The sequence below is a fragment of the Harpegnathos saltator genome, unplaced genomic scaffold, assembly GCF_003227715.2.
Source record: "Harpegnathos saltator strain DR-91 unplaced genomic scaffold, Hsal_v8.6 scaffold211, whole genome shotgun sequence".
Lineage (NCBI taxonomy): Eukaryota > Metazoa > Arthropoda > Insecta > Hymenoptera > Formicidae > Harpegnathos > Harpegnathos saltator.
Window position 1 is genome coordinate 233824 of NW_020229997.1, and position 72089 is coordinate 305912.

The window sequence follows — 72089 nt, forward strand, 5'->3', positions numbered from 1 at the left end:
ATATATCATAGATTACTATACGTTTCTTTCTTTTATACAATTGATAAGCTGATACATTGCTCACATACGCGCCCACCAGAAAGTTATAGTATATTAAGTAAAAGCATATGCGCTTTTTTCCTTTTAATACTAGAAGTACTAAATTATTTTCAGCCTTTCTGAGTTTTTAAACAAATATTGTGTTGATGTCAAACGCAAAATTGTGAAAGTTTCTGGACTATTTATTAAATATTCATTTTAATCTGATACAAACTTCACAACAATGCTGTCTTGAACATAACAAATTCAATATTTGTTTACAATACTACAAAAAAGTAAAAAATAATTTAATATACTACTAGTGTAAAGGTCACTTTACACAATGTATTGTTCACGATAAATTTGGGTTATATATCTATTCATGTAATATATTGTATAATGTAGCTAACAATACATGATTATTAAATGTGTACACATTTATTATATATATTTATTATTTATGTGTATTATTATTCAATGTGTATATTTTTATTAATTTAATTACTCCAAGTATGTTATTGTTTTCTAAATCCAATATTTTCCGAATTCTATCGTAAAGTATACATCATGTAAAGTGACCTTAATCAATAGTTCCTTTTACCCTCTTTTTTTTATATTTCTATCTATTCTGTCTTCTTATCCTTTCTCTATTTCTGTCTTCCTATCCTTTCTCTATTCTCTCCTATCCTTCATCTCAACTTTCGGAAATCCAAAACATTTTTTTTCTAATATTGTATTCCTTCTTATATTGTAACATATTTTTTATATTATAACATGTTTTATTTCTACATGTTATATTATAAGAAAATTATATGCATATAACAATTAATGCAATATTAAAGAAACTAACGTTTTACATTTCCTTCTGACGGAAAAGACCACCACCTTTTCGCGCTTTCCGTTGAGCAACATTATATACATAGACTATTAGTATAAGTGTAGAACTATTAGTGCAAAACTACATTCTTTATTAATTGTTACTACATGTAGTTGTTACACGCAAAATAATACATATATTAATATAAGAAATATTTTTTACATAGCAAATATCATTTCGTTTCATTTTTTATTTATTTTTTATTCTGTTTGAATAAACAATACGTAAGTGTTTCAATAACTACCAAAATTGTTTTTACGAAAATGACATATGTTGGCCAAAAGTGGATTTCTTTATTTCTTATTTCTATTCTTTCTATCCTTCATATCTTTATTTCCCTTATTTCGTTTCTGTAACGAATAAATATTTACATTGCACTTATATTGCATTTATATTGCAATTATATTATATTTATCTTAAATTGCATTTTACGTTTGATTTATGTAATAAGAGACAGTATGAAAAACAGGATATAGAAATGTGGCCATATAATCAAGCAATATAATCATTAGACTATGCTAGGAAGCATTACCGTTCTTGTATCGCGATTGTTAAATAAATTAATATTCCCGAGCACTGTGTATCTCAATAGAAAAGTAACAGATGCTGGCCGAAATCTGAAAGTATTTGTTATTCTAAAACGCTTTTGGTGTATTTCTGAGTACGTTTATAGATATTCTGCAGAGTGCCGGGCATTATTACTATTGTGTGTGACGGATTGCATAATTATATAATATTAATAATGCCCGGCATTTTTTTACAATATCTTTGAATGTAGTAGTCAGAAATATGTACTCGAAATATGTACGAATGTAGTACTCAGAAATATAGCAAAATATCTTTCAAATACACGAAAATTCGGTGATTTTAGGCAAAATTCATTTATCTACTACTCATACAATATTCCTCTAATGTCTACAACTTTAACAATGCATACTCTGAACGACATAAGAATTATATTATAATGTTTCTAAATACGTGAGGCGGGCCTGCGAGCGACGAAATAACAAAGGAAGTCTATAGCACGAGATTCCCGCGGCCGGCGAAGTTAGCTATATGTATCGCTCGACGAAGACAGAGACAACAGACGTCGTCTGCTCTTGTCTAAAGCTCGACGCTGGCCGAAGCACCGAACGCTCACGGACATGGAGTCGCTCGTTGTGTGCGCTACCCCTCACGCGCTATGCTATGCTACCGGATTGCTTTTTTGGCGTCACTGTATATGTATGGATATAAGCTATATTATCATTTAAATATAAAATCACAATGATTTCAAAATGAGTAACAAAAGACTGTAAAAACTCACTTTGTAATCATGATTAGATCATTTTCTTGTCATTTTGACGTGTTTTTGACGTCACTTTGATGTTATTGTGACTTTTCACTTTAATATTCAGTTCTAAAAGTCACCATAACATCATTTCAATATCAAAAAAACATCACCAAACCATCACGAAAACTATATCGAATGACATCATCTTGATTTGTCTTAAAATGACTTTTTTTTTATATCATAATTATATTATTATGATTTTTTGTTCTACTTGGGTATAACCCAAGAGGCTGCGACGCTTCTTCGATCATTCATCTCAGCGCGCGCTCATTCATCACATTTCTGTAATTAATAATTCGATAATTATTGCGATTCTCGTAAAACGGTATGGGACTTTTATCCCATTTATTGTTAACACAACTATAACGATATAGTCAAGCGATATAAATATTTCAGAAACTAAAGTGATTATTTTACAGTGTTTATATTTATAATATAGCACATATATACTTTTGCCACTTTTATATCATTTTTGTGTCATTTATTGTCAGTGACGTTTAAGTGACAAATAAAGTCATATTGACATCATTATGACTTTTATGTTCTACCTGGGTAGCGCGACCCAGTCGACCCAACAACTGTGGGCGGCGTGCAGCGAGACGTAAGTGAGGCGAAATAAAACAACGAATAGCGGTACGTTGCCTTTCCCCTTGCCGCGCACCAGCAATAGTTTCTGGATCGACTAAGCCGCGCTGTAGCCTGAACAGCTGCAACTAGGGATGCAATGATAAATCGATAATATCGAAATATCAAGAGACAAATATCGAATATTTATCGATATTTTTTTGTCTCCGATAAAATCGATATATCGATATGAATTATGCTGATATTTCGTATTTTTCAGTTACAGAGTTCTGGGAGCCTATTATGGTTCTACGATCGAGATGAAAATTACAAAAATAAGTGAATTCACTGGAATATACATTACGTAATTGGTCGATGTTTTAGTAAATTCGCTCATTTTCATCATTTTCACCTGAATCGTTGAACCGTAATAGATCTCTTGTTCCATGTATGCGGCAATCTCTGCCAAACGACTGCGGTTTATTATATATTTTCTAATAAGAAAATGACAATAAATTATATGAAGATAAAAATTTAAAATGATACCCCTATATGTATACGTTTTTTGATATAAATATCGATATTTTTCAAAATTATCGATATTATCGTTATCGATGGTACTGAATGACGATAATATCGATATTTTGAGAAATCGTTGCATTCCTAGCTGCAACGCTTCTCCAACCATCTATGTTGGCGCACTCCAACTCTTCAATTTCTGTAATTAATAACTCGATAATTATTGCGAATCTCACAAAACGATATAGGACTTTTATGTTTGTCTTAACCTAATCTAACTTCACACTTCGGGTTGGCAGCTATACGGCAGTTAATTGCCGGACACCCTGTATATTTCAGTAAATGAACAGTCAGTAACAAGTTGACGACGAGCTAGAAAATTTAATCTAACTTATACTAATTAGCTAATGGCTTTTAAATAAAGTCAGTTAATTACATTTGTACTCGAATATGTCATTGGAAACGTATGAGGATAGTCCCAGAAGTACCTGACCTGACGTATAGATAGCGGTTGTTGTTTGAAAAGAATGACTATGGTAGAAAGTACCAACTTTATAAAGCTTAAGTTTGAAGTTTGACGACGCTACATTGTTTAGTATTTGTTTGGCAGCCATCAATAGTGAACGCTCTCAGTGAATTTGTAAACATGGAAAAAATTTGTCATCGTTATGTGATACAATACTTTCATTTGAAAGGCCTCAGTCCAACCGATATCAAAGCGGAGCTAGATTCTACTCTGGGAGAGTCTGCTCCTTCGTTTACAATAGTAAAATATTGGGTGGCAGAGGCTGGTTAAACGAGGCTGTACGAGCTGCCAAGACGAACATCGCAGTGGTCGACCAAATGAGGTGACCACGCCAGAAATGGTGAAGAAAATCCACAAAATGGTATTGAATGATCGTCGACTGAAAGTACGCGAGTTAGCAGACATGGTAGGCATTTCAAAAAGTGCTGTACATCGCATATGGACTGAAAATTTGGATATGAGAAAGCTGTGTGCAAGATGGGTGTCGCGATTGGAACAAAAACAGCGTCGTGAGGATGTTTCAATCGAATGTTTGAAGAAGTTTCGCAGCAATAAAGCTGAGTTTTGCGTCGGTTCATAACCATGGATGAAACATGGGTCCATCACTTCACACCTAAGACTAAGGAACAGTTAAAGCAATGGACCAAGGTGGCTTTTAAGGTGGCTTGATGGCTATTTTGAGGAGCTCGACGATTCCTACTATAAATAGGGTATCGAAGCTATTGAACATCGTTGGGAAAAGTATATTGAGCTAAAAGGAGACTATGTAGAGAAATAAAGATATTTTATCCCAAATTTTTTGTGTTTTCTTTGTTAGGTTAGGTACTTCTGGAACTACCCTCGTATCTAAAAAGCCAAATCATCGCACGTGTGGAAATTCTATATTATTTGATATTTTTTCTATTGCAACACTTTATTTGTATGAGAAGAAAGTTTAACGTTAAACTGCTTCCTCTTCCCCTTATTTTGGTCACAATTTCCTGCCGAATATTTGGAGCACAAATTTCGAAACAAGAATAACTGATTAACATATAAATAGCACTAAATTTTTACGATAAATCTTAGTCGTTTTGACGTTAGTGAAGAAGGACTTGACAGGAGTATTATTGGACGATAAATGAAAACAGCTTATCGCATTTTGTAATGAAGCATTTTGTAATGAGCATAACTCGAACATATAATAACTTACAGAAAACAACCAAAACGAGCTGTCGGAGCGGAAAACGATGAGCCAATCCCGGAGAAAGAGATGGCGCATCATATTCCCATGGCGGTTATATTTCCACAATTGCCGCATCTCAGCGAGATTTACCTTAACTTCGGTATGATCTATGTAAACGATGGTTTCGAATGGCGAGATTTCGAGTGAGTGGGAAGTTTAGCAAGCAACAAGGATAAAAAGAACCGAACGCTTGATAAGATGAGATTTAATCGCGCAAGCAGGTTTTCCGTGGAGGATTGCGTGAATCTGGGAGAAGGAATTAAAGCTAGTCCGAAGCTGAGAAAATTCAACTTAACCCGTAGTAACTTGGACCAACCGCGAGCCGCCGCAATTCTCCAAAGAATGGCATTAAACCATAATGTTAGTTCGAAAACTATTTCTTCTCTCTCTCTCTCTCTCTCTCTCTCTCTCTCTCTCTCTCTCTCACTCTCTTTTCTCTTTCTGTAATGTAAATTCGAGAATTCGCATTATCCTTCATGATTGAATACGATTAAAATTGTAAAACAATTAAAAACGTAGCTGTCGATAAGAGTTGATTACAAAGTAAGTCCCTATTTACAATAAATATAATAAGTTTTCAGTTTCTTGCTCTAATCTTTAAACTGAAATTTAATTTTTGGCGAAAAGTATTTTCCGTGTCACTATTAGGTGTCACAATCCTTAAGCTTTACGGGAAAATAACTTTTGCCAGAAATTACGTTACAGTTTAGGACTTAGAACAAAATGCCTATTACACTCATTGTGGGCCAAGCCTAAATACTGTCAGATTTATGGAATTTAAACGAAAAATTTCGCTGTTTAATAATTTCTTGTCGATAAATTATATATCAAATCAGCGTATATAACTGCAAAGAAATACAATTTTACAAAAATATCTAACATATTCATTATACAGGATGTCTGATTTCATGCATCCCTTATCGTGATGCAAAATCATTTTACCAACAACCACATACAACTTTGAATTATTAATTAAAGAAAATTGGTGAATGTGATCACACATGATGCAATAGATGAGCGTGATGAAGATATTGTGTAGATTAGATCAGACTGCACAAGAACGTTATTCCACGTTAATTGCGAGCTTATTCCACGTAATGGCGAGCAAGGAGTAGAAAGTTGAAGCATTGTCTCACGCACGATCATTCATTAATCTTCTTTAATTAATAACTCAAAATTTTACTCAAAATTTTAGTCGTTTGCAAAACAGTGGAAGACTTGTCTATTCAGTATAACATAATCTCAAGCATATGATGAATATCATACTTATCAGACATCTTGTATAAGTCCATACTTGATTCCATGAAACATTGAAATAATCATAAATTATAAAATTAATAACTATTCTCTGAATACCCAGATATTTTTTATATCAGATAATTAAAAATAGCCGATTATAATCCCTTTTCAATTACTTCCGGGACTCCGTCCCTCCCAAGATTTTTTTATCAGATAAATTTGCCCAGAGTTCACAGCCTTGAACAATAGATAAATCCGGGATAGATGGGCATAGGGGATAGATGGTCAATTGCTATAATTTATTAATATATGCTAGGCACCAGCTCAGATCGGTCAGTTGTAAATTGGATGTACCACGAGTAAGTGTGTTTCACCCTGATGCCCAAAAACGCTGCTATTGTGAGTAAATAAATGTTTTATGTTTTTAATAACCTCCAAAATGTTTCACACATCGGAAAAATACCTTGTGAATACGTTTTATTTTGAATTATATCAAACTTGAGCTTAAACGACTAAGAAAACATCATATTTTCATATTTAATCTCGAAATTCGTCATCAAGACTATTTTATGCGGTATACGCATTTTTACGCGATCTCTCCAAGCGGGAATAGATGGTCCTCTTTCTTTAGGGTTAGATGGGCAGTCTACTTAGCGAGAAATAGCAAGCAATGGACACATCGGATCGACATTTTCTAAATATTGGGTCTGGGAAAAGTTCGTGGCGTTTTTCCCGATAGATGGCATCAATTGCAAATAACTCAGGAAACATAGATCACAGCGACACCACTAAACGCTCGTTGGAAAGGTGACACTTCGAGCGTTACTTGGAGTGTATAAACATCGAAATTGGTGCAGTGGTTGGAAAGTTGTTTGCGTTTGAAAATGGAGAAAAGTAATGAAAAATTGCGCTATATTTTGCAATATTATTACGACAAAGGGAAGAATGCTGCGCAGGCTTGTGAAAAAATTTGTGCTGTGTACGGTGAAGATACTTTATTAAAATCTGCTGCGCGGAAATGGTTCGCTCGCTTTCGTTCTGGTAATTTTGATGTGAAGGATAAGTCACGCTCTGGTCGTCCAATCATTGAAAAAGCTGATGAAATTCTTGAAAAAGTTCAGCAAGATAAGCATATCAGCAGTGTCGATATTGGTATGGAGCTAGGCATTGACCACAAAACTGTTTTGAACTATTTACACAAAGCTGGTTACAAAAAGAAGCTCGATATATGGGTTCCTCATGAATTGAGCGCGAAAAACATGATAGACCGAATTAACATCTGCGATGCGCTGCTGAAACGCAATGAAATCGAGCCATTTCTAAAACATGTCATAACCGGTGATGAAAAATGGATCACATACGACAATCAGAAGCGTAAAAGGTCGTGGATAAGGTGGTTGGGAAGTTTTGATGCATCCACCGTATAGTCCAGACATAGCACCCTCTGACTATCACTTGTTCCGATCTTTGCAGAACTCTCTCAATGGAATTAAGCTGGTTTCAAAAGAAGCCTGTGAAAACCACTTGATTCAGTTTATCAACCAGAAACCACAGAAGTTCTTCACCGATGGCATCTTGCTCTTCCCGAAAAATGGCGAAACATTATCGATAATAATGGAGCATATTTGGTTTAAATAAATTAATTTTCACACTATAAGAAAACCAGTTGAATTTTACTAAAAAAAAGCCACGAACTTTTTCCCAGACCTAATATACAGGGTGTCCCATTTTAATCCGGCCGGCTGAATAAAATTCGAGGATGATATTTTCCAGAAAAAAATGTCAGACAAATGTTGCTCAGTTCTAAGGGGGACATTCGATGCCATCAACAATTTTGACTTCGGGTGAAGGGTTCAAGGTCATTCAAGGTCAACTTTTTTTTCTTAAACGGGAACCCCTATTTTTCACATCGGCAATCGATTCTACGTAAAAAAAAATGAAACTTTTGTCTGAAGCATTTTTTTTATAACGCAAACTAATTTCACTTATTCAGCCTCCAAAATTGAAATTTTCAAACTTTCTGAATTTTTTACTCGAGAATGGTGGGGTTTGGGGGGAAATTGCAGAAGACAAAAAGTTCTTGGAATGCTGCAAGGAATTCACTGGAATTTTCGCATAGTTGATCGTGCACTTTTCTCCGCCAATGTTCTACCTGTCAGGAGGTACCTCGAAAAAAGTACACGATCAACTATGCGAAAATTCGAGTGAATTCCTTGCAGCATTCCAAGAACTTTTTGTCTTCTGCAATTTTCCCCCTAACCCCACCATTCTCGAGTAAAAAAATTCAGAAAGTTTGAAAATTTCAATTTTGGAGGCTGAATAAGTGAAATTAGTTTGCGTTATAAAAAAAAATGCTTCAGACAAAAGTTTCATTTTTTTTACGTGGAATCGATTGACGATGTGAAAAATAGGGGTTCCCGTTTAAGAAAAAAAAGTTGACCTTGAATGACCTTGAACCCTTCACTTGAGGTAAAAATTGTTGATGCCATCGAATGTCCCCCTTAGAACTGAGCAACATTTGTCTGACATTTTTTTCTGGAAAATATCATCCTCGAATTTTATTCAGCCAGCCGGATTAAAATGGGACACCCTGTATATACAGAGTGTTTCAGAACTTTGGCACACGGGCTCCGTAGGGATATAGAGCTAAGTAAGAGGAACAAAAAAGTCCTCTACCATAATATGAAAATCGTAATAGTTTTTTAATTATAACAGCGCTAAGTTAGGCGTTTTCCACACCTAGCGCGGCCTATTGACGCTCCGCGGCAAGCTGAGTGCATAGGGGCTGAGCGATAATGCGTTTCACGTTGACTGTGGCGATGGCACACAGTGGGCAGAACAACTCATTTTTTGGACAAAAATCTACCGACAGTGCAATTTTCAACCGATTTCAAAATTTTTTTTTTTAATTTACTCATGAAACATTGCTCTATAACATAGTACTGTGGCGTTGATGAAAAAAGCTGAAATTCAAAATGGCGGATAAAAAATGAGTGACGAAATATTGAATTCCTGTCGAATGATACTTTTCTCTTATAATATTAAATATATTTACACTGAAATTGTTTTTTGGGTCGTTAAGCATGAATTTAAGATCAAACATAACCCTTATCGGACGCTAGCTTTTTATACGTGATTCTCACTAGGTTGTAGCTGGTTTCGGTAAATATGCGAAAAATTTTCAGTATTATAAGAATAACATTTTTGTTAGGAATTATTTATTTTTTGAAGGAATATAACAAATATATGAGTTTCAAATAATTATTTATAAGTTTTTAATGTATGATATTTTTTGAAACAATCTCCAACAATCTCCAACATGAAGAAATGGTTTTCTGTTGCACCTTTCACAGAAGTATACTGTTGTTTTTTTCCTCCAGCCAACTTACGATTAGAACATACTAAGCAGTCATTATGTTTTCCTTTAGCATCAAGTTGCAAGATATGTAGTTTTCCATCTAATCTCTCTTCATTGTCTGTTGTTGATGGCATTCCATATCGCGCAGTTTCACCTTCACATAAATTCCCAATTAGTGACATAACTAATTTCTGAATAAAATTTATATGAGACATTGGTTTATTGTTGTTATGTTTACAATCAGCTTTATACAGAATATAAGAATTCAAGGAGGATACTTCAATTCCCCAGAAAAAAACTTTCCGCCACCATTTTAATGATTTGCGTAAAAAACAATACATAGATCCAAATTGATCTGCACGGTCCACTCCGCCCATAAATTTGTTATATCACTTCAGGTTTCTTAAGCTGTATAATTCAATATCACTTCAGGTTTCTTAAGCTGTACCTGATAGCCACCACGTATCATTCTTGATACAGTTTTCATTGACCCAGTATCATATGAACTAAGTATGGTAATAATTCGTTTGTCTCGCTATGATAAAACTAACAGCTTACTTTTTCTTGAACGGAATCTGATAACAGTCTTAATTTTCTTCTTCACTTGAATATTTTATAGGCATAACTTTTCTTTTCTTAGAATGTAATAAGATGTGACTGCTACTCTTATCATTAGAATCAAAATCACTTTGAGAATTGTTTTCAAAACATTCACTGCCACTATCACTATCGAAATTTATAAAATTTTCTTTATTCATTTTTGGGCTCAATATATTAAAAATTGAGTACAAAAGGCAGTGATATATCATTGGAGATGTCAATTGCTCCGTTGCTGATGCTTAACTGACAAGGCAATCGTACCCGCATTTTACAAAGAGCGAGTTTCGACAGGTTCCGTCTTGTCACCTCCCACGTGACGTACGACCGCAGCGACAAAGTACTGTTGTCACGTGAGAGGTGACTTACGACTGATAAGGGTTAAAATTAAAAAATCAAAATAACATTTATTATAAAAGTCAAAAACGTCGAAACTTTACAAGATTTATTGGATTTATAAAAGAAAGAATATTATGCACTTGGCACATAATTATTTAAAAATTTTTCATATTTTAATATTAAATTTGTACAAAATAGTAGAATTTTGTTATATTGCTTTATAACTGCTTATATAATAAAACAATATTTAAGCCCTTATACCACGTCAAGATATTTGCCATTATAAAGGTACTAGTTTCTTTTGTTTCTTTTTATTTTTTGTTTTTTTTCAATTTTTTAAATGTTTTTATTTATTTTAAATGTTTATGTTATATATGTTTGAATTTTTCCTACTTACATTTTAGGTTAATATTTTTATATTTTAAACGCCATTTGTGTGTGTGCCGAATTATTGCATATAGCATTAAAATCAGTCGTATGACCCAATTAAGAGGTTTCTCAATTTAGTCTATAGGCCGCGATGGGCGTGGAAAATACCAAATTTTACACGGTTATTACTAAAAAACTACTACGATTTTTACATTATGGTACAGGACTTTTTTTGTTCCTTTCACTTAGCTCTATGTCCCTACGGAGTCCGTGTCCCAAAGTTCTGACACATCCTGCATATACAGGGTGTACCATTTTTATGTCTCATCCCAAATAACTCTTCAGTATTGAAGTTTGAAGGAAAATGTTCTGAATAAAAGTTGTAGGGATTTAAGTGAGCTACCTTATGATGACCTTGACTTTGACCTTGACCTCTATTTTCAAGGTCAATTGGAGGTCAACTTGCATTTTTTTAATGGGAAGCCTTATTTTTTATTACACTGTTTTTTTCTATTAGTAAATTGGAACAACTTTCGTCTAAAATATTTTTTTATTGGTCTAATATTTTTTGAGATACTTAAGGAAAACTTGATAACATTTTCAATTTCAACTTACGATATCTCGCTAACTATTTGTCTGAAGAAAAAGTGGTACTAGATTTTCTTGCTGTATTTAGTCTCAAGAATATATTGTTACAATAGTGCCCTGATTTTTGTTAATTTGATGATTTTAAAATTTCCAAAAATCAGTAAGTTAACAAAGTCAAGGCGCTATTGTAACAATATATTCTTGAGACTAAATAAAGCAAGAAAGTCTAGTACCACTTTTTCTTCCGATAAATGGATAGCGAGGTTTCGTAAGTTAAATATTGAAAAAGTTATCAAGTTCCTCAAATATCTAAATAAATATTAGACAAATAAAAAAATGTTTTAGACAAAAGTTATTCAAATTAACTAGTAAAAAAAAATAGTATAATAAAAAATAAGGGTTCCCATTTAAAAAACGCAAGTTGACCTCCAAATGACCTTGAAAATAGAGGTCAAGGTCAAAGTCATGGTCATCATAAGGTAGCTCACTTAAATCCCTACAACTTTTATTCAGATCATTTTCCTTCAAACTTCAATACTGAAGAGTTATTTGGGGTGGGACATTAAAATGAGACACCCTGTGGCATATCTATTCGACTGTCATTTTTTCCTGATATCTAACATTAAATATCAAACTTATCAACACCGATCGGTCAATCGGAGTTGGATGGACCATGAATAGGAGTGTTTCTTCCTGATACACAGAAACACTATTATTATGAGTAAATAAATGTTTTATGTTTCTATTAACCTCCAAAATGTTTTACACGGAATAATACCTTGTAAATACGATTTATTTTGAATTATAACATTAGATCTGAGCTTATACTACTAAAAAACATTGTATTTAACCTAAAAATTCATTACCGAGATGACGTATGCTCAACTATCCTTTGATATGACCATCTATGACTGACATATGACCATCTAATCTGGACACCTGACCATCTGTCCCTCACAGAATATTTTTAATATTTCGTTATTATTGGCGTTCTATGAATTTTTTTCACAAAAACTCTTCTGCACCTTAAACATTATCCTCTACTGAATGTATTAATATGTTATTGACCATTGATTGCATTAATACAGATGAGTTATTTGCAATTAAAAAAAACTATGTCCATCTATCCCGGACTTACTCTACTACATTCGTGGCGTAGTATTTGTTAAATAATTGATTTGAAACTGTATGTTACTGTTAAGCTTTATTCGTTCCGACGTTTCTTTTTTTATCGCGTAGCAAGTTTTATTTATTTGGGTCACTGCGTTATATATTCAATTATTTCGAGCGTAGATTGAGGAATTGGATCTGTCGCATTGCAAGTTGATGGACACTGGCGCACACGCGGTAGGCGAATTTTTGTCAATACATCAGAAACTGAAGACTCTACATTTGGCAAACAATAACATAGGGTCAACAGGATTAGCTGGCATTATTCATGGAATATTGAAGAGGAAGTCGAGCTCACTCAAGAATTTGGATCTTAGACTCAATCCTTTGCAAGACGAAGGGGCTAATCACGTGTGCGCTCGTAAGTTTACAATTTAATTTTTAACATACGAAATATTTTCCACTACATCGAAAGAACAGTTTTAAAATAGAAATTTACGCAAATCATCAAAAACACGGTCTAGAAAATTTAAATATTAAAACTTGTATGGCTTCGAAATTCGATACAGAGCAGACATTTTGTGTATCAAAAAAGAATTCAATCTATTTTTTGCAAGTAGTTCCGCATGAGTTTATAAAAACAACAAGCGATAAGTTTATAAAAAAAGTGTTTAAAGATTCCTCGAAAATTTCTTTTTATGAACGCCAATATTACAATTCCGTAATAAGATCAAATGCAATAAAATTTCTACCAATTCCTAATAATCACACGAGCAATTAAATTTGATACTGCGACCAACGACTGAATAATTATGACGGATGAATGAGTACCAATGATCATGTAAATAATTCTCTCCCTCTACTTTGTCGAAAACGACAGCGAGATGGAAAATTCGTTTGTTCGCATTTTTCTTTTGTAGAAACATAGTGCAAATTCCGAAGATTATTCAGTGGTATTTTTGGCAGAACTTAATGCCTAAATAATATAAAGCTCACCGAAGTAAATTGAAATTTAATGTTGCATACAGTGCTACTTTATTTTAGGCACTAGTGAACATGCCACACTCTCTTACGAAATAAGAATTCACAAACTTCATATTCGTGGATGCATATAGCGCGCGTTCAAACGTTGACAAATTTATCAATATGCGCGTATATATGTAATTTAATGATAAAATGGTAAATTAATGATAAAGTAGTTCGATAATACTAAAATAATAAATTATGAAAAGATTAGCAAAAGCCTCTATGGAAAGTGAAGATCTTGTGAAAAGTAGCTTATATTCGAAGTGCTAAATAGACTTTGCTATGTATAGAAAATTAAAAACCTATATGGAACTGTATGTTTTTACAGAAACCGGGGTTTAAAAGGTACGAAATCAATAAATTCGATAAACTATCACTGAATCTATACATAAATTACCCTTAAATTATTACTGAAAATATATAATTCAATAAATTCAATAATTATGTATAATTCAATAAACTATCACTATAAAAATACTTCGATGAACTCAATAAACTATTACTGAAGATAACTCAATAAACTATTAATGAAATTAATTCAATAAATTCGATGAATTATCACTCAAATATCACTCATAAACTAACTTCTAATCTAACCTAAGCTGCCTTTCCTTCTTTATGAGAACAGCCAGCACTGCGCGAAATTTATTTATTTTTTAATTTTCTAGCTTACAATTGATCATCATACAAAAACGATGTAGTGAATATTATTCTGTTAATAACTTTTTAACGAACAATGAGCGATAGGTAAAATTTGTTAGAAAGTATTCAAAACTATTAGGTGTTTCAGTTAATTTCCGCTATTTCTTTGCTTAAAAACATTTATTTCATTTTTCTTGCTTAAAAAACATTTATTTCAATTATAAAATGAATTGATCAATAAATCAAAATTTTTTCCATTGTTTTATATTACTTTTTACCATTTTTCTGATAAGAGATGAATTTCGCGACAAAAAACAACTCAGTTTTGAAGTAATCCATTCATCCATCCACTTTCGGACTTCTTCGTAATTTCGAAAGCATATATCTTGAAAGCCATGCCGCATTGAACGGTACAAGTAGTAATCAGATTGGGCTAGGTCTGGAAAATACGCGCCATGCGGAAGAACCTCGAGCTCTGTCAGCGTTTGACGACTTTTGCAATATGTAGCTGGGCATTGTCGTGCAACAGAATCACTTTTCTCTTGTTGTGTGTGATATGTGATCGTTTTTTATCAAACGCTAGCTTCAAACTGTATAATCGTTGTTGGTACCAGTCAGCCGTAATAGTTTCATTCGGTTTTAAAATATAATATACAACACTTTCTGTTGCATACAATGGCTGCCTTACTTGTTGGCCATACGAGTCTATTTGGCTCTCCTCCGCGTGCTCGCCGGTATTGGAGTTCAAGAGCAGCAGGTCAAGACAATGAGTCACGTCTATTAAGCTGGCACAGCCATTTCAGCACAATCGCATGGGACTAGCACAGAAATTTAGTGCTCCTTTGTTATTGATTTGTTGCTCTATTCCCGATTTTGTTGCTCCAGCCATTTCGAAGAAAACAGTGGTTGTGCTAGCTTAACATTAAAGTTAGCACAGCTCCCCTCGAAAAAAAAATAAAAAACGAGAAACGAACACATATTTTTAAACTACGATTTTGTTGCTAATTTGTTGCTCTATTCCTGATTTTGTTGCTCCAGCCATTTCGAAAAAAAACAGTGCCGGGAGCCTATAGACGTGTGCTAGCTTACAAGAGTAAACTACACGGAAAAATTTTGTTGCTTACACAATTTCGGTCTTAATATGTTGTCTGATTTTATTGCTCTTAAGATATCCCAGTTTTTAATTTGTTGCTCGCGGTATGTGTTTAAACAGTACCCAAGAACCCATAGGTGTGTGCTGGCTACAAGAGTAAACTACTCGAAAAAAATTTGTTACTCGCCCAATTTCGGTCTCAGTATGTTGCCTGATTTTGTTGCTCTTAAGATATCCCAGTTTCAAATTTGTTGCTCGCGGTATATGTTTAAACAACAGCCGAGGACTTATAGGGCTGTGCTGGCTACAAGAGTAAACTACTCGAAAAAGATTTGTTGCTTGCCCAATTCCCAATTCCCAGCACACACCTATAGGTTCTCGGCTATTGTTTAAACATATACCGCGAGCAATAAATTTGAATCTGGGATATCATAAGAGCAACAAAATCGGACAATATATTAAGACCGGAATTGAGCGAGCAACAAATTCTTTTCGAGTAGTTTACTCTTGTAGCCAGCACACACCTATAGGTTCTCGGCTATTGCTTAAACATATACTGCGAGCAATAAATTTGAAACTGGGATATCCTAGGAGCAACAAAATCAGGCAACATACTAAGATCGAAATTGGGTGAGCAACAAATATTTTTCGAGTAGTTTACTCTTGTAGCCAGCATAGCCCTGTAAGTCCTCGGCTGTTGTTTAAACATATACTGCGAGCAACAAATTTGAATCTGGGATATCTTAAGAGCAACAAAATCAGACAATATATTAAGACCGGAATTGGGCGAGCAACAAATTTTTTTCGAGTAGTTTACTTCTGTAGCCAGCATACACCTATGGGTTCTTGGGTATGATTTAAACACATACCGCGAGCAACAAATTTAAAACTGGGATATCTTAAGAGCAACAAAATCGGACAACATATTAAGACTGAAATTGGGTGGACGACAAAATTTTTCCGTGTAGTTTACTCTTGTAGCTAGTACACGTCAATAGGCCCCCGGCACTGTTTTTTTTTCGAAATGGCTGGAGCAACAAAATCGGGAATATAGCAACAAATTAACAACAAAATCGTAGTTTAAAAATATGTGTTCGTTTTTCGTTTTTTATTTTTTTTTTCGAGGAGCTGTGCTAACTTTAATGTTAAACTATCACAGTCACTGTTTTCTTCGAAATGTCTGGGGCAACAAAATCGGGAATAGAGCAACAAATTAGCAACAAAAGATCACTAAATTTCTGTGCTAGTCCCATGCGATTGTGCTGAAAGAGTTGTGCCAGGTTAATAGACGTTCTTATTGCTGATGAATATAAAAACTAAATATGTAACTCCCATATAATCACAAGTATTAGCATAGCGAAATTGTCTTGTGAATCAAAAGTGTGCCATATGCTGCATTATTAAAATAAATGCAAGCCCGATTAGCAAATCGCAGCGTGTACGTGCATATAAATTGCATATTACAGTAGGTAAAATGTGACTAAAACTCCCATTACATACAAAAATGCATGAAAGTGTAATAAAACTCACTATTACCGTTGCAAAATCACCGCCGTAATTTCTTAAGGATGTTTTCTGAGTATACGCGCACTTATTTATTACTGAAATAATAGGCTGTGCTTTACACTTCTGAATTCAATTCGAATTTATCAATTCGATAGTTGACGATAATTTCGAGATAACGTATCGTCAACTATCGAATACCATTACCTTTTTAAATTTTCCCAAAGATTTGTTCAATTTTCGAATTATCAAAACTATGAAACTAAAAAAAAATAGATATTGTGAAAATAGTTTACAAGATATAAAAGAAACTATCAAATTTAAAAAAACATAATCATTACTTTTTAAGTGAACTCTTGCATCAGTCAAGACTGACTCAAAGGATCTCGAAAGTTATGTTGCCCAAGTATTTTGTTCGTCTATTTATCATGAAAAATAATAGAAAATATTCACAAATGAAAAATAAAACACAAAATATTTAAATATAGATATTCCTGAATTTAATCAGCATTGGAAAAATATTACAGATAAAAAATTCTCACATTTCAAAAAAAAGTAGCTGAATAAATTTTCCAATGTTGAAATATTGTCTTGAAATATTGTGATCAAATTTTCCATTATAATTGAATAAACTTAAAATACATATTGTTAGTTAGAATAAAGTTTTCTATAACTGTATGATCGAACGACACAATAATGCCGCAATGTCAAGTAAAAAAAAAAATGTTCAATGATAGAGACGACGCATATTCACGTCATTACAATGAATGTTGTGGTAGCTGTATTAGCTTTATCTCGAAATTTTGCGTCAAGTTAATCTTTCAATTGAGATATCTCAAAAACTAAAGACGTAATAGAAAAAGTAATGATATTTTTCTTATATAATATGGATGCAAGCTCCAATTGCGGCCAGTCTAATTAATATTGATGTGATGAATTCTGAAATCTCCAAATCTTATATGCAAAAGGCAATTTTTCTTAATTTATATTTCAGTATTATATATATAACCTAGTTATAATAAAAATGTATAACGAATTTATCCTTTAGGTAGCATCCGCGCAGCACTAAATATATTTGTATATAGGTATATGTACAAATATATACAAAAATATTTTGATATAAGAAAATAGAAATAAACGTAAGTACACACATTTTCTTGCATACTATTCAGCAATTATAATGCCTGATTTTTAGTAGAAACAAATGCTGCTTGATACACATGTTTATGTGCACCTATTTTATGCGGTGTAGATGTACGAAAGAACCTAGACGTGGACACATTTTCCCTCACATTTTTCAACAGTTTCCATCATTTTGGTCATCACTGTTCATATACCGTATTTATAAATGTTACGACCGAATATATCGAAATAAATTAGGTCATTCTTGTGGATGTTATATTGATTATAAAGCATGGCTCTCTTTCTTTCTCTCTCTCTCTCAACTACTAAAATAATATCTCTTTATTATATAATAATACGATATATAAAGAAATTAATGTACGTCTTAATCAATATTGATATAAAGTTTAAGTAAATTAGATAAAGCATTAAATGATGTTTATATAGATATACTTAAAGATGTCAAGATGTCAAAGATATCAATTAAAGCACAACAAGAAACAAAACTTTTAACAACAAAAAAATGTAAATTAATTTAAGTGGGGGTAAAATCTATTCTAAATATTGTTTAGCTTTTATAAAATATTTATTAAAAAATCATTACATATTATTAAATATATATGTATTTCTTGTACAAAATATTGTTTTAAAAAATATTATTGGAATGAATATTAACAAAAAAAAGCACGTCAATTTAAAGTAATTTTGTAAATGATATTGGTTTAAAATTTAAAGAAAATTATATTGTTTGTGGATATTGTAACTGATATTTCAACGGTAATAAAATTCTCTCTATATACAGTGTATAGAATGTTCGACGTAACGGTCCGCACGGTCTTTTAGACATGATCTTTTCAGCGGTTGAAGGAAAAAGTTGTAAGATAAATTTTTAACTGCTTCATATAGACTACAACTTACAACAACAAAAAATTAAAAAAGTTATTTCATAAAGAAAGGTCACTGAATTTTTTTAAATGACACCAGGCACTTTTATACAATATTGTAGACTTTAAGATGAATTCAACATACTATTACATATGTGATACATTATGTAAAAAAAGTGCATGATACTATTTAAAAATTCAAAGTGATTTTGATTTCTTTATGAAAAAAATATTTTTTCACCTTTTGTTATTGCCTACATGAAGCAATTGAAAATTCACTTGCAACCTTTTCCTTAAACTATTAGAAGAATCTAAAAAATCGTATGGATTGTTACGCTAAACATCTTACATATGTACGTGTATTAATCTTAAAATGTTGCCAGTAACAGAAGAAATGGCAACATCATATGATTACAAATGAACACAACAAGAAAAAGCATTTTAAACTGTATAAAGAACGCAAGCAGTAATGAATAAAAATGTCGAATACGTTTTTTCGCGTTGCTTGCTTGGAACCTCCCGGTAACATTGCGGGAGTCTCTTCGTGCCTATTCGTCTCTCATCGGTAATTTCCGTCGCACACACTCCGCCACCCAAGCGGAGGTGAAGCAAGAAGCAAAGCTTTTTGGGCACGACCACACAAGAAAACACGCGCGTAAAAGGAAGAAGTTCGCCATTAGACATAATTAGTAGCCTTTCAAGGAGATCGCTTATTATATTCGATTCATTTTGAGAAGCGCCAAAGTGGATAATAAATTATATTGAATCTGAGAAGAAGAACAGTTTTTCTCGTCCTCATAGCCCATGGCAATCTCACGGACAGAACGTGGAGGGCACAGACCCGAACAATAAAACGAACAAAAAATCTACTATAAAAATCTACAAAACATATGGTACCGAAAATTAAAGGGAGAACGTATTATTCACTATTGTTTTTAAAAGAAACGTTTGTTCTTCAACTAAATCTATTAGCTTAAATCACAAATTACATATTTTAGTTCGTAATATCACAACTAAAGCAAACGTAGTGTGCAAGAAGTTACTGGTCATATCTGAAACGTCATATCCGAACGTAAAATTTTTCAATCTTGACACTTTTAGGTCAAAAGTATGGATTTTCAGTCCTAAAAAGTCCGGTTTGACCTTAATAATAATCTTAACTCATGACCTTAAGAATAGGGGCAGGGTCACGGCTGAATGTCTCTCGATGACATCTACATTCTTATTCTTATGCGTAACATTGCTCCCTAACAGGTGCATTTTCGAAGATATTCGCGTTTTCAGCCTAAAACAAGCTTAGACCTTTATATGACCTTCAGAGGTCAAATTTTGCAGTGTTCAAGGTCATATCTGAACGTCAAATTTTCCGCTCTTTTCATTTCTGGGGTCAAAAGTATGGGATCCTATTTAAAAAAGTTGACCTGACCTTGAATTGACCTTCAAGGTCATTGTCAAGGTCAAATCCAAGGTCACCGTCAGATAGCCAGGGAAAAATCATAAAAACTCAGTACTTCGCATTTTTTCCAGAACTCATGTTTTTTGAGTTATTCTGCTCTTCCGGGACTTTTATAACACCCTGCATAATAACGTGTTATTCTTCTATAATTTACTGTATTGTTCCTCTCTATCCTATAAACTATTACTCCATAATTTTTGTTAAGCCCTTCGTTATGTTTCATTCAGCAATTAATAAAATATATTGTATTGTCACACTACACGCTTGCAGAGGTAACATAACGTCGGCCTAATTAGAAAACCTCTTAATTTCAATTTTTGACAAAATTGAGACTCATTTTATTCGATCAAAGTCAACGAGATAAATCAAACAAAATGAGTATCTTAATTTTGTCAAAAATTGAAGTTAGGAGGTTTTCTAATTAGGCTGATGATAATGTGTTTCATTATTTCACGTGCATTGCATGAAATACTTTTTTAATCATTTTAATTATCCTTAATCGACATACCTTTCAGATTGTAGTGAACATAAATTTTACACATTAAATGAAGAAAATATACATTTGGAGCTTTTGTACAAATAGCGATGCTGCACAACCGGTGTGAAGTTGGCACCTCATTTTGTAGCACCGCAAGTTTTAGCGATAGTTCCATTGGCACCCACAATAGTTCTACAGTTCCTGATAGGTTATACCAATAGTTCTGTCGAATTAGTTAACAAAATGGCAGTTTGAAAATATGAGGTGCTAACTTCCCGTAGCACCGCAACTTCCAAACAAACCAATTTCAAGCACGAAATTTTATAGTTCTAGAATAGTTCTATAGTTCCTGATATCTTTTAGGAATAGTTCTAGCTTCTAACCAATTTTAAATAATTTTTGAAACTCAGCGCCAGCACCGCATCACAAGAGTAAAGTATCAGTTTGCTGGCAGTTCCAGCCGACTTCTGGGTTTCTTTTAGTAGTTCTACAATAGTTCCAACGCTTTAGGTTAGTCCCGCCGCGGGTGCCGGCCTTTAACTATTTTTAAATAATTTTTGAATCTCAGCGCCAGCACCGCATCACAAGAGTAAAGTATGTGTCTGCTGGTAGTTCCAGCCGACTTCTGGGTTTCTTTTAGTAGTTCTACAATAGTTCCAACGCTTTAGGTTAGTCCCGCCGCGGGTGCCGGGCTTTAACTATTTTTTAATAATTTTTGAACCTCAGCGCCAGCACCGCATCACAAGAGTAAAGTATGTGTCTGCTGGATTATTTTGCGGTGCTGGCGCTGAGATTCAAAAATTATTTAAAAATAGTTAAAAGCCGGCACCCGCGGCGGGACCAATCTAAAGCGTTGGAACTATTGTAGAACTACTAAAAGAAACCCAGAAGTCGGCTGGAACTGCCAGCAAACTGATACTTTACTCTTGTGATGCGGTGCTGGCGCTGAGTTTCAAAAATTATTTAAAATTGGTTAGAAGCCGAAACTATTCCTAAAAGATATCAGGAACTATAGAACTATTCTAGAACTATAAAATTTCGTGCTTGAAATTGGTTTTTTTGGAAGTTGCGGTGCTACGGGAAGTTAGCACCTCATATTTTCAAACTGCCATTTTGTTAACTAATTCGACAGAACTATTGGTATAACCTATCAGGAACTGTAGAACTATTGTGGGTGCCAATGGAACTATCGCTAAAACTTGCGGTGCTACAAAATGAGGTGCCAACTTCACACCGGCTGCTGCACACACATTTGCTGTTATATATGCAAATTATTCTATTGTTCACGTTTTCATCAAGCATTTTTATTTCGTGTAATATTGTATATCATATCATTACGATTAATCGTAGCATAAGAAAATATGTACAAGCAGTCGTGAAGCATAGTGCAATTGTAGAGAAATATCACAGCGTATCTACCTACAATATCTATCTACTCGGGCAGTGCGGCACATATATCATAAAGCTTTCTCATTGCGTTTTGTCCAAAATATTAAATACCATTTTCTAATATTATACATGGATGGATTTGGTATTTAATGCTCTACAATTTTTGTCGTTACAAAAGCTTAAAAATTTTGCCAGAGTAACGAGAGGGGGGGAAGTAGTTCAACATTTGAAATTTTTAAAAACTGAACACATGGTTGCAAAGAGCATAAAATATTGCAAAACTTTTGTCTGAAACTTTTTTTCATATGACTCATAATTTAGAAAATATTTGATAAAAACGATAACGGCTATTTTTTTCAAGGGGTGCTTTCACCCCCTAAACATGCTCCGAAACCGATATAAAAAAATATGTATCCCTTAGTTTTTGATGCTCTACAACATATTTGAAGCCCATTCAAATCGGTGAGGGACAGTTGTGAGACTCTCCTTGTAAGAATAATAATTTTAAGAAAGGAAAACAGGTACCAAATATATATGTCCCCGCGTTGTATATGAGTTATCCAAAAAATGTTATCTTATATAGAAAAGAATGTTTAATAGAAATTGTGCCTTTATTTTGTATTAGGTGCTTGCAAAGTTTCGTATTAAACTCATGTTTATTTATTAATAACAATGAAATGATATATAATATTTTAATTAATATATTAGTTACTGTTTATAATAATATTTTGCAATCAGATAATGGTTTGATCTCGCGCCGATAAAATAACTCATCTTTTCAGGCAATCTATTAATAGACCTATTTTTACCTTTGTCAGTATTTCGGAATAGTGAATCGGATAGACCATACTGCATTGGTTTGAATAAATGAAAATCAGATAAGGCGATGTCTGGAGAATATGCTGGGTGCGATATAGCTTTCCAATCTAACTCGAATGCCTCTTTAATTGCAACAGCAATATGCGGCCTGATGCTATCACGAAAATAATTTTGCATTGATTCGCAGTTATTTGAGAATGTTTTTCTTTCATAGCTTGGTTTAAATGCCATGATTATTGTTGTAGAAATCTTCTGTAACTGTCTATCCCGGTGATAATAGCTCATAAAATATTTCTCTTTAGTCGCACTAACTACATAAAAGAACCTGATATTATTATAATTATGGTTGTAATATGGCCGAAAGTGACCGCTGATGTATACGAAAGCACTGTCAGTAGGTTTTAATAATCAGTGTGTGACATTAGATCATAGATATAGGAGTGCACAAAGAACACAATTTTTTATTACATTGAAAATGTCGGGTTTTGTACTAAAAAAAAAGCATTTGCAGGAAGCAATACTTTTCTGCTTTTATTTCAAGAAATCTGCTGCTGAAAGTCATCATTTGCTTGAAGGCTTATAGGGAGCATGCTCCATCTGAAACAATTTGCAGAGACTGATTTAGACGATTCAAAGACAACGATTTTGACGTGAATGACAAAGAGCGCCCTGGTCAGCCGAAAAAGTTTGAAGATGGATAATTGAAGGCATTACTGGAAGAAGATTCATGTCAGACGCTCAAAGAGTTGTTGGAAACGCTAAATGTTGATGAGTCAATCGTTAGCAAACATTTGAAAGCAATAGGAATGATCCAGAAGCTGGGAAACTGGGTCCCACATGAATTGAGAGAAAGAGACATTGCGAAACGTTTAACTATTTGTAAATTGCTGCTTCAAAGACAAAAACGGAAGTCGTTTTTGCATCGAATTATGACTAGCAATGAAAAATGAATTCGTTACGACAATCCTAAGCGTAAGAAATCATGGGTGCGTCCCGGCGAACCATCAATATCAACATCACAATAGGATATTCATGGAAAGAAAGTCATGCTGTGCATTAGTGGGATCAAGTCGGTGTAAGTGTATTATGAGCTACCACAACCGAGTCAAACCATTAATGCTGAACATTACCGACGACAATTATTCAATTTGAATCAAGCACTCAAGGAAAAACACAATACGCCAAAAGACATGACAAAATTATTCTTCTCCAATGTTAGATCACATGTTGTACGTAAAACCAGCGAAAGAAATCTTGGAGACACTTGGATGGGATGTTTTACCCCACCTGCCCTATTCACCAGACATTGCTCCTTCAGATTACTATTTGTTTCGGTCGATGCAGCATGGCCTTTTTGAGCAGTACTTCAGATCTTTCAAAGATATCAAAAAATGGCTCGATGACTGGATCGCCTCAAAAGAACCTGAATTTTCCTACCATGGAATTCATGTGTTATCCGAAAAGTATGAAAAGGTCATAGCTTCTAAAGGATAATACTTTGAATAAAATATTATGTACCGTTCTTTTGAAATAAATATGAGTTTTTATTACAAAAAATAACGAGAATTAATTCAAGCATCTAATAGTATTGTCAAAACAGATCCACTTTTCATCACCCTCCTCTAACTACTCGCTACAAAAAATCCTTTGTTTTGTGCTTGGTTAGCAATTAAATGTAGATAATAAGCCAATTAATATTTAATAATAAGTATTAATTAATATAAATTAAGAGATATATATAAGTTAAACTTTGAGGTACGTTGTTTCGTCCATAAATTTCGTCTGATATTTGCATTTCCTAGAACAAATTTTGCAGAACTCATGCAGACAGAGAACAGGTTAAGAACAAAACAACAAAAATTCCATATTGTTATGTGATATTCACAATAATTATCGAGTCATTGATAACAGAAATCTAATGAGAGAGCGCACATCGAATTAAATGATTGGAGAAGCGTTGCAACCACTTGAGCAAAAATGCAGCCCAGTTAACCTAGGCGCCCCAGCTATTGTTTACAATTTCTCTATTGTTATTACAATACTCGCTTATCGTTGCGAAATGAACCAGCAGCAATAACGAAGAGATTTAAATATATCACAATAATGAGACACAATAAGAAGATGTCTACATGCTCATAATGAGAAATATCGAAGCACAGTGAAGAAATATCTACTGTTCGAAAAACAGGTAAAGAAAAGAATTGCTTGAGCCCAAGAAAATATGAACCATGATTGGGGCAATGTAATTCTTTTCCGACGAAGCTTCTTTTTGGATAAATACTTTTATCAAATTTGGTGTACCCCTACCAATAGACTTGTCCAACGTACCGTTAAATATCCGGTAAAAAAACATGTCTCAAAGTTGCTTCTCAAAGCAAGGATTTGGCACTTTGCATATCTTCACAGATAATTTATATACTGCTAAACTAGTCAAAATTTATGAGAAAATTTTATTACCATCTGCCTAAAAATGGTTTATAAAGAAAAACAAAAAATGAATACTACAAGAGGATAATGACCTCAAACATCAAAGTCATTTTTGTATCACATGAAAACAAGAAAATAATATTGAGTTACTGGATTGACCATCACAATCACAGGATGTAAATTCCATCGAACACATTTGGTCCTGGATGAAGCTTAAGCTTCAGGGAAAGATCATTTGAAAAATCAAGAATTCGACAAGTTAAATTGATCTGAAGAGTTTTACCTCCAAGAATACGCCATAAAATTGAACCTATGCTTCGGAGATACCAAATAATTATTCATTTAATAAAAGTGACAGAGCAAGTTATTAATAATAAAACATCACAGTTTTAATTAAGTAATGTGCTTATATTTTGTTTTAAGTTATAGTTTGTATTTTATTTAAGTTATTAAAATAAATTTATCGAATTCTGCCGGACATGCTTTTATCAAATGATTGTATCTTCCACTATTTTGTGCACATACAGGGTATCCAAAATTTTTCCCGGATTCCGGACACCCTGTCCTTTCCTCGCTAACAGTTGACAGAATTATTTGAGATTTAATTATTTTTGAAGGAGATATTAAAAAATAATATTTTTTATACAACACTAAATAACAATTTTCATAGAACATTTGCATGCAAGATAACATTTCTTGGATAATACATATTTGACGGATGCAAGGATGTACGTGTGCTTGAAACTTTTTGTCTTTTTTTGTTGAAAAATAATTATGACTAGAGTTTATATTAACATACAACATTGCGATGATATTTATCTTGGTGTATATTGTCATTATTATGTCCTTGACTATCAATATACTGTTATCACCAACTGTGTATTGCATCCTTGACTGTATCCTGTATTGGTATCCTTGACTGTGTATTGCATCAACAGTACACGTTATTTACGTTGCTTGCAAGTTATTTTTGTTGGTAACATTCTGATTTGTTTGGCCAATAACGAACACTGTGTATTAATACTAGTAATATACACTGCTCAAAAGAATTATGGCATAGATAATTTATTGCCAAAAATTAGCCAACTTTGACTGGCGATTACTTCGCGAAAAATTATTGTAGACTAATGATTTTCTTTTCAAAATGAAGCTTGAAGTCTCTGCTTTAAGAATGTATCTCCATTTTTTGCATGCGATGCACTTCAAGAGACTTCAAGCTTTATTTTGAAAAGAAAATCATTAGTCTACAGTAATTTTTCGCGAAGTAATCGCCAGTCAAAGTTGGCCAATTTTTGGCAATAAATTATCCATGCCATAATTCTTTTGAGCAGTGTAGTATAGGTTGAGTTAACACTTTGATGACCGCTTTCACGTATACGCGATTTCGCGAATCTATCATTTACCAGCCGTTGTCAAGTATATGTAATTTCGCGAGCCCATTGGTGACCAGCTGCTGTCACGCTCACGTGATTTCGCTTTGTCGCCTGCAGTTGATCATGCGTGCGTGATTTTATTTTTTTTACTCGCGGCAATTGATAGTAAATAATTTGTATAATAAATATTTAATAAAATAAAATTTATTGTTTAAGTTAAGATTATATGGTAAAATTTAATTTATAAAGATATATTTAGCGCAGATTTTCATAAAATACCGAGAAAAATTAAGCAAAAAGTGTTGGCGTTAGAAAGTAGGACTTACACGATAATGTACCGGCGTCAAATGATGACAGCCAACGAACAAAATATGCAGCCATCAAAGTGTTAAATGAGGTTAAGTTAGTTTCTCATGGGATAGAGAGCAAAACACTATATTGTATTGTTTCTACGTACTAATAAAAAAGCATACACAGTCTGTCCAATGGAAAATGTAATGACAGTATCTTTCGAGCGTCGGTCGAAAAAACAACAATGGAGTAATGTGCTAACGATAAATTTTGTTTTAAATTGGATAAAAGTGCCACAGAAATTTTCGAAATAGTTAAAATTGTTTATTGTAGTAAAGCAATGAATCGTAAGAACGTTTTTGTGGTTACAAGATTTCGTGATAATAGAAACTCTGCTCACCATTTTCTTTGATTCCAAAGGAATTATCCATAAGAAATTCGTGCCAGAAGGTCAAACGATGAACGCCGACTATTACTTGGATATCCATTATCTATTGTAATAGACTATCCATTATCTAGGGAGAGGAGAATGTCGTGAGTGTGGAGCGTCAGGTAGCTTAGTGGTTTAGAGCAGTCGCCCGAAGCAAAAGACCCGGGTTCGATTTCCGGTCTAGCGACTACCGTGCTCTCGATATTTTTCTCTCTTCGAAACGAAAATAAAATGCAGGTCCCGAATGCACGGCGTCCCGTCACTACCTAATACGCCCTCCTTTCACGAACGCCGACTATTACTTGGGTGTTCTGAATTGTTCCCCCAGGCCAGGATTCTTCGAGTTCGACCCGAATACTGGGAGCAAAGGACATGATATTTGTTACACGACAATAACATCGGCGCATAAAAGCAAGATTACACGCTATTTCGTGGCCAAGAAAAGTATGCTCATGGTGCTTGATCGTGCCCTGTATTCGCCTGATTTAGCTCTGTACGACTTTTGGTTGTTCCCAAAACTGAAATTGCCGATGAAAAGAAAGCATTTCGACACGATTTCAAGTATCCAAAAGGCTTCGTTCGCGCCTTTAGAGATAATTTCGAAAAATAAGTATCAGAAGTGGTTAAAAAAATGTTACGACCGCTTCTAGCGCGATGTATTGACTCACAAGGAGAGACTATTTTGAATAAAAAATAATAGAAACTAAAAATAAATAACGTCTTGTACTTCATTTTGCAATAATCACATTTCTATTGGACGGACAGTGTATGTTTTTCGATACCGATTAACTGGCATGTTCTTCAAACTTCTTTTGTTAATAACTTTTTAATAAATAGACGATGACTAAAACTTGTTGAATATTACATAGATCAATGATCTTGATAACATATATCAAAATTGAGATCATTGCAGAAGAGTACGTTATTATATAGGGTGAGGGGTTATAAGTTTACAACCCGAAGTATGAAGGTGAATTGGGTTAAGACAAACATAAAAGTCCCATACCGTTTTGCGAGATTCGCAATAATTATCAAGTTATTAATGACAAAAATCTGAGGAATGGGAGCGCGCCGGCATAGATGATTGGAGAAGCGTTGCAGCTCTTTAGGCCGCAGCGCGGCCCAGTCGATCCAATAACTGTTACCGGTGCATGGCGAGGGGAAAGACAATGCGCCGCTATTCGTTGTTTTATCTCGCCGGACATACATCTCGCCGCAGGCCGCCAGCAGTGGCTAGGTCGAGTGGGCCATGCTGTGGCCTAAGCAGCCGCAACGCTTCTCCAATCATCTATATCGGCGCGTTCCCACTCCTCAGACTTTTGTCATTAATAACTCGATAATTATAGTAAATCTCGCAAAACGGTATAGGACTTTTATGTTTGTCTTAACCCAATCTACTTTCACACTTCGGGTTGTAAATTTATAACTCCCCACCCTGTATATAGAAAATATGAAAAAATGTTTTGAAGCGCAAAAAATCCTTCTAATATACATTTTTTATCTAAAAAGAATTTATTCACAAAATTTCATCCAAATCGAAATATGAACGTTTCTGAAAGTTTTACCTAAGATCGCTAAAATAAAGATAATATAATTTTAATTTAATTTATAACTATATAATAATATAATAATTTTTGAACTATAATGTAAATATAAATGAACTATAATGTAATTATAAATGTAATAATTTTAAATCATCAGGATTTAGGATTTAAATTGCTGGTTTAAGATGTCTTTATTCATACGATAAAATCATCCCTAGCATAAAAATATAGAAAAGTTCATCTTTATTATTTTTATTAGATAAATCGGTAAGTTCCGTCCATCTAGCGGCAAGTAGCTATAACTAGGACTGTCGTTAATCTCTGATATCTAAATGAAGCTTAATGATTTGTTTTGACATCTGTCAATAACGTTCAGTACATAAAAGTATACGCTTGCATCAATAACATTGTTTTTTTATTATTGCATCGAAAATGTCAAAATTTGCGAGCCAAATAAGCGTTATTTGGCGCGAAATGATAATCTATTGCTTCAATTAGAAGAAAACTGCAGCTAAAGCTCATCGAATGCTTGTAGAAGTTTACCAGGTATGTATTAGGTGTACAAATGGATAATCCAATTTTTTCAGCTACATTCAAGGTTTATTTTAAAAGAAAGTAAATTAAATTGTTCAATCAAAGTATTCGCCGTTACTTTCTATAACTTTAAGCCATCTTTCAGCCAGCTGATGAATTCCATCTCGGAAAAATGTTACATCTTTGGACACGATAAAGTCGTCAAGCCATTTTCGGATCTCATCCACTGATTGGAAGTGCATATCGGACAAGGCGTGTTGCATCGACCGGAACAAGTGATAATCGGATGGAACAATGTCTGGTGAATACGCCGGGTGCTGCGAGACGTCCCAGCCAAGACTCATTATGGTATCTTTTGTATTGGAAGCAATGTGTGGCCTGGCGTTGCCATGCAACAATTTCACTGGACGTTCTCCTTTGCCAGTATACGGGCGTTTTCGTTCCAATTCTTGACTCAAGCAGATTAATTGACGTTGGTAGCAGTCCGCAGTAACTGTTTCACGCGGTTCCAACAACTCATAATAAGGCACGCCCTTGATATCTCACCAAATGTAGAGAAGAACCTTCTTTCCGATGCGATTGGGTTTTGCGACCGATTTTGATGATTCGCCGGGATTTACCCATGACTTTCTGCGTTTCGGATTGTCATAAAGTATCCATTTCTCATCGCCCGTAACGATTTTCCACAAGAAAGACTTTCGACGCTGCTTATTGAGAAGAGAAAGACACGCTGCCACTCGTTGATTTTTGTTGATTTCAGTGAGTTCATGCGGAACCCATTTTCCTTCTTTCTGGATCTTTCCCATCTCATGTAGGCGTTTGGAAATCGTTTGCTGCGTTATTCCCAACTGTTCTGCAAGCTCTTTTTGTGTTTGTGCCGAATTCTCAGCGAGCATTTGTACCAAATCATCATTATCGCATTTCGGAGGGCCTCCAGGGTGTTATTTGTCGATTAGACTGAAATTACTGCTTTTAAACCGCTTAAACCAAAATGCGTACACATCGTACTATACAATACGTTCGCCGAGAAAGGAGCAAATCGATTCGCACGCTCTTGCAGCATTTTTTCCTTGTTGGAATTCGTAAAGAATGCAGTGTCGCATATGCTTCCTATCCTTATCTGTTGCCATTTTCGACTGTACTGAACTGAATACTTTTGAAGGTTATGTTGGGCCAAACTATATGTTCTTTTTAATAGCTATATGTCAACATTGCATAATCACAAAAGAGCGAGAAAATCTATTCAATTTAAAATTGATTTCATAACTGTTTAAATAATTTGGATTATTCATTTGTACACCTAATAAATATAAAACCGGAATTTTTGTACATAAAATACACGTTTATTATATGAAAATGATAAAAAATCTTTTATTCGAAGTATTGCTCATCGCTAGCTATACATTTTTTCCACTTGTCTGATAATTTGTGGATGCCACGCCAAAAAAACTGTTGCTCTTTTGAGGCAAACCAGTCATCGAGCCATTTTCGTACATTTTCGTAAGAAGTGAAGCGCTGCTCAGCAAGTGCGTGTCCCATCGATGCAAATAAATAATAATCGGACAGAGCCAAGTCTGGTGAGTAAGCCGCATGCGAAAGTATTTCCCAACTAAACGCCTCAATCGTTTCCTCGACTAGTTTTGCTGTGTGTGATGGTGCACTATCATGAAATAAAATTACTTTGTGTTGCCTTTTTTGATATTCTGGTCGTTTTTCACGCAAAGCTTGATTCAAATCGATTATTTGTTGTCGGTAGCGTTCAGTATTAACGGTTTCACCAGGTTTTAGCAGCTCATAATATATTACATCCTTCTGATCCCATCAAACACAGCATTGTCTTCCGTCCATGGCGATTTGGCCTTGCAGTCGATGTTGATGGTTCGCCTGGAGTTACCCATGATCTTTTACGCTTAGGATTCTCAAAATATATCCACTTTTCATCGCCAGTCACAATTCGATGGAGAAATGACTTTCTTTTGTACCTGGCGAACAGCATTTCGCAAGTGGTTTTTCGGTTTTCCTGCTGTCTTTCATTCAGTTCATGTGGAACCCATTTTCCCATCTTCTGGATCTTTCCCATGGCTTTCAAACGTATGGAGACGGCTTCTCGTGTCACATTTAATTGATCCGCGAGTTGTTGTTGCGTTTGAGCGTCATCCTCGTCCAACAATGCTTGCAATTCGCTGTCTTCAAACTTTTTCGGTAGTCTTCCACGTTCTTCACTTCTCACGTAAAAATCGCCACGTTTGAAATTTTTAAATCACTCAAATCACTGCGATTTACCAAGAGCATGTTCACCTTCGAAGCTAAGCTTCGATAAGTATTCGATGCGATTCTGCAGCAATTTTCTTCAAATGGTAACAGAAAATCAATGCTGTCCGCAAATCGTAGCTTCCAGGCACAAAATTTGACATGTTCAACGCTATTACAAACTATGCTGTTGTATGAAACTTGTATTGTTGTGAGTTGAAAATCTTTGTCAGATGTCAACAAATGGAAATGGCGCCAATGACGCGGTTTAACGGTAACTATTGATTGACAGCTAGGGCCATCTATTGGCAAATTCCGGTTTCATATTTATACCTGGTACGGTGATAATGCTCCTTCCGATAAAACATGCAGAGAATGGTTTCGATGCTTTAAAAGTGGTGATTTTGATGTAGAGGACAAAGAACATTCTGGACGGCCAAGAGTATTCGAAGACGAAGAATTGCAAGCATTGGTGGACGAAGATCCATGTCAAACGCAAAACAACTTGCAGAAACATTAAATTGTGCTCAATCTGTCATTTCCGATCATATGAAAGCCTTAGGAAAGGTTTACAAGGAATAAAAATGGGTTCCATATGAACTGAAGGTAAGAAACATTGAAAAGCGAAAAATCACTTGCGAAATTCTGCTTGCTAGGCAACAAAGAAAGAGGTTTTTACATCGTCACTGGGGATGAAAAATGAATTTATTTTGACAACCCCAAATGTCAAAAAACTATTTGCGATTCCGGCCAACCCTCAACATCGACGCCAAAGCGAAATATCCACAGAAAGAAGGCAATGCTCTTTTTTGATGGCATCAGAATGTGCTGTACCATGAGCTGTTGAAAAGTGGTCAAGCAGTCACAGGGGATTTCTACAGAGAACAATGATCCGTTTGAGCCGAGCATTGCACGAAAAATGACTAGAATATGAAACAAGACAGCATAAAGTGATTTTGCTTCATGACAACGCTTGGCCTCACGTCACAAAATCTATCAAGGAAATTAATCAAGGAAATTATCAAGGAAATCTATCAAGGAATTAGAAGCACTTCGCTTGAAAGCGTTACCCCATGCGGCTTATTCACCAGACTGTGCCCCTTCCGACTACCACTTATTTCGGTCGATGGCACACGCACTTGCTGACATATGTTTCAATTCTAATGAAGACGTTGAAAAATGGGTCTCTGACTGGATAGCCTCTAAAGATGAATTATTTTTTCGCCGCGGAATTCACTTGCTGACCGAAAGATGGAAAAAAGTCATCGCTAACGATGGACAATATTTTGATTGATGTACTTTTTCATTTTGTTTCTTAAATAAAGCCATAAGTTTTGCAAAAAAATGGACGCAACTTTCCGATTGACCTAATATATAGTTAATTAGAACAGTTATCTAAAAAATTCTAATATCGAGATTCTGAAAAGTATAGCGTTTCTGTCTTGGTTGTATGCAGAGTGTAACATCATATACAACTAAGTGTAATGAATCATCTACCTATTTTGCTGGTAAGCGTAAACTTACAATAAATAGATATTGTTGCGCCCATATTTTCAAGGGCAAAGATCGGTATGGAAATCAATTCCAATCGTTGGTCTCGGTGAGGACAAGGCATTGGTTGCGTTCAACAGAAAAAACTGCTTTGCAACTGTTGTAAAATTCATGAATCTAATTGGCGTATGCTCTTAAATTTGGCTGGATCTGAAAGCATGCACTAATTAGACTCACGAATTTTACAACAGTTACAAAGCAGCTTTCTCTGCTGAACGTAGCCATTGAGTCCTGTACAAGTGAATAGTAATTCCCCGTGACAACGTATTAATGAAAAGAAACAAGAGAGCACATACAGTCGTCAAATAGGGTTGACATGTTGCGGTTGAGAACGCGAGTTTGTGTAGCGAGGTTAACATTACATCATTTGTACAATTGAATCCTAATTAAACGTTCATAGTTTAACTCTCTTGACGTTAACCCTTAATTAACTCTTCAAACGTATTATTTGTCAATACTTTTATTAACAAGCAAGCTAAACGATATATTTAATTGAATGTTGTGCAAGTGTTGGGTATCGCCAAAATCCATTAAATCCACACTGAAACCACTAACTGCCAGTAAAACAAATAGATAACCTATCATACTGATCTATATGTGATGCAATATCCTGTATAAGTATTACTTAGGAGATAAGTGACTTATAAAAATGTTGTTTATTTATAAAAAAGTCTTTATTTAGACATTTTCTTAATTTTCAGTCCTAATAAGAAACGAAAGTCTGGAAATACTCAACATCAGCGGCTGTGAATTAAGTTCAGCAGCCGGCATAGCGCTTGCTCAGATGTTCTCTTCCGGTTGCGTGAAACTAGAAGCTTTAGATCTCGATGTGTCGAACAACGATTTTGGACCAGCCGGTATAGCCTTAACAATAATGTCCTAATTTTTGTTAATTTATGAAGCTTTAGAAATTTCAAAATCATCAAATTAACAAAAGTCAAGGCGCTATTATAACAATACATTCTTGAGACCAAATAGAGTAAAAAAGCCTAATACTATTTTTTCTTCTGACAAATAGTTAGTGAGATATAGTATAAGTTAAATATTGAAAAAGTTACCAAATTTTCCTTAAATATCTCCAAAAATATTAGGCAAATAGAAAAATGTTTCAGACAAAAGTTGTTCAAATTAATTGATAGAAAAAGATGATATAATAAAAAGTAGGGGTTCCCATTTAAGAAAAGTAATAATCAGTGAATATCTCGAAAGTGATACCATCTGTAAACAAACTGATATAGTTGTTTTGTATCCTTGAAACCATACAACTTTTGTCTGAAATATTTTTCTCTACGACCACTCCCTGCAAAGTTCAGAAGGGTGATCAATTAAAATTGGACACCCTGTATAGGGTGTCTGACGTTATATACAATGGTCGTGTGCAGATAGAACATATAAAATTGAATATAATGTTCATTACTACTTCTAAACAATTATGCAAAGTTTTGCACATAAGTATTATTATATCTTGTGTCAGATATCTTATACATACTAGGTGCGCAACTATTAAAGTTTCCGGGTTTTTTTGATCAATGAAAAATGGAAAATTTCAAGAGAAATACAAAAAATAGTTTATTCAAAGTATCATCCCTCGCTAGATATACATTTGTGCCATCTCTCTGGCAATATATAAATACCGCGACGATAAAACGACGCGTCTTTGGATCGAAACCATTCATCCAACCAATTTTGCACTTCTTCGAAATTGGCCAAGTGTTGCCCAGCCAAGCCATGCGCTATCGACCGGAACAAGTGATAATCGGAAGGGGCCAGGTCTGGCGAATACGGCGGGTACGGTAGCAGATCCCATTTCAGCGTTTCGATAGTGTCCTGGACGATGGAAATGCGATGGAGCGTTGTCGTGCTGCAATATCACTCATTCGTGTCTCGTGTCCCATTCTGGCCGTTTTTTGAGCAATGCATGGTTCAAATTGATCAGTTGTTGTCGGTAGCGATGCCCATTGACAGTTTCGCCCGGTTTCAGCAGCTCATAGTACACGATTCCTTTCTGGTCCTACCAAACGCAGAGCATTCTCTTCTTTCCGAAGCGATTTGGCCGTGCCGTCGATGTTGATGCTTCGCCAGGTGAAAGTCACGATTTTTTGCGTTTGGGATTCTCGAAATATATCCACTTATCATCGCCAGTAACAATTCGATGCAGGAAACTCTTTCTTTCATGCCGCAAAAGCAAAATTTCGGAAGTGGCTCTTCGATTTTCCATCTGTCTCTCAGTCAACTCATGCGGCACCCACTTTCCTTCCTTTTGAATTTTTCCCATGGCATGTAAACGTTTGGAAATACCTTGGCAAGTCACGTTTAATGCGTCCGCAAGTTGATCTTGTGTTTGCGTATCATCTTCATCCAATAACGCCTGCAGATCGGCGTCCTCAATTAGTTTTGGTCTTCCGGAGCACTCCTTGCCCTCAGTGTCGAAATCGCCACTTCTGAAGCGTTTAAAGCAATCTTCACAGGTAGTTTTCGACGGTGCATGTTCGCCGTAGGCCTCCTCAAGCAAACGTCTTCAGCTGCACTTTTTTTCAAGTTAAAGCAGAAAAGCAAAGCTTCCCGCAAATGCTGTTTATTTGGCACAAAACTCGACATCTTGTTGTTAGAAAAAATATTTTTGCGTTGCGATATGTGTTGGTATTACGACTTGTTAACAGATGTCCAAGCTATAAAAAAACACAACTTCTGACATGTACGAGGGCGGTCCGATAAGTACTTAGCCTCACCGCCCGATGGCGCCACTATCGCAAGAGAAATTTACTATCGTGTAATACATTCTCGTAGACGGCTACTGTCGAAATTTCAGCCGAATCGGACTCGTAGTTTTGTTTTGACCGCGTATGGAAGCGGGCGTGTCCGCGGATTTTAGAAAAATGGAAAAAGAGCAATATCGGTCGGTGATTCGATTCTTGTTTTTGGAAGGGAAATTACGCAGCGAAATCAAAGAGCGCTTGGATACTGTGTACGGTGACTCTTCTCCTTCGATGGCAAAAATTGTTTTAACGAGTTTCAACGTGGTCGCACGTCGGTTTTTGATGAGCCACGCCCAGGTGCCCCGAAAACGGCTACCACGGAGGATAACATGACAAAAATCCACGATCTCGTATTGGCAGACTGCCGATTGAAGGCGAGATAGCTGAGACAGTAGGCATCTCAAAAGACCGCGTGGGTCATATCCTGCATGAAATTTTGGGCATGAGAAAGCTGTCGGCGCGATGGGTGCCGCGTTTGCTCACTCCGGACAACAAGCGCAACCGTGAGACCACTTCAGAGCAGTGTTTGACGCTGTTTAAACGCAATCCGAAGGAGTTTCTGCGTCGTTTCGTGACCGTCGACGAAACATGGATCCACTGGTACACACCAGAGACCAAGGAACAGTCGAAACAGTGGACTTAATCCGGCGAACGTGCTCCGAAGAAGGCGAAGACTGTCCTATCGGCCGGAAAGGTGATGACCACCGTTTTCTGGGATTCACAAGGTGTGATCTACATCGACTACCTGGAGAAGGGCAAAACGGTCACAGGGCTGTACTATGCCGAATTATTGGGCCGATTCGACGCCGAATTGCAGAGAAAACGGCCCCATTTGATGAAGAAAAAAGTGCTCTTCCACCATGACAACGCACCGGCTCACACCTCCGCCCTCGCCACGATCAAATTGGTCGAATTGGGCTACGAACTGCTGCCCCATCCATCGTATTCTCCAGATTTGGCCCCGTGCAACTTCTTTTTGTTTCCAAACTTGAAAAAGTCACTTGCCGGGCAGAAATTTGAGTCGAATGAGGAGGTCATCGCCGCCACGGAGGCCTATTTTGCAGACCTCGAGAAAACGTATTTTTCAGACGGGTTAAAGAAGTTGGAGCATCGCTGGGTCAAGTGTATCGAGCTAAAAGGAGACTATGTTGAGAAATAAATCGCCACTTTTCCAAAATTTTCGTTTTTCTTTTGTAGGCTAAGTACTTATCGGACCACCCTCGCATGTCGACTACATGTGTCGTTAGCGCCATCCATGTGTGAAACCCGGAAACTTAGTTGCGCACCTAGTATATAACGATTTCAATAATAAATTGATATATTCTTCAACGATCTGCACTTCAGTATAAAAACAGCAATAAAATTGTTGCAGTTGGAGAGTTGTTCGAGGTAGTCGTGAGGTCATGTCCGTATATTATCCACTTGGACGGGCGAATGTGCAATTTCTCGATAGAATCGGAGTACTCGATCAATGAGGATGTGTACAGGTAAGACCTGAGTAAATTTGTTACGTTCAAAGGACCCCGCACAAACCTTATGGAAATTGGGTGCCGGTGAATTTGTCTGAAACTTTGGGAAATGGTAGCTTCCGTCACGCTGATAAAAGTTATCATTGCACCAAATTGATTTATAGCGTCGTTTAGGCGCTAGTGTTGTTTGAAAGTCAGGAATTGTGCGGTATTCTATGGGTAGCATGAGTAGCATATCAGCTGCATATACATATATACATGTATACATGTGTGTGTGTATATGTATGTGTATATGTTTGTGTATATGTATGTACGTATGCATGTATGTGTTTTCATAGAAATAGAACAATAATTATAATATATTTTTTAAGAAGTTTCACCATCGGCATTAGCATTACTCAATGTACCACGTGGAGGTTGCCCAATCGGAATTTGTACATCTTGTGGCCCTGAAAAGGACCGGTTTTATTGTGACTCTGAAAATAGCCGGTTTTATTGTGGCTCTGAAAAGGGCCGGTTTTATTTGTATTCATTTTAACTATTCACTCAAAATATTCATTTTTTAAATTAAATGTCTTGCCACTAATATTGTATATAGAGCGAATACCTATGTACGAGGGCAGTTTGATAAGTCAGTGACTTTTTGAATTTTCCGCACAGTAACTTTAAATGCAACACTGCTCCCGTCAACTGCCATCTATTAATAGACTACTGTACAAGTTTGGGCAAGCTGCGCCATTTAGTTAGTGTTTGACAGCCATTGAAAGCAGACAACCTCGTGAATTTTAACGAAAATGAAAAAAAGTGAATTTCGTGTGCTGATTAAGTATTATTTTTTGCGTAAAAAAACCATCACCGAAACCAAGGCAAAGCTTGATAAATACTATGGGGACTCTGCACCATCAATTTCAATGGTTAAGAAGTGGTTTACTGAGTTCCGTTGTGGTCGTACCAGCACAAGTGACACCGAACGTTCAGGTCGCCTAAAAGAGGTCGTCACGCCAGAAATCGTCGATAAAATCTATGGAATGATATTGGACGATTGGAGAATGAAAATGCGTGAAGTGGCTGAGGCTGTAGGCATCTCAACTGAGCGGGTACATCACATTTTATATGAATATTTGGACATGAAAAAGCTATCCGCGCGATGGATGCCGCGATTGCTCACACTCGACCATAAGCGCAACCGTGTGACCATTTCAAAGGAGTGTTTGGCGATGTTCAGCCGCAATCCGAACGAGTTTTTGCGCCGTTTCGTTACCGTAGACGAAACATGGATCCATCACACCACACCAGAGACCAAGGAACAATCAAGACAGTGGGTTTCTTCGGGTGAACGTGCACCAAAGAAGGCCAAGGTGGGTCTGTCGGCCAACAAGGTCATGGCCACAGTTTTTTGGGATGCACGCAATATCATTCACATCGATTACCTTGAAAAAGGTAAAACGATCACCGGCGAATATTATTCAGAGCTTTTGGACAGATTCGATATTGATTTGAAGCAAAAACGACCGCATTTGGCGAAAAAAAAGTGCTGTTCCATCAGGACAATGCACGGGTGTGCACACGTGTGTAGTCACCATGGCAAAAATCCATAAATTGGGCTACGAACTGCTACCCCATGCAGCATATTCACCAGATTTAGCCCCCTGCGACTATTTCCTGTTTCCAAACCTGAAGAAATGGCTGGGCGGTAAGAGATTTGGGTCGAATGAAGAGGTCATCACTGAAACAAACGCCTATTTTGAGGGCCTTGAGAAAATCTATTATTTGGAAGGAATAAAAAAATTGGAGAAACGGTGGACTAAATGTATCGAGCTAAAAGGAGACTACGTTGAGAAATAAAACGCTTATTTGCCGAAGAAAATATCTTTTATTAAAAAAGTCACTGACTTATCAAACTACCTTCGTATAATGAAGATATATATGGAGTGCACCCATCCGTACATACACACATACATGAACACATATACATATATACACATATATATGACATATATATGACACATACACGCATACACACATACATATACACACACACACATACATATATACATGTATATACGTATATACAGCTGATATGCTACCCATGCTACCCATAGAATACCGCACAATTCCTGACTTTCAAACAACACTAGCGACTAAATGATGCTATAAATCAATTTGGTGCAATGATAACTTTTTATCAGCATGACGGAAGCTACCATTTTCCAAAGTTTCAGACAAATTCACCGGGACCCAATTTCCATAAGGTTTATGCGAGGTCCTTTGTGGATTCAAATTATTTGGTTATCGAGCAAAATAACATTCCACTTGATAAAACTTATTGAATTTTCGGGCATCGCGCAGTTCTCAACTTTCGACCAAGAACCGTCTACCTTTATTTCAATCAGGATTTTTGTTTCTGCGCACGTACATACGACGCATGTGTATGCAGGATATACTATAAATAAACTATACTTAATTAACTTAAAAGAAAGAAATAGAGAGATAGAAAGAGAGAAAATGAGGAGAAGGTAAAGTGAGAAAGAAAATATCAAAAAATTAAGCAAATCGAAGATTTGGTGAGCCTTACTACTAAATTTATATAGTCGTAGATCTATAAATTTCTTTGACGCTTCGAAGTCGCCAAAAATTTTGCACCCATTTTATCGCGTATGATTATAACGCACCTATATATCTATACATACGTATTTTGTACGTATATATACAAGGTGTCCCATTGTAAATAGTCAATCCAAATATCTCGAAAACTAAGCCCGATAGGCAAAAATGTCTCAAACAAAAGTTGTATGGTTTCAAAGAAGACATAAAACAACTATATCGGTTTGTGTACAAATGGCGCCATTTACAAGATGTTCACTGATCATTACTTTTCTTAAATAGAAATTTCAATTTTTTATTATATCATCTTTTTCTAACAATTAATTTGAGCAACTTTTGTCTGAAACATTTTTTCTTATTTGCTTAATATCTTTTTAGATATTTAAAGAAAACTTGGTAACTCTTTCAATATTTAACTTACGACATCTCCCTAACTATTTGTCAGAAGAAAGAATAGTACTAGACTTTTTTATTCTATTTGGTCTTAAGAATATATTGTTACAATATACCCTAACTTTTGTTAACTTATCAACTTTTGGAAATTTCAAAATCATCAAATTAATAAAAGTCAGGACTATTGTAACAATATATTTTTAAAACCAAGGAGAATAAAAAAGTCTAGTACCATTCTTTCTTCGAACAAACAGTTAGCGAAGTAAGTTAAATATTGCAAAAGTTATCAAGTTTTCCTTAAATATCTCAATAGATATTAGGCAAATGAAAAAATGTTTCAGAAATAATTGTTCAAATTAATTGGTAGAAAAAGATGGTATCATAAAAAATTCAGGTTTCTATTTAAGAAAAGTAAGATCACTGAATATCTCGAATGTAGCGCCATTTGTAAACAATCCGATATAGTTTTGTTTTATGTCCCACTTGAAACCATACAACTTTTGTCTAAAACATTTTTGTCCATCAGTCTCAGTTTTCGAGATATTCGGATTAACTGTTTACAATGGGACACGCTGTATACTTTAGGATTTATTAGGCATGTAAAGAGAATTTCGTTACTACCGTTGAGAGAACTCGCGAAATGTACGTGCTCATTTTATAAATTCCGGATAATTCAAGTTTGCAATATGGATTAAATTCCATATGTTATCTACTTGGATTATCCCGGAGTAATTAATTATTTGTACGTTATTACCTATTCGGTTTCTCTTGTTAAATTGTTATTTAACTTTGCGAGAGATGAGAAAGCGCTCAGCTGCTCTGCGTTTCACTCTTCTCATTCCCAATTTTACCCCAATTTCGCAAAGAACAAACGGTAAGAAATTGGCATTATTAATTTCTTCGATATTGAGATTCTATCCTCAACTCAGCGGCATCGCAAGATCGCTGTCAGGTGCCGCCAAATCGTAGGCTGTGTTTGCAAACGTTATTACACTCGAAAGGGCAACACGATTACTGCCGGAATGGAATAGGTCGTCAACTTCTCAAGTGTAAGCAGCCCGACAAGGACAATGAATCTTGCCGTATCTGGCAACATGCCAATCGTTCTACAAAAGCTAATCTTTTTTCTTTTTTTACGGAGCAATGTCCTCACCCCTCTCTTTCCACCTCCGAAATATCGTAGTCAATGAATGTTACGTTAAAATAGTTAATCCATCAATCTATTTTCCTACGAATCTTTTCAAATTTTAACAACAGTCAACAATAAATCAAAATATGAGCTATACATATATATATATATATATATACAAGGTGTACCAAAAGTCTGGGAACGGTCGAATATTTCATAAATTATGCATTTTAGAAAGAAATGTTTCAGACAAAAATTATTTGGTTCGAGGAGAGACATAAGACGGTGTCATTAGATTGACCTTGAGTGAACGTTCCAATGTCAAACGGAGTTCAACCTTGTTTTTTTAAATGGAACCCCCTATTTTTCATTGCATATTCTTGTAGTTCATCTCGAGAGCTTTCCAAAATATTATAAATAAGTTACATTTTATTGAGCATTTTACGAGTTATGGGGCTTAAATGTTACAATACCGCCGGCATTAGCCAAGGTATATCGCGTGGAAGTTGCACAATCGGATTTACACCTCTTGTGTATGTGTGTGTGTGTGTGTCACAGCAGAGATAAGCAGCTACTTGTTCAAAGGATCTAACGTGATCACCATATCCTCGCATTATTCGCAGTAATTCTTTCTGAAAAGAATCGACAGAAGATGCAATGAATGCGGACTGTAGACTAGGGAAAGATTCAAATATCGAAATTATTATACTTTTCATAGTTCTTTTCCAATAAAAGTCTTGCTACATTAATCGTTCTGATTTGGCCTGTAATCGAACGTTTTCCTATCCTGGATACATTCAGCTCTTCGTATTATGACAGACTACCAAACAACTGAATGAAATTTCAATGGCATCCAGAATGGTATTGTCTGAAAGAGAAAAATTACTTTACTGATGATGCGAGGATATGGTGACCACGTTAGATCCTATGAACAAGTAGCTGCTTTATTTAACAATACTTATCCAGATCGTGAACCGATTTCGAAGTCTACAGTCCAGAAAACGGTCAGACGATTTGATGAAACAGGATTCGTTAAGGACCGACAACGCACTGGCAGACCAAAATTAGCGACAAACTTGGATAAGAGTTTTGAAGTGATGCAAACATTCGTCGAAAATCCTCATTCTATTGGGTTGGCAAACAAGTTCGTTCGGTTTTTTAGAGCAGAATAAAACAATTTTTTTATACACAAGATAAATTTTAATCAATTATATTAGGTATACAAATGAAAAATCCAAATTATTTTAAGCAGTTATGAAATCAATTTTAAATTGAATAGATTTTCCCGCTCTTTTGTGATTATGCAATGTTGACATATAACTATTAAAAAGAACATATAGTTTGGCGAAAGGCCCAACATAACCTTCAAAAGTATTCAGTTCAGTACAGTCGAAAATGGCAACAAATAAGGTGCATATCCGGCACTGCATTCTTTACGAATTCCAACAAGGAAAAAATGCTGCAAGAGCGTGCGAATCGATTTGTTTCTTTCTCGGCGAAGAGATCCTTTGAACAAGTAGCTGCTTGTATCGTACGATGTGTGCGCATTTTGGTTTAGGCGGTTTAAAAGCGGTAATTTCAGTCTAATCGACAAATAACTCTCTGGAAGCCCTTCGAAGTGCGATAATGATGATTTGGAACAAATGCTCGCTGAGAATTCGGCACAAACACAAAAAGAGCTTGCAGAACAGTTGGGAATAACGCAGCAAACGATTTCCAAACGCCTACATGAGATGGGGAAGATCCAGAAAGAAGGAAAATGGGTTCCGCATGAACTCACTGAAACCAACAAAAATCAACGAGTGGCAGTGTATCTTTCTCTTCTCAATAAGCAGCGTCGAAAGTCTTTCTTGTGGAAAATCGTTACGGGCGATGAGAAATGGATACTCTATGACAATCCGAAACGCAGAAAGTCATGGGTAAATCCCGGCGAATCATCAAAATCTGTCGCAAAACCTAATCGCATCGGAAAGAAGGTTCTTCTCTGCATTTGATGGGATATCAAGGGCGTGCTTTATTATAAGTTGTTGGAACCGGGTGAAACAGTTACTGCGGACTGCTACCATCGTCAATTAATCTGCTTGAGTCAAGAATTAGAACGAAAACGCCCGTATACTGGCAAAGGAGAATGTCCAGTGAAATTGTTGCATGACAACGCCAGGCCACACATTGCTTCCAATACAAAAGACACCATAATGAGTCTTGGCTGGGACGTCTCGCAGCACCCGGCGTATTCACCAGACATTCCTCCATCCGATTATCACTTGTTCCGGTCGATGCAACACGCCTTATCCGATATGCACTTCCAATCAGTGGATGAGATCCGAAAATAGCTTGACGACTTTGTCGTGTCTTAAGACGTAACATTTTTCCGAGATAGATTCATCAGCTGCCTGAAAGATGGCTTAAAATTATAGAAAGCAACGGCGAATACTTTGATTGAACAATTTAATTTACTTTCTTTTAGAATAAACCTTGAACGTAGCTGAAAAAATTGGATTATTCATTTGTACACCTAATATATTGGCCATCTTTATCGATGACCTCTAGCTATCTTTCCATCAATTTCATTATGCCGCGTATGTAAAACGTCTATCGGCGAAAAACCAATCCAGGTGGTTTTTAACGGCCTCTTCATCCTTGAGGGTTTTCCTGTTCATAGAGTTCTGCAGCGACCGGAATAAATGATAATCGGAAGGGGCAAGATCCGGTGAATACGGAGGATGAGGCAAAACATCCCAGCCAAGCTGAAGCAATTTTTTCCGAGTGGTTAATGACGTATGAGGTCTGGCGTTGTCGTGGTGGAAGACAACACCCTTGCGATTTGCCAATTCTGGACGTTTTGTGTGGATTGCTTGGTTCAATTTTGTCAATTGCGAACAGTATACAGCTGAATCAATCGTTTTGCCTGACGGTAACAGTTCGTAATAAGTGACACCCTTGAAATCCCACCGTACGGAGAGCATTATTTTCTTCGGATGCAATCCTGCCTTCGAGGTTGTTTGCGGTGGCTCGCTGCTGTGCCCCCATGATCTTTTACGCATTACATTATCGTAGGCGACCCATTTTTCGTCACCCGTCATCATTCGTTTCAAAAATGTGTCGTTTTCTTGGCGTTTCCGCAGCGAATCGCAGATGGATATGCGTGTGGTCAAGTTAGCCTCGGTTAATTGATGCACCACCCAAACATTAAGCCAAGAAACGTATCCCAGCTGGCGCAAATGCTTTTCTACGCTTATGTGGGATATATTCAATGTCGTAGCAATCTCTCGTACCGATTGAGATGGATTTACTTCGATTATAGCCTTAATGTCACTTAAATTAATCTCGGTCGGGCGACCAGAGCGGGGCACATCGTTGACGTAAAAATTTCCAGAACGGAAATTGGCATACCACTTTTAGCATACGCGTTCTGTTAAAGCATCATCTCCATACACACGGCATATCTTTTTATGAGCATCCGCAGCTCGTTTGCCTTTTTTAAAATAATAGAGCAAAATGTGACGATAATGCACGTTATTTATTTCCATGTTCGCAGCTACGCAGCACACACAATACTGATGTTAGTCAAATCAGACACAGCACAACATAAATAGTGAAACATAACCTTTCAAATGTGTATTCGATTTGCACGATAACGCTGAGAAAAGAAAAACGAATCCTCATGAAACTTACACTGAAACAAAAACTGAACGAACTTATTTGCCAACCCTATATTTTTAGAAAAGCACAGGTGCATGAGATTAGTACAATGTCCATTCATCGTATTTTAGTGAAAGAGAAATGGCATCCTTTCAAAATTAAAATCACTCAGGAGCTATCGGAAGATGATTTTGATCGAAGAAATGAATTCTGCGACGAAATGATGTGTCGATACGAGGATAATAATAACTTTTTCGATCATATAATTTTTTCCGACGAAGCTTCTTTTGAATTGAATGGAGCGGTAAATCGGCATAATTGTCGATATTGGAGTGATGAAAATCTTTACTGGATGTGTGATATCTGCACGCAGTATCCCCAAGAACTTAACGTTTAGGCGGGTTTTTGCGAACGTGGTATTTTCGGACCATTCTTCATTAATGGGAATTTGAACGCGGCGATTTATCAAAAGCTATTGCACAATGAAGCCACATCCGCTCTTGAAAATATGTTTAATGAGAACATAGAAAATATTTGGTTCCAACAAGATGGTACAGGTCCACACTATGCAGTAGCAGTACGGCAAATTTTTGGATAATACTTTTCCAAATCGATGGATAGGAAGACGTGGTCAAATAGAGTGGCCTGATAGATCACCAGATCTTTCTTCTATCGATTATTTTTTTTGGGGATATCTTAAATACAATATATACGAAACAAAACCTGCCAACCTTGCAGACCTTTGGGAACGTATAATACACCAAGTCGATCTTATCTCGGTAGAGATGAAACGAAATGTTTTAAATAATTTTTATCTACGGCTAGGCCATTGTCAAGCAGCAGACGGAGGTCAATTTGAACACTTACTATACTAAACTACACACCCCTACACACACATATACACACACGCATACACATACGCATGCACGCGCATACACACATACGCACACATACAGCAGAGAGGGTTTGGAGTTAAATACTACGGGAATGACGAACTGTGGGGTCCTTATCTCTGCTGTGACACACACACACACATACACAAGAGGTATAAATCCGATCGTGCAACCTCCACGCGGTACACCTTGGCTAATGCCGGCGGTATTATAACTTTCAAGCCCCATAACTCGGAAAATATTCAATAAAACATAACTTATTTATAGTGCTTTGGAAAGCTCTCGAGATGAGCTACAAAAATATGCAATGAAAAATAGGGGGTTCTATTTAAAAAAACAAAGTTGAACTCCATATGACCTTGGAACGTGCACTCAAGATCAATCTAATGACACCGTCTTATGTCTCCCCTCGAACCAAATAACTTGTGTCTGGAACATTTCTTTCTAAAATGCATAATTTATGAAATATTCGTCCATTTCCAGATTTTTTATATACACTGTATATAGCTATACAGCTATACATACAATTAAAATAAGATTGACCTAAAGTACTAAAGTTCTAAAGTTCTAAAGTACTAAAGTACCTTAGTATTAAAGTACTAAATTACTAAAGTTATAGTAGATAATTCATGCCAAAAGTGGTACTATTTATATGTATCACAAGTACGAAAATGTCTGTGATATCACGTTTTTAATACCAGCGATCAAATCACTTTTATACTTTAGACGAAAAATAGGTATTAATGGAGATTTGTAAAAATATTATTATGAAAATTATATGGTCGTTGCGTATCTACTTCTCTGTATAAAATATACAATCTTTGATAATGGAAGTATATGACAGCTATCCTATAAAAATTTGATAATATTATGTCGTTATATTTTTCTTGGTGCTTCCTAGATGTTTTATTTTTTTTTAAATAAAATGGCCAAATAACTTTATTTATATATCTAAATCTATATAATCAATATATAAAAATACAAAAAACACGAAAAAATCCGATACGTTTTTCATTAGTACAAATTTTGAATTTTTTCGTGTTACACTAACCATTTATAATAATACACTACTCAACAAAATTAACGCAACAAGGAAAACACATCAGAATTTTGCATATTTTCAAATAAGCATAACTTTTCAAAAATGATCGTATGGGGACGATTTTTTTTTTATTTTAAAATCCTGAGCCTATACTTTAAGAAGGGTTTACTCAATTTTCAATTTATCTTTATCCTATCCCTTTTCGCCTTCCAAAACGATAGCCTATCTTATTTTATCGAAATATTGCATTGTTTGCCACACGACACGAATTAGGAGAAATTTTTTCGCAAATTTCATGCAAAGCACTGTAAAATATGGTCTTTTCCACATAATTTAAAAAAAAGCGAAGGATGATTTTTTCTCGCAGATTACGGCGTTTTGAATTTTTTTACCTTTTTACGCATCGGACCGTTAGCATTAACATTACCCGATGCGTACCACGAGGAGGATGCTAGTCGGATTTGACGCATCATGTTGGCTCTGAAAAGGGCCGAGCGTATATGTACTAAGTGCGCAACTAAGTTTCCGGGTTTCACACATGGATGGCGCTAACGACACATGTAGTCGACATACATGTCTGAAGTTGTATTTTTTTTATAGCTTGGACATCTGTTAACAAGTCGTAATACCAACACATATCGCAAGGCAAAAATATTTTTTCTAACAACGAAGATGTCGAGTTTTGCGCCAAATAAACAGCATTTGCGGGAAGCTTTGCTTTTCTGCTTTAACTTGAAAAAAAGTGCAGCTGAAGCACGTCGTTTGTTTGAGGAGGTCTACGGCGGACATGCACCGTCGAAAACTATCTGTGAAGATTGGTTTAAACGCTTCAGAAGTGGCGATTTCGACACTGAGGACAAGGAGCGCTCCGGAAAAAAACAATTGAAGACGCCGATCTGCAAGCGTTATTGGATGAAGATGATACGCAAACACAAGATCAACTTGCGGAGGTATTAACCCCTTAACTGTGGATGACGTGTATAGCCGCATGAAAAAGTCATGCCACCAGTGTGGATGACGTGTATACACGCATCGAAGAAAAAAATAGTAAAACTATTGTTTTTTGCATACAGGTGGGTATCTATTTGTTTTTGGAGTCGCTGAATGCGAATTTGATATTAAAATTTCGAAATTCAAAATGGCGGATCCAACATGGCGAGTCAAAATTATAAAAATAATCGGATTTTTATGAAAGTGGATATCTATGAGGGCGGTCCGATAAGTACTTAGCCTCACCGCCCGATGGCGCCACTATCGCAAGAGAAATTTACTATCGTGTAGTACATTCTCGTAGACGGCTACTGTCGAAATTTCAGCCGAATCGGACTCGTAGTTTTGTTTTGACCGCGTGTGGAAGCGGGCGTGTCCGCGGATTTTAGAAAAATGGAAAAAGAGCAATATCGGTCGGTGATTCGATTCTTGTTTTTGGAAGGGAAATCGCGCAGCGAAATCAAAGAGCTCTTGGATGCTGTGTACGGTGACTCTTCTCCTTCGATGGCGACCATCAAAAATTGGTTTAACGAGTTTCAACGTGGTCGCACGTCGGTTTTTGATGAGCCACGCCCAGGTGCCCCGAAAACGGCTACCACGGAGGATAACATGACAAAAATCCACGATCTCGTATTGGCAGACCGCCGATTGAAGGTGCGCGAGATAGCTGAGACAGTAGGCATCTCAAGAGACCGCGTGGGTCATATACTGCATGAAATTTTGGGCATGAGAAAGCTGTCGGCGCGATGGGTGCCGCGTTTGCTCACTCCGGACAACAAGCGCAATCATGAGACCACTTCAGAGCAGTGTTTGACGCTGTTTAAACGCAATCCGAAGGAGTTTCTGCGTCGTTTCGTGACCGTCGACGAAACATGGATCCACTGGTACACACCAGAGACCAAGGAACAGTCGAAACAGTGGACTTCACCCGGCGAACATGCTCCGAAGAAGGCGAAGACTGTCCTATCGGCCGGAAAGGTGATGGCCACCGTTTTCTGGGATTCACAAGATGTGATCTACATCGACTACCTGGAGAAGGGCAAAACGGTCACAGGGCTGTACTATGCCGAATTATTGGGCCGATTCGACGCCGAATTGCAGAAAAAACGGCCCCATTTGATGAAGAAAAAAGTGCTCTTCCATCATGACAACGCACCGGCTCACACCTCCGCCCTCGCCACGATCAAATTGGTCGAATTGGGCTACGAACTGCTGCCCCATCCATCGTATTCTCCAGATTTGGCCCCGTGCGACTTCTTTTTGTTTCCAAACTTGAAAAAGTCACTCGCCGGGCAGAAATTTGAGTCGAATGAGGAGGTCATCGTCGCCACGGAGGCCTACTTTGCAGACCTCGAGAAAACGTATTTTTCAGACGGGTTAAAGAAGTTGGAGCATCGCTGGGTCAAGTGTATCGAGCTAGAAGGAGACTATGTTGAGAAATAAATCGCCACTTTTCCAAAATTTTCGTTTTTCTTTTGTAGGCTAAGTACTTATCGGACCACCCTCGTATATGTTTTTGGGGTCGCTGAATACGAATTTGATATCAAAATTTCAAAATTCAAAATGGCAAATCCAACATGGTGAATCAAAATTCTAAAAATCATAAAAATCTGATTTTCAAAATTTCGATCCGCCATTTTGAATTTTGAAATTTTGATATCAGATTCAGAATCAGCGACCCCAAAAACATATAGATACTCACTTTCATAAATATCCGATTATTCTCATAATTTTGATCCACCATATTGGATTCGCCATTTAGAATTTCGGAATTTTAATATCAAATTTGGATTCAGTGATCCCAAAAACCGTTATTATAAAAATATCATAAAGAAAATTCGACATTTTTTCCAACACAAAAATGGCACGACTAGTACATTTCTGCTTCCACAGTCAAGTGGTTAAACATGACTCGCCAAGGTATTTCCAAACGTTTACATGCAATGGGAAAAATTCGAAAGGAAGGAAAATGGGTGCCGCATGAGTTGACTGAGAGACAGATAGAAAATCGAAGAGCCACTTCCGAAATTTTGCTTTTGCGGCATGAAAGAAAAAGTTTCCTGCATCGAATTGTTACTGGCGATGATAAGTGGATATATTTCGAGAATCCCAAACGCAAAAAATCGTGACTTTCACCTGGCGAAGCATCACCATCGACGGCACAGCCAAATCGCTTCGAAAAGAAGAGAATGCTCTGCGTTTGATGGGACCAGAAAGGAATCGTATACTATGAGCTGCTGAAACCGGGCGAAACTGTCAATGGGCATCGCTACCGACAACAACTGATCAATTTGAACCATGCATTGCTCAAAAAACGGCCAGAATGGGACACGAGACACGAATGAGTGATATTGCAGCACGACAACGCTCCATCGCATTTCCATCGTCCAGGACACCATCGAAACGCTGAAATGGGATCTGCTACCGTACCCGCCGCTTCTGAAGCGTTTAAACCAATCGTCACAGGTAGTTTTCGATGGTGCATGTTCGCCGTAGGCCTCCTCCAGCAAACGACGTGCTTCAGCTGCACTTCTTTTCAAGTTAAAGCAGAAAAGCAAAGCTTCCCGCAAATACTGTTTATTTGGCGCAAAACTCGACATCTTTGTTGTTAGAAAAAATATTTTTGCGTTGCGATATGTGTTGGTATTACGACTGATTATTGTTAACAGATGTCCAAGCTATAAAAAAACACAACTTCAGACATATATGTCGACTACATGTGTCGTTAGCGCCATCCATATGTGAAACCCGGAAACTTAGTTGCGCACTTAGTATATAACTTTTTTTATTGCAAACTTATCGGGGGAGGATGTAAGCTACATTTAATAGTGTGTATTTCCACCTCGTCTTTGAATCACCTCTTGTAGACGCTGAAACATATTGATGTAAGCTCTAATTTCACTTTGGGGTATTTCATTCCACATTCGGTTCAACGCTGCCTCGAATTCTGGAAGATTAGAAGATCTCTCTCTAAATTTCACAACCGTCTTCCCATCATGTTCCACACATGTTCAATAGGATTTAAATCCGGGCTAACTGGTGGATATGGTAGTACCTCAATGTCATTTTCTGCGAGAAAGTCACGGGTAATCCTAGCAGTGTGTGGTCGAGCGTTGTCTTGCATCAGGATAAAATTGCGCCCTATCTGTTGTCGGAGTTACGTGAGGACACAAAATTTCTTTCACATAAGGTATCGCTATTAATCCTGGAGATGGCACGGTTACAAGATCTGTACGTCCATGCATCGATATTCCGCCTCATATCATAATGGATATACCACAAAAAGACCGGACCAGATTGGACTCAGTGATTAAACAATCAGAAGACGTCTGCACGAACAACGTCCGCGATCACGTGTTCGTGTTTGAGTGCCAATATTGTCAATAGCTCATCGATATCCTCATTTGCAATATGCACGTGCCCATCGAAACTGGACTCTAAGACAATGGAGAAATGTATTGTTTACTGGCGAATCACGGTTTTGTCTGTATGACAATGACGCAAGTCTCTGTATTTGGCGTCGTAGAGGACAACGTTTCGAGAAGAATCATGTCGATCCGGTCTGGTCTTTTGATGGTAGATCCATTATGGTATGGGGTGGTAATATCGATACATGGACGTACAGATCTTGTAACCGTGCCCCCTCCAGGATTAACAGCAATACATTATGTGAAAGAAATTTTGCGTCCTCACGTGACTCCGATGCGTCAACAGATAGGGCGCAATTTTATCCTGATACAAGACAACGCTCGACCATACACTGCTAGGGTTACCCGTGACTTTCTCGCAGAAAATGACATCGAGGTACTAGCATATCCACCAGTTAGCCCAAATTTAAATCCTATTGAACGTATGTGGGATATGATGGGAAGATGGTTGCGAAATTTAAAGAGAACACCTTCTAATCTCCAAGAACTCGAGGCAGCGTTGAACCGAATATGGAATGAAATACCCCAAAGTGCAAAAGAACTTGCATCAATATGCCTCAGCATCTACGAGAGGTGATTCAAAGACGAGGTGGGAATACACACTATTAAGTATAGCTTACATCTTCTCCTGATAAGTTTGCAATATAAAAAGTCATATACACACATATACATATACACTTGACCCTTTTCAGGGCCCACATGATGCGTCAAATCCGATAGCAACCTTCTTGTGGTACGCATCGAGAAATACTAATGCTAGTGGTGCTCCGATGCGTAAAAAAGTTAAAAAAAATTCAAAATGCCGTAATCTGCGAAAAAAAATCGTACAACCTTCGCTTCTTTTTTAAATTACGTGAAAAGGACTATTTTACGGTGCTTTGTACGAAATTTGCGAAAATACGTATTTCTCCTAGTTCATGTCGTGTGTCAAACAATGCAATATTTCGATAAAATAAGATACGTTATCATTTTGGGAGGCAAAAAGGGATAGGATAAAGATAAATTGAAAATTGAGTATATCCTTCTTAAAGTACAGGCTCAGGGCTTTAAAATAAAAAAAATCGTCCCCATACGATAATTTTTGAAAAAGTTATACTCATTTGAATATATTCAAAATTTTGATATGTTTTCCTTATTGCTTTAATTTTGTTGAGTAGTGTATATTTTAATAGTATTGTCATCTTTCTAATAATATACAGGGTGCACGATTTATCTGAAGACATTGAAATATCTCGAGAACTATGCATTGGATAAAAAAAAGTGGTTAATGAAAGTTGTTAGTCTCGAAGGGGGACATCCAATGATACCAAACTCGACCTCCCACCCCACTCCCTGGGGGTGGGGGTTGGGGGCAACTTTGAAATCTTAAATGGAAACCCCCATTTTTTATTACAGATACGGATTCTACGCTACAAGATACGTAAATTTTGTTCGAAACTTTTTTTTTATTCGTGATAGATGGCGCTATAATCGCAAAAAATTATATTTTCGGCAATTCTCCAGAAATGATCATTGGATTGAGAAATAAAAAATACCTGTTCAATATTTTTAAATCAACAAGTGCCAACAACTCGTGAAAACATGTTAGAACGCATAAGAAACGTTTGCGCTGAAACTCCCGCAGATATGCTTCTATCCTGTGTACAGTCATTTGAAAAAAGGATCAATAAGTGTATTGAAGTTGAAGGTAAAAATTTCGAACACTTACTCTAATTAATTGAACAGTGAGAGGCAAGGGGACTCACATTAAAAAAGCACCCGAAGGGAACATAAAACTACTACGTCCTCGTCGTTGTTCCTGTGTAACGCTAAAAGTAGTTTCTCGGAAAAATTCAACGCTATCTATCATGAATGAAAAAAATTGTTTCAATAAAAATTTCACGTACAATCTAATTCTGCAATGAAAAATGTGGGTCCCCATTTGAGATTTGAACGTTATCACCCACCCACTCCGAGAGGATGGGGGGGAATAACTTTTATTATGTTCTTTAAAAATATTGAACAGGTATTTTTTATTTCTCAATCCAATGATCATTTCTGGAGAATTGCGGAAAATATAATTTTTTGCGATTACAGCGCCATCTATCACGAATAAAAAAAAAAGTTTCGGACAAAATTTACGTATTTTGTGGCGTAGAATCCGTATCTGTAATAAAAAATGGGGGTTTCCATTTAAGATTTCAAAGTTGCCCCCAACCCCCACCCCCAGGGGATAGGGTGGGAGGTCGAGCTTGGTATCATTGGATGTCCCTCTTCGAGGCTAACAACTTTCATTAACCACTTTTTTTTATTCAATGCATAGTTCTCGAGATATTTCAATGTCTTCAGATAAATCGTGCATCCTGTATATGCTACGGTTAAAGTGACAAATTGATTATTATGCATAATAATCGGTTATTATGCATAATAACCAACAGTTTTGGTTAATGTGATAAAATACATGCAATTTATCACTTTAACCGGTTATTTTACATAACCTTTATTGGTTACCAAACCTTACCAAACCAAACTTTATTGGTTAAAGTGATAAATGATATTTAGAAAATGATTTTGGAGAAACTTTTGAAAACCATTTATGTCCAATTATTATGAATATTGGTAGGAATACTCCAAACGATATTAAAATATTACAAAGTTATGAACAATTAAACCTACGCGTTGTAAGTGCGTTTTGCATCGCGAGGTGCGCGCACGATTGTTGAAACTTACGCGTAAGTTAAAAGTGCGTAAGCTGCACACGCGGTTATTAAAACTCACGCGTAATTGGGCGCGCACAGCGCGCGATACAAAACGCACTTGCAACTTACGCATGGGTTTTAATAACCGTGCGTGCAGCTTACGCGCTTTTAACTTACGCGTGGGTTCCAACAACTGCGCGCGCAGCGCGCGATGCAAAACGCACTTGCAACTTACGTGTGGGTTTTAATAACCGCGCATACAATTTGCACGCTTATGATGGACAATATCTTACATATGAAACTTTTATTTGCTATATTTTCTAAGTTAACGTCGTTTGGCAGGTAATTTTTGCAGAAAATTACTCAGATGAATCTGCTTTCAACACGCACGTAAACAAACAGTAAGTATAGTCATCGGTATTCGCCTCGGGACAGGCGAATAATGCTTATGTAACGACTGACAAGGAGAGTGTCACAACTGTCCCTCACCGATTTGAATGAGCTTCGGGTATGTTGGCATCAAAAACTAAGGGATACATATTTTTTTATATCGGCTTCGAAGCATGTTTAGGGGGTGAAACCACCCCTTGAAAAATATAGCCGTTATCGCTTTTATCAAATATTTTATAAATTATGAGTCATATGAAAAAATGTTTCAGACAAAAGTTTTGCAATATTTTATGCTCTTTACAACCATGTGTTCAGTTTCTTAAAATTTCAAATGTTGAACTACTCCCCCCCCCCCTTTCGTTACTCTGGCAAAATTTTTAAGTTTCTGTAACAACAAAAATTGTAAAGCATTAAATACCAAATCCATCCATATATAATATTAAAAAATAGTATTTAATATTTTGGACAAAACGCAATGAGAAAACTTCATGGTATATGTGCCGCTCTGCCCGAGTAGATAGATACTGTAGGTAAATACGCTGTGATATTTCTCTACAATTGCACTATGCTTCACGACTGCTTGTGCATATTTTCTTATGCTACGATTAATCGTAATGATATGATATACAATATTACACGAAATAAAAATGCTTGATAAAAACGTGAACAATAGAATAATTTGCATATATAACAGCAAATGTGTGTGCAGCATCGCTATTTGTACAAAAGCTCCAAATGTATATTTTCTTTATTTAATGTGTAAAATTTATATTCACTACAATCTGAAAGGTATGTCGACTAAGGATAATTAAAATGATTAAAAAAGTATTTCGTGCAATGCACGCGAAATAATGAAACACATTGTCATCAGCCCAATTAGAAAACCTCCTAACTTAAATTTTTGACAAAATTAAGATACTCATTTTGCTCGATTTATCTCGTTGACTTTGATCGAATAAAATGAGTTTCAATTTTGTCAAAAATTGGAATTAAAAGTTTTCTAATTAGGACGACGTTATGTTACCTCTGCAAGCGTATAGTGTGACAACACAATATATTTTATTAATTGTTGAATGAAACATAACGAAGGGCTTAACAAGAATTATGGAATAATAATTTATAGGATAGAGAGGAACAATACAATAAATTATAGAAGAATAACACGTTATTATATATATTTCACAATAGTAATAAACAAATCAATACAGTATTTCCATATAAACGAAAAATAAATATTACATTTATGGCACATATTCGTTGTAAAGGTGATCATGGAAAAAATGTGTGATACAAAGTAATTTTTTGCACCAAGAGCAAATAATTATGGCAGTTTCGCTACAAATATCGCATTTTATTTTAGAATCATTTTGGAAACAAAACTCAACCGATGTTTCGAATTCGCCTGGACTACTCTGTAAATATCCATTTTTAAACCACGCATATTTAAATAAATTGTGAAACCTGGGTGACGAGAATTGATGGTGCGTTAATGACTGCAGTTTTAAAATATTGTTTCTAACATAAAGATCAACTGTAAGGTCTCATAGCATTACAATATCAGAAAAATGTTTAATAAAATTTTTCCATAATCGAAAGCCATATACATACATCTAATGGTTATATTTTTCCCGTTGTATAATTTCCCGGAGTATAATGAGACCAAGGGGCATAATGGAGTATGGTCGAAAACTTTTTACAGAGATGCTGTCATGCAATAAAACGTTTTGCCATTATTACTGTTAAATGTCTCTTATCACATACCATTATTAATTGTCATATTATTTTTAGTTGAAAGATGCTACAAATTGTTTAATGCGTTTGCTACGTTCTCTGCATCTCTATTACAATTTGCTACGTATATTTACACAAGTTAAACTTAAACAAGTTAAACTATGACAAAATTCTTTTCTCGTCATTTTAATCAAATTCCTGTACAAACACCGATTATCTCTAACGTTTTATATTACATAATCCAAATTTATACATGTCTGGGCATAATGAGATTATACCATTATGTTCTTAAAACATTAAGTTATATTATTTCTGATCGTATGCTTGTTTTATTTTATATAATGAATTATATATATTTTTTATATATTATATATATTTTACATAATGAATACAAAATATAAAAGCTGGACGCTAGCCAGCTGAAAGCTGAACGCTACCCAGCTGAAAGCTGGACGCTACCCAGCTGAAAGCTGAAAGTTGGACGCCAGCCAGCTGAAAGCTAGAAGCTTGACGTTTCAAATTTTAGGGGATAATTTTTTGTTAGCAATTTATTTCTGTCGAATTAATGACCGAATACGTTTTCATATGTACTGATTCAATAATTTTTATTAATATTATATAAAACATTTTTTTAGTTTAGTTATACGCGCTTTACAATTGTCGTTAAAATTTTACAGGCCTCTAATTGTATATATAATTGCCAATCTTAAATTTTATAATATATTATTAAATTGTATTATGCGCTAAATAGGTGAAATCATATTTGATAACATTTAAGCGATAATATAAAATTCATTCACATACATACATAATAATGTCTTACAATAAACATATTAGTATATCTAGTTAATATTTTTTTAATTTTATGTTATATTATCAAGATGTTTAATGCACTTCATGCATAACGCGCTTGCCCTTTTTTATTCATTTTGACTTTTCTATAAAATTGCAGTATAAACATAAATTTCACAAATATGTGATTCAGGAAACAAACGAGAATAAAAAGACAATTGAGCTAGTACGCTGTTAATCGTGCGTCAATTATTTACTTTTAATAATTATAGTTAAAATCTACAAATATCCATACGTATGTTCCAGTCGTAATTTTTCGACTTTTTTCAATAGTTGACTGAGTTATATTGTATTGAGTACAAATTAATCATACACTTTGTTGTATCGTATATGTTGGTGATATTTATTATGAATACACAAAGCTATACACGTGCGTATGTCAGGCGTGCAGAACAACAACATGGCAGACAAGAAGAAGACACAGAGAAGTAGAAAAAGAAGGGCCGATTCACATGGGAGAGAAAGACGAGCCGTTCGCATGAAACGCAGAACATAGAAATAGGGCCAAATAAAAATATGGTAACTCTTAGCGCGATATACGAAAATAATCTGTTTTGCCCTAACGGAGGAACGCATTGATCAACTAAACATTATTTTCTCCAACAATAGTAAAATATAAAAATTATAATTCGTGACATTTGTGTGATAATTCATTCGGGAATCGCGGAGATAACATATTTTATAATTGTATCGTGCATATATGTAAGTTTGTGTTATTCGGAACTTGTCTGTGTAGAATCCTTATTTATAACAATGAAGGATTTATAAAATATTCCGTCAGCGAATCCGGTCAACGAAAGTTGAGTGTTTTCATGACTAGATAAACGTTACTCACCAACAATAAACGCTGAAGCCCCGCTATTTGCAAATATTATGTGTGAAAAGTCAAAACCCTACAGCGCCCAATGGCCTCGATAACAAACGTAATTCACCTGTAGGTTAAACAAAAATAAGAAGCAACGCAAATTCGCCAAGAAAAACAACTTCAACAAAGTAATCGTTCACCAACTGAATCAAACACAGACAATCACAATGAAATCGAGCACGTGGTTCAATAATAAACAATAACCATTATTGGCGTGCGATAAGAGATATAATAAACATTGACTATTATTGGCGTGCGTCCACGTTCAAAAATCAAGGACGAGTGACGAGTACCAGATGGCAGAAAGACTTAAAATATATCTCGAAAACTCTGTTTGTAAAAAGGATGGTACATTATAATCTATCGAGTATTTTGATGATGGATAGATAATTCAAAAAATATACATTTGAAATTTCTGTACAAATAGCGCGCCCCACACGCATTTGCTACGTTGTTATATATGCGATTTATCTCTGCTCACATGTTTATTTTGTGTAAAGGACTGGTCTCACAATTGTATTAATAATTTTCTCTTACGTCCTAGAGGAGGAGCGCAACTTTCCGTTCGCGAGTAAGGCGAACCTCGTTCGTAACCGCGTGCCAGTGAATGGGTCAGAGACCCGACGGGTCCCTTTACTCGGACACCGACGTACGACGAGCGGTCCGTTTTTCGGTCAAGGACGCGAGTCCCTTTACCGGGGATAGGACCATGAGTTGACTGTTGGAAGGTGGGGTGATTTTGAAATTAATTGATGAAATTAACTATTAACAGATTTATTAAAATAAAGATGACAAAATGATATAACGGCACGGTTTGAATTAACAAATTTATTAATAATAGGATATAACGGTGCGGATTGAATTTTTACAGGTTTATTAAGATGAATAATGACCAAAAATGATGTAATTGAATGGTTTGAACATAACAATTTATACTTAGATGAATGAGTGTATGTGTGTGTGTATGAGTGTATGAAATGGAAAAAGAAAGGGATGAGAAAGAGAACAAATATGAATAGGAAGTTAATCAGGTGAAGGGGAACGAGAGAGGTTCGGCGAATTTAGAGGAGTGGACAGTTCGGAAAAAGAAACAGGAGAATAAGATATTAGAAGGGTGGAAGGAGTGGATGCACGTGGGGGAGAAGAGGTAGGAGTATCAGGGGATAAAATTTGAGAGAATAGGAAAGGAGGTAGGATTGTCGGCTCTGGATGGAAATCTATATCTAATCCGATGCTAATTATGTTTCTGATATACGGTAACTGTTGATCAAAATTGTATGGGTCTCTTATCTCGTCAAAGAGATGGAGGACCCGATGGATGGTTACACGTGAATGATAGTAGTGGCCCACTAAAACCGGATTTCAAAACAAGGGTGGAATAAATAAAATAGAAGTAGGAAAGATAAAGTAAAGAAAAGGAAACTTATTGCTGATTCTTGGTATGCGAGGAATGAACAAAATATAGTGGTCGATCGGTGGCTCCTGCTCGGTTATGCGCGCCCACTCCCTTCCGATTGTCCAATTTTGCTGACAGATGATTATGTGATTGCGGAAGGTTGGCGAAACCTCACTAAGTGTAGTATTTGTGGAAACTGAGCACTTGCCACAACTGAGTCACGCTTTATCAAAATCTGAATATCTGAATCTGAATACTTGGAAATTTGAATCTAAATGCTCGAGTACAAAACTTGGATATTCGAAACTTGGATACCTGAATCTGAAATTGAGCACGAACTGAGTCTAGACCTGAGTTTGAATCTGAGTCTCTGAGTACGATCTTTTCGTCTCCGTATGTTCTGTTCGCGGAGGCGGATTACCGCGGTTTTTATATCAATGATCGGGGGCAGAAGCTATCAGGGTGGGTAGAGAGGTGGCCCTTTGAGGGAGGGGTGGAGCCCTAAGGAGAATCCAATGAAGTTAAAGATTTAGTTACTAATTTTTATTATTGGTCCTGGTTGACAGTAGTGGGAAAAAGTCTTAGCCATTAGCGAAGTTAAAAGACATCGTGGGAGGAGACAGTTAGTTCTAGAAGACGTGAATATAGATAGGATAAGGGGTGGAGCGTGGATGTTTCATAGTTTTGGGTGAATAGGATAGGTTATGATTAGGCGCGACAAGTTAGTGATGGTGGTAAATTCATGTGAGATAGAGAGATGTATACAAGTAGCCGGCTGGAAAAAGTCAAGATGCCGTAAATCAAAGGTTGAGATTTTACGACTATCAGTGAAGTAGGCTTTGTTGGTTGGCTGATAGGGCATATATGGTTTTGAATTGAGAAGCTGTAAGTTTCAAGTTTTAGAGCAGGAATGCTCTGAGTTGCTTTATTTTACTGAAGGTTTGTTAGCGCGGAGTTTCAAATTTTTATAGCTAGGCCGACGGACACACTTGGCGAACACTACCCAGATATAAACTTTGAAAAAGATGTATAGATTTTTACAACAGGGCACTGTTTCGTGTTATGGAATTTTCCCGAATCGCCTTTCATTTGGCGCAACGGCTGTTCGCCAGATGGGTTTGTTTCCTAATTTATATTTATATATGTATATATTCCTATTATAGTTATATTAGAAGAATATAAATCCGCGAGAGGAAAAGACAATTTTGTTAGTTAAATCTGTAGGACGTAACATTTCTATACGTTAACTTTTATAAAATTGCATATGACAACGTTCATGATTTTGAATTGTTAGTGCTATTGTTTTTGTCGACATCATGAAGGTTGCTATGTAGAGCTCATAAGTTAACATATAGAAAATCATTAACACAATCGAGCATCGTGAGACTAATATCATATCATCACGATTAATTATAGCATAATAAATATGCACAAGCAGTCGTGAAGCATAGTGCAATTACAGAGAAATATCACAGCGTACCTATCTACAATATCTATCTACTCGGGCAGCGCGGCACATATATCATAAAGTTTTCTCATTGCGTTTTGTCCAAAATATTAAATATCATTTTCTAATATTATACATGGATGGATTTGGTATTTAATGCTCTACCATTTTTGTCCTTACAAGAACTTAAAAATTTTGCCAGAGTAACGAGAGGGGGGGAGTAGTTCAACATTTGGAATTTTAAAAAACTGAACACGTAGTTGCAAAGAGCATAAAATATTGCAAAACTTTTGTCTGAAACTTTTTTTCATATGACTCATAATTTAGAAAATATTTGATAAAAACGATAACGGCTATTTTTTTCAAGGGGTGGTTTTACCCCCTAAACATGCTCCGAAGCCGATATAAAAAAATATGTATCCCTTAGTTTTTGATGCTCTACAACATATCCGAAGCCCATTCAAATCGGTGAGGGACAGTTGTGACACTCGCCTTGTGAGACAAGTTCAAACTTGCAAAAACATGAGATTTATCGTTTTAACCAAAGCATGTTGGTTATTATTCATAATCACCGGTTAATGTGATAAATTTTACAAAAATATGATATAATTTATCAAATTAACCAAAGCTGTTGATTATGCATAATAACCGGTTATTAGGCATAATAACTAGATTTATCACTTTAATCATAATATACAGGGTGTCTCGGAATTTTGGGACACGAGCTCCGTAGGGACATAGAGCTAAGTGAGAGGAACAAAAAAGTTCTCTACCATAATGTGAAAATCGTAATAGTTTTACGACGTTGAAGTTTGGAGCGTTCTTCAAGCGAAAATTGAAAATAGCCTTTATTTAAAAAAAAATCACTTAATATAAATGTAAATACATATAAAAGATAAATTTGCGTTAAATGTGACATGACATTATAAGAAAGTTGTTCTTCTCGAAAATTACGCACATATAGTCATTCATACAGATTATAATTACTTCCGGCACTCATAACGCTCTGTGCCAAAAACTGACAATGCATTTTTATTCTCTGGTATGTGGGAAAGGAGATAAAAAATAGTTTAATAGCAATATCGTCCCGGAACACTTTCGTTCTTCTCGAAAATTGTGTGCATATCACAACACTCAGACAGATTATAATTACTTCCGGCAGTTGCAGTGCTCTGTGCCAAAAACTGACAATGCATTTTCACTCTCTGGCATGTGGGAAAATAGAAAAAAATTAGTTTAATAGCAATCTCGTCCCGGAACATTTTCGTCCTCCCCGAAAATTATATGCATTCCACCAAACTCAGACAGATTATAATTACTTCCGGCAGTTACAACGCTCTGTGCCAAAAACTGATAATGCACTTTCACTCTCTGGCATGCGGGAAAATAGAAAAAAATAGTTTAATAGTAATTTCTTCCCGGAACACTTTCGTTCTCGTCATATCCCGGAACGAAAGTGTTCTGGGATGCGATTGCTATTAAACTAATTTTTTTCTATTTTCCCACATGCCAGAGAGTGAAAGTGCATTGTCAGTTTTTGGCACAGAGCGCTGTAACTGCCGGAAGTAATTATAATCTGTCTGAGTTTGGTGGAATGCATACAATTTTCGGGGAGGACGAAAATGTTTCGGGACGAGATTGCTATTAAACTAATTTTTTTCTATTTTCCCACATGCCAGAGTGAAAATGCATTGTCAGTTTTTGGCACAGAGCGCTGTGACTGCTGGAAGTAATTATAATCTGTCTAAGTGTGGTAGTATGCTCACAATTTTCGGGGAGAACGAAAGTGTTCCAAACTTCAACGTCGTATAGTTTTTTAGGAATAACCGCGTAAAATTTGGTGTTTTCTACGCCTATCGCGGCCTGTAGACGCTTCGCGGCAAGTTGCGTGCGTAGGGGCTAAGCGATAACACGTCTCGCGCTGACTGTCACGATGGCGTCTGGGCGCTTTGACGCCACACGACAGTCAGCGCGAGCCGCGTTACCGCTTAACCCCCACGCACACAGCTTGCCGTGGAACGTCTATAGGCCGCGCTGTGCGTGGAAAACGCCTAACTTTGCGCTGTTATAATTAAAAAATTATTATGATTTTCACATTATGGTAGAGGACTTTTTTGTTCCTCTCATTTAGCTCTATGTCCCTACGGAGCCCGTGTGCCAAAGTTCTGAGATACCCTGTATATATGTAAAAGAAATAATCTTAATCAACCCCAGCAATCTCAATCAAAATAATCTAACCAAAAAGTTTGCGCTAATAACTAATATAAAATGAGAACTTCTCTTTATTATGGGATTATATTTACTTTTTGGTAGTATAGTTTGATAGTAGTATTTTTGAATAACGCCTGCGTCAGTATTCCGTGTCTACGTAGAAAGCAAAATCAATAACAGTTGATAAAGAAAATCAATCAATATTAGCGAATAATAAAAAATGAATCGGTTCCATAGAAAATGCGTTTAAAGAAAAAAAACAAAGGATCTCTCGTAAACTGGCTTCCCATGTTTTAGAGAGCCAAAATAATAGAGATTATCCGTAAGTTAAGAGAAAGTTCTATATACACTCAAACGCAAAAAACCCGGTACACTAAAAATTTGGGAAAAAATTACAAAATTTCAAATGATCATAACTTGGTAAATAATGAAGATACAAATATGCGCAGAAATGCAAAATGAAGCTTGAAACGTCCTCTTTAAGAATATCTGAATGGCAATTATGCTCGGCCATTTTTTTCAAAATAGCGGATGATAAAGTGAGAGGATGCAAAATTGATAATCAAAGGTCCGTGTTTGCGATGGTGCATGGTGTGCATCAGGTATCGCAGCGTAATGGGATCAAATGCACATGAAAGTATAGAGTGTTATCTTTAAAATGCTACTTTACCGAGCTCGATGTGATCATTTTTCACTGAGTTGTTCCAAATTTTGCTAAAAATGCGGTTTTCTTGTTAAATTTGCATAATTCAGTGAATAAATATCGCATCAAGCTCTATAACGAAGTATTTTAAAGAAAACTATACTTCTATACTTTTAGGTACTTTTCGTCCCATTGAGCTGCGACACTTACTTTGCTCCATGCGCCGTCGCACGCTCGAACCTTTTTTTAGCAACTTTTCATGTTCTCCTTTTTATCACCCGCCATTTTGAAAAAATATCATTGCGCACAATTTCGATAGATCTTTCGAAAAGTACGGTTTCAAAGCTTTCAAACCGTTTTTGAAATTTGCTGCTAGGATATTTAGGTGTCGAGATATTCAATTTCGAATTTGCAACAAATGTCGATTCAGCGAGGCTTAAGGGGCTAAGAGGCTCTGCGGTTCGTTTGGCTCTTTCATAATTTCAATAGCCGCGTTCATTATTCTCTATACAATAATTTACACAATTTTGCGAATTGGAAATTTAATTTTTATCAAAAGTTATCATTCTTTACCCTTCAGTTACGCATGATCACTGTGGTATACACTTTAGTTCGCGAAGCTGTCCCTAGCTCTCTACCTTCTCCGTACGATTGGCCATTATGGTACACAGCTTGAATATGCTGTTCAGGATCGCGCCTGAGTTCGTGGTGACCCGGCGCGCGGGATGCCGAGTCGCTGGACGCCACCTGAACGTCGAAATTCCCTGGCGCTCCTAGTCCACGGAGCCGCCGCGACGCGGCGATCTGGGTTGTCGCGCGCGCGAGCCCCTCAGCTCGCACGCGAGTTCGAGCTGCCCAGGGCATATAAGAGTGCCCGCGGAGATGATCAGAGATTGCCTTCGTACAGCTTTTGGCCTTCATACGGTCCACCGCCGATAGTGGCATTATCTCTTGCTGGACTTCGCGAGTTTATCAGTACGCCGGGCTTACGTTCTGGCTTGACTGAGATTCTGTCGGTGCACCGGGCTTTAACACCTGGCTTGACTGGATTTTTCTTAAATGTATGTGCCAAGACAATAAACAAAGACAAACAATTTTCCTTTTCCGAACGTGTTCACTCCGATAAGCGCTGCCTCGTGCGACTTTTCTTTTTCCGTGATCTTTTCCTTTCGAGGCGCGTTGCTTCGTGCAACTTCATCAAACCATAATTGATTGTTTCGCATCGAAATTATTGCGTCGATTATGGCGACGATAAATCCTGAAAAGGCTGCTCAAGTTATTGCTTTAATTGAAGATGGCAGAAGTCGAAGGTACGTTGCTCAGGCACTCGATTTGTCAGTGTCAACTGTGCAACGTGCTTATGCCAGGTACTTACAAACCAATTCTTTCCATAGAAGGCCTGGTTCGGGACGTCTTCGATGTACCAATCACAATGATGACCGATTTATTGTTTCAAATTCGTTAAGAGACAGACATCGAACATCTGTTCAAATTAGAAACAATTTAAGGGATGTCCGCAACATTAATGTATCCGTTAACACCGTTCGGAGAAGATTAAAGGAACAAAATCTGCTTTCGCGCAGGCCAGCAGCTGTACCTTTGCTTAAATGTCACCATCGCGTAGCTCGACTCAATTTTGCAGTTGAGCATAGAGACTGGACTTACGCAGACTGGAGCAAAGTACTCTTTAGAGATGAATCTCGTTTTTGTATCTATTCTCCAGATGGACGAGAACGAGTTTATCGTCGCGGTGGAGAACGATTTGCAGACTGTACGGTAAGTGAGAGGCAAGCTACAATGGAGGCTTTGTAATGATTTGGGCAGGAATTTCAGCTAATGCTCATACAGATCTGCACTTTTTTGACAAGAATATGAACGCAGATGTATACGTGGAAGACATACTCATTCCGTATGTTGTTCCGTACGCACCCTTCATCGGAGAGAACTTCTTGTTTATGCAAGACAATGCTCGACCACACACTGCGAGAAGAGTGCTTGATTTCTTCGATGAAGTTGGCATAAATCGACTCGATTGGCCAGCAAATAGTCCAGATTTAAATCCAATCGAACACTTATGGGACAACCTTGGCAGGAAAGTACGAAATCACGTACCTGCTCCTCAGTCACTGCGCGCCTCGAAAGGAATAGATCACGGAAAAAGAAAAGTCGCACGAGGCAGCTCTTATCGGAGTGAACACGTTCGGAAAAGGAAAATTGTTTGTCTTTGTTTATTGTCTTGGCACATACATTTAAGAAAAATCCAGTCAAGCCAGGCGTTAAAGCCCGGCGCACCGACAGAATCTCAGTCAAGCCAGAACGTAAGCCCAGCGTACTGATAAACTCGCGAAGTCCAGCAAGAGATAATGCCACTATCGGTGGTGGACCGTACGAAGGCCAAAAGCTGTACGAAGGCAATCTCTGATCGTCTCCGCGGGCACTCTTATATGCCCTGGGCAGCTCGAACTCGCGTGCGAGCTGAGGGGCTCGCGCGCGCGACAACCCAGATCGCCGCGTCGCGGCGGCTCCGTGGACTAGGAGCGCCAGGGAATTTCGACGTTCAGGTGGCGTCCAGCGACTCGGCATCCCGCGCGCCGGGTCACCATGAACTCAGGCGCGATCCTGAACAGCATATTCAAGCTGTGTACCATAATGGCCAATCGTACGGAGAAGGTAGAGAGCTAGGGACAGCTTCGCGAACTAAAGTGTATACCACAGTGATCATGCGTAACTGAAGGGTAAAGAATGATAACTTTTGATAAAAATTAAATTTCCAATTCGCAAAATTGTGTAAATTATTGTATAGAGAATAATGAACGCGGCTATTGAAATTATGAAAGAGCCAAACGAACCGCAGAGCCTCTTAGCCCCTTAAGCCTCGCTGAATCGACATTTGTTGCAAATTCGAAATTGAATATCTCGACACCTAAATATCCTAGCAGCAAATTTCAAAAACGGTTTGAAAGCTTTGAAACCGTACTTTTCGAAAGATCTATCGAAATTGTGCGCAATGATATTTTTTCAAAATGGCGGGTGATAAAAAGGAGAACATGAAAAGTTGCTAAAAAAAGGTTCGAGCGTGCGACGGCACATGGAGCAAAGTAAGTGTCGCAGCTCAATGGGACGAAAAGTACCTAAAAGTATAGAATGTTTTCTTTAAAATACTTCGTTATAGAGCTTGATGCGATATTTATTCACTGAATTATGCAAATTTAACAAGAAAACCGCATTTTTAGCAAAATTTGGAACAACTCAGTGAAAAATGATCACATCGAGCTCGGTGAAGTAGCATTTTAAAGATAACACTCTATACTTTCATATGCATTTGATCCCATTACGCTGCGATACCTGATGCACACCATGCACCATCGCAAACACGGACCTTTGATTATCAATTTTGCATCCTCTCACTTTATCATCCGCCATTTTGAAAAAAATGGCCGAGCATAATTGCCATTCAGATATTCTTAAAGAGGACGTTTCAAGCTTCATTTTGCATTTCTGCGCATATTTGTATCTTCATTATTTACCAAGTTATGATCATTTGAAATTTTGTAATTTTTTCCCAAATTTTTAGTGTACCGGGTTTTTTGCGTTTGAGTGTATTTGTATAAAGCAAAATTCCATATTTCTTTTTTTAATATAATTGTACAGATCTGTCTCTTAGCTCATGGATGTTCTTATCAGCTATTATCGATTTTGCTTTATAAAATATACGGATATGGAACTCTAATGCGGGCGCAACAGTATTTTCGCGACACAACTATCTTAAGTCTGTAAACACAATCAATTATTACGTACATATCGCATCGATCGAGAGATCACGATAATTCGTAAACTTGTGTTCATCGCAGTTGAGTGAGAGCGTTTCTTTTTTCCTCTTTTTTTCTACGAATTGTTCGACTGGTATACGTGTTAGCGTGCCTTGTCCCGGTCAGATACTAATCTGGTCAATCGATATTATTCTTTTTTCTTTTTTCCTTTTTCAGGAATGCACATATATGGTAGTTACCTTTCTTTGTTACTCTTTCTCTTTTGCTCTGCATCTCTGTATCTCTCTTATTACGTCGATTTCCTATTGATTGCATTTTCCGTGTACCTTTGACCTATTGATGCCATTAGTCGCGTGCCACGTATAGCTTCATATCAAGGACTCTCGTTCATGAATGCGTGGCTTGACGTCCTAAGGGCTGGTTGCATACGCAAGATGCATAACTCTAAACATCTGATAACAAATTTCAATTGGTTGGAAGTAAAAGTGCATTTGGTGACATTTCAAAGATAACGCACATGTTTCTTATTCTCTAAATTTTTGCAGTAAAATAACATTTAGAAGGAATAAAAATTTATTCGAAGCAGCAGTGAAAATGAGATAACGGTCTCAATTATGAGCTGTCTTAATTTGGAATCAACTTGGTTAAAAAAATATGCATAATGAAAACATGGAAGAAATGTTTATATTTTTTAATTGTCTTACAATCATATTTTAAAGTTACATTCACAAATATTGTTAATATTTAAGAAAAAACATAGAATACTACTATACACTATCTATATACAAGGTGTCCCATTTTAATGTCTCACCCCAAATAACTCTTCAGTATTGAAGTTTCAAGGAAAATGATCTGAATAATAATTGTAGGGATTTAAGTGAGCTATATAATTTATTTAAATAATTCATTTAAATAATTTATTTAAATAATTCATTTAAATAATTTATTTAAATAAAGCACGAAAGTCTAGTACCACTTTTTCTTCTGATAAATGGTTAGCGAGATATCGTAATTTAAATATTGAAAAAGTTATCAAGTTTTCCTTAAATATCTCAAAAAATATTAGACAAATAAAAAAATGTTTTAGACGAAAGTTGTCCAAAATAATTAGTAGAAAAAAAGCAGTGTAATAAAAAATTAGAGTTCCCATTTAAAAAACGCAAGTTGACCTTCAAATGACCTTAAAAATAGAGGTCAAGGTCAAAGCCAAGGTCATCATAAGGTAGCTCACTTAAATCCCTACAACTTTTATTCAGATAATTTTCCTTCTGTATATAAGTTAGTATATACAGGGTGCACGATTTATTTGAAGACATTGAAATATCTCGAGAACTATGCATTGGATAAAAAAAAGTGGTTCATGAAAGTTGTTAGTCTCGAAGGGGGACATCCAATGATACCAAACTCGACCATCTACCCCACCCGCTGGGGGTGGGGGTTGGGGGCAACTTTGAAATCTTAAATGGAAACCCCCATTTTTTATTGCAGATACGGATTCTACGCCACAAAATAAATTTTGTCCGAAACTTTTTTTTTATTCGTGATAGATGGCGCTGTAATCGCAAAAAATTATATTTTCCTCAATTCTCCAGAAATGATCATTGGATTGAGAAATAAAAAAATACCTGTTCAATATTTTTAAAGAACATAATAAAAGTTATTCCCCCCCATCCTCTCGGAGTGGGTGGGTGATAACGTTCAAATCTCAAATGGGGACCTACATTTTTCATTGCAGAATTAGATTGTACGTGAAATTTTTATTGAAACAATTTTTTTCATTCGTGATAGATAGCGTGGAATTTTTCCGAGAAACTACTTTTAGCGTTACACAAGAACAACGACGAGGACGTAGTAGTTTTATGTTCCCTTCGGGTGCTTTTTTAATGTGAGTTCCCTTGCCTCTCACAGATCGGGGTGCTTTTTTAATGTGAGTCCCCTTGCCTCTCATTGTTCAATTAATTAGAGTAAGTGTTCGAAATTTTTACCTTCAACTTCAATACACTTATTGATCCTTTTTTCAAATGACTGTACACAGGATAGAAGCATATATGCGGAAGTTTCAGCGCAAGCGTTTCTTATGCGTTCTACCATGTTTTCACGAGTTGTTGGCACTTGTTGATTTAAAAATATTGAACAGGTATTTTTTATTTCTCAATCCAATGATCATTTCTGGAGAATTGCGGAAAATATAATTTTTTGCGATTACAGCGCCATCTATCACGAATCGGAAAAAAAGTTTCGGACAAAATTTACGTATTTGTGGCGTAGAATCCGTATCTGCAATAAAAAATGGGGGTTTCCATTTAAGATTTCAAAGTTGCCCCAAACCCCCACCCCCAAGGGGTGGGGTGGGAGGTCGAGTTTGGTATCATTGGATGTCCCGCTTCGAGACTAACAACTTTCATTAACCACTCTTTTTTATCCAATGCATAGTTCTCGAGATATTTCAATGTCTTCAGATAAATCGTGCACCCTGTATAGTGTTAGAAAAGTCTGGAAATGGTCAAATATCTCGAAAATTAAGGTTTTTGAAAAAAATGTTTCCAACCAAAGTTGTAGGGTTTTGAAAGTTCTATTGAATGATCATATCCGTTTGACCTTAAGTTGAGGAGTCAAGGCGAGGTCAGGGCCAACATGATCTTTTTAAATGGAACACTCCATTTTTTATCACACAGTGTTAAAGATAATAGCGGGACGTTTCCAAAACACTACTTCATGACCTATTTTTGTTAAGAATTATCTGAGTTATGAGCTTTAGAACTTTAGGTGCCGCCAGCATTAGTATTATCTAAGATGTACCGCGTGGAGGTTGTATGATCAGACTTTACACCCCTAAGTGTGTGTGTGTGTGTGTGTGTGTGTGTGTGTGCGCGTGTGCGTGCGTGTGCGTGTGCGTGTGCGTGTGCGTGTGCGTGTGCGCGCGCGCGCGCGCGCGCGTGTGTGTGTGTGTGTGTGTGTGTTAGCAAAGATAAGGACCCTGCGGTTCGTCACTCCTGCAGTATTTAATGACTTCAAATCATGGACGTAAGAATATATGGACAGAATATAAAGTGCTTTTATAGGCGCGGGATATTGACCTTGAAGAGTGAGGGGAATCTATCATTGGCCATCTTGGTCTCTTATGTTTAGAGTCTACTGTTACGTCGTAAGATGTCTTTATTCTCCGTCAAGCGAGACTATTATATGATTGTAGTGAAATAAAGAGCCTCGGCAAGCCCCATGCAAAGAATGCCCGTTTTCGGTACCTCGATTTTTTAAACATTTTTTATGCCAAATGGTTACTTATGATGACCCAAAAATCCCTGCAAAATTTCAAGATGAGCATATGTCCCGTTTAAGAAATATAGGGAGTCAAAGTTGACCATGTCCAATTAAAAAATATAGCAGCTTCACATTTATACTCCAATAATAATGTCCAAAAAATTCAGCCGAAATAGTTCTTTTAAGATTTTTGGCTGCTGATTACTTTGCTGAACTTTTGCAGTAGCGCATATAAAAACTTTTTAAACAACAAAAAAGCATAAATTTAAGTCATTAGCATGAAGAAACAAAGTGTACAAAAAAAATCTTACCATTTATCATTAATAATATTTTTCAAATAACAATATTTCCAGATTTTCGAAACTGAAACTTTTATTTCATTACATTCGCAAGCATACGATACAAATAAGACGTAGGATGGAATGGAATGTTAATGAAATGATGATCTGCTGATCGTCTTTTGTTTTCAGGGTTTCGTAACTCTAGACCGAACTCTTTAAAACGAGACTCAGTCCGCTCGACGCTCACTGCTCCTAGATAGAATGTAGGTCCAATGTGAGGAAAAATAGGTCCATTGTAGGACAATGGACCTATTTAGATTCTATGTAGGGTCAAAGTAGGTTTAATGTAGTGACAAAGAAGATTTAGTGTTGGTTAAAAGTTAGTTAACCGTTAGATTCGTAATCAGCGACCCCAAAAACTCCCGAGTAACGAGTTTCAAGTAAATCTGATGAATTTAAGAAAAATTCGTCCGCCATATTGGATCCGCCATTTTGAATTTTTAAAATCTGACTTCAGATTCGTAATCAGCAGCCAAAAATCTTAAAAGAACCATTTCGGCTGAATTTTTGAACATTATTATTGGAGTATAAATGTGAAGCTGCTATATTTTTTAATTGGACATGATCAACTTTGACCCCCTATATTTCTTAAACAGAGCATATGCTCTTGAAATTTTGCAGGGATTTTTGGGTCATCATAAGTAACCATTTGGCATAAAAAAAGTTTCAAAAATCGAGGTACCGAAA

General features: G+C 36.3%; 1 protein-coding gene across 1 annotated transcript; it reads left to right on the forward strand.

Annotated features, from left to right (window-relative positions):
- Positions 1–4419: 4419 nt before the first annotated feature.
- Positions 4420–37937, forward strand: LOC105185003 (dynein regulatory complex subunit 5). The gene is made up of 7 exons (XM_019842184.2): positions 4420–4497; positions 4655–4659; positions 5029–5202; positions 5281–5419; positions 12843–13080; positions 34173–34328; positions 37600–37937. The coding sequence occupies exons 1-7, from the start codon at positions 4420–4422 to the stop codon at positions 37716–37718; spliced, it is 909 nt and encodes a 302-aa protein (XP_019697743.2). The 3' UTR covers positions 37719–37937.
- The last annotated feature ends 34152 nt before the right edge of the window (positions 37938–72089 follow it).

Coding starts and splice junctions, on each gene's coding strand:
- LOC105185003 (XM_019842184.2), top strand. CDS start 4,420: ATGGATGAAACATGGGTCCATCACTTCACACCTAAGACTAAGGAACAG. Junction 5,203..5,280: donor TTCGAATGGCGAGATTTCGA/GTGAGTGGGAAG, acceptor TCGCGCAAGCAG/GTTTTCCGTGGAGGATTGCG. Junction 5,420..12,842: donor GAATGGCATTAAACCATAAT/GTTAGTTCGAAA, acceptor TTTCGAGCGTAG/ATTGAGGAATTGGATCTGTC.